The sequence below is a fragment of the Lissotriton vulgaris genome, chromosome 1_1, assembly GCF_964263255.1.
Source record: "Lissotriton vulgaris chromosome 1_1, aLisVul1.2, whole genome shotgun sequence".
NCBI lineage: Eukaryota > Metazoa > Chordata > Amphibia > Caudata > Salamandridae > Lissotriton > Lissotriton vulgaris.
This window is the reverse complement of record NC_141685.1, coordinates 1,712,790,130-1,712,862,218: the sequence shown is the minus strand read 5'-3', so window position 1 is coordinate 1,712,862,218 and position 72,089 is coordinate 1,712,790,130.

The window sequence follows — 72,089 nt, the reverse complement described above, 5'->3', positions numbered from 1 at the left end:
GGTGGTCCCCAATCCCTTCAAATAAATTACAAGAGGGTTGTGATCACTAAATTCGTTTTTCTCAATATCGAAAGATTCCAGGAAGGGCAACATTGTCTGTGATAGTAACATCTGGTCAATGAATGTGCCCCTGCCGTGCCCCTTAAATGTGGGAGTTTCAAAACTTCTTAGGGGATCCCTGAGTATCATTGCCAAAGAAAGATCAAAATTGTCTAATAAGGCATTACACAGTTCCCCATCCACTGTGTGTTCCAGATATAAACCATTAATACGCTCACAATGCAGGTCCGCTATACATTTCTTAAGTGGGTCGCCACACAAATGCACATTAAAATCTCCCATAATCATTAGGTTATGACTAAAGTCCTTCATAGAAGAGTTAATAAAAGCATGAAGTGCAAGTAGTTGATTAGATGCTGTTGTATCATTTGTAGCATTATAAACATTCACCAGACCAACCCTTCTGTTTTTGTCATTTAGGACTACACCCTGCACACCTGATTGATATACATCAATTCTTTGAATTTTCGAGGTGACCAGAATAGAAACAAAAGTCACCAAGCCACCCTTTGGCCTGCCTCTAATTGATGGAGTAGCAGGTACATAAAAAGCCTTGTACCCTTCTAAGAACAAATCACACTCTACCAGCCATGTTTCTTGGAGACAAATGACCTTAAATTGTTTGATATAGGTGAGCCAGTTTACATCTGCCATTTTTGCAGCCAACCCTGCCACATTCCATGAAACAACATTCCTACGTCCACCTTTGTCCTGTAAGTTCATAGTGGGTACTAGACCATCTAAGGTTATCATGTCCTGACCCACAGGTATCTCATGTCAATCACACATCTCTAGGCCTGATAGAAGTTCATACCTGTTCTGTGTGTTGACATTAAATCCCTGCTGATAATTCCCAGTGAAATTAGGTATGTTATGTGTATTAGCAACATTTCCAGGTCCAAATGAACCAACATATCTTCAGAAAACTACTCAAGAATTGGCTCCTCCCCACATAACCTCCATACTCAAACAGATAAATATACAGCATATCTCTTTGTATACAAACATGTATTGCTACTATAGACATATACCTATATTTGTGTATTGCTTTCTATAAATGTGTAGAATACTTATGTTAAAAAAATATTATATATAGATATTCATTAGTTCTGCTTAAACATGAATATATTACTGATAGTTAAATTATTCTATGTTTTACCAATCATCTATATAGTTAAGTAACAAGCAGCCATATTTCTTCTTTTGTTGCTGCTGCTCAAAAGATAAGTATCCTACTACTGCTCTTTAAAACGCAAGCCTTGTATCTACCTTTGGGACGTTTCTAGCCCACTTGAATTCTTGATTTATGTTGCTTTGTCGCTTCTAGTCTACTTAAATGCATGATTTATGTACCTTTGATGTACCTTTTCTTAAGATGTATACATTCTTATAGTATTGAAATTGTTACTTTACTAAGATTATGCGCTTTGACTTCTATATACCGGGTCCCTTAATCTCTACAATTTGAGATCACCAGGGGCTCTGAACAAGGCTTACTTTCCTCGTTGTTTGGTCTCAGCTGATCTTTCATAAGATGCACTGCGCTCACGCACACAAACGGGCTCCTTCCATGGACCTCGAGCTGAACCCTGCATGACCCACAGGGCCCTAATTTGAGTCACCCAGCCTGTCTTGCAATCTCACCAGGTGAGGGGGTCTGCAGCATTTTAAACAAATTCCTATGGCCTCGCACCGGTCCCAGGATGCTTGTGTTCCGGTCCAGGGAAGACATGGCTTGGCAGTTCGGGCTGGACTATTCCCATGCGGCACAGGGTCTGACTGATTTGCATGTGACCATGTCTGAACTGGGGTGCTGGAGTGAGCTAAAGAATGATGATGGATTAAACCCAGGTCAGTTGGCTGGGGGTGAGTGTTTTATTTGCTCAAACGCTTCGTCCATCATCCCCTTTGGTATAGCTCTGTTCGCCCTAGTTGAACTTTTCAGCATTGTTAAAGAGTTCTCCAACCCCAGCGCCGGAAACAACAACATCACTCCCTCGCAAGACCTCTGCAACTCACTCGCCACGTTCTTCCACCGCAAGATCGCCGACATACATAACAGCTTCAATGCACAGACCACGCACCCTACCGCCGAACCAACGCCCGCCACCATCACCCTCTGCAACTGGACCCCGATCAACACCGAAGACACAAGCCGCACGATGAACTCCATCCACTCCGGATCACCAACTGACCCCTGCCCACACCACGTCTTCAACAAAGCCGACGCCATCATCGCACCCCATCTCCGGGACATCATCAATTCCTCCTTCCACACCGCCACCTTCCTGGACAGCTGGAAGCACGCCGAGCTTACCGCCCTCCTGAAGAAACCAACGGCGGACCCCACCGACCTCAAGAACTACCGCCCCATCTCGCTCCTTCCCTTTCCGGTCAAAGTCATCGAGAAGACCGTCAACAGACAGCTGGCCGCCTTCCTCGAGACACATGGATCCCTCGACCCCTCGCAGTCCGGGTTTCGGGCCAACCACAGCACCGAGACTGCCCTAATCGCAGCCACCGACAACATCAGAACCCTAATCAACAATGGGGAAACAGCGGCCCTCCTCTTGGACCTCTCTGCGGCGTTCGTCACCGTCTGCCACCACACCCTACTGAAGCGCCTCAGCAACATCGGAATCCGAGAGAAAGCACTGGAGTGGACCATCTCGTTCCTCACCGGAAGAACCCAGAGAGTCCGCCTCCCCCCGTTCAGAACCGAGGCCACCGAAGTCATCTGCGGCGTACCACAAGGATCTTCACTCAGTCCAACCCTATTCAACGTCTACATGAGCCCCCACGCAACCATCGCACGCCAACACAACCTCAAAATTATCTCCTATGCCGACTACACCCAGCTGATCCTCTCCCTCACCAACGACCCCACCACCGCCAGAGCCAACCTACACGAAGGGATGAAAGACGTCGCCGACTGGATGAGGAACAGCCGCCTTAAACTGAACTCAGACAAGACGGAAGTCCTCATCCTGGGATCATCACCCTCCGCCTGGGACGACTCCTGGTGGCCCCCGGCCCTGGGCACCGCTCCCAAGCCAACGGACCACGCACGCAACCTGGGCTTTATCCAGGACTCCTCCCTGTCGATGACCAGACAAGTCAATGGCGTCTCATCTTCGTGCTTCAACACCCTGCGCATGCTCCGCAAGATCTTCAGATGGATCCCCACTGAAACCAGGAAGACCGTCACCCAGGCACTCGTCACCAGCCGACTGGACTATGGGAACACCCTCTACGCCGGAACCACAGCCAAACTTCAAAAAAGACTCCAGCGCATCCAGAACGCCTCCGCACGACTCATCCTGGACTTCCCCCGACACATCCACATCATCAAACACCTGAGAGACCTGCACTGGCTCCCCGTCAGCAAGAGAATCACGCTCAGACTCCTCACCAATGCACACAAGGCTCCCCACGACCTGGGCCCCAAGTACCTCAACGACCGCATGACCTTCTACACGCCCACCCGCCAGCCACGATCAACCTGCCATGCCCTCGCCACCGTACCACGCATCCGCAGAGCCGCCGCCGGAGGAAGATCCTTCTCCTACCTGGCAGCCAAGACCTGGAATTCCCTCCCCACCCACCTTCGGCGAAATCAAGACCATCTCTCCTTCATGAAACAGCTCAAGACCTGGCTGTTCGAGCAGTAAGATACCCCCCCCCCCCCCCCCCAGCACCTTGAGACCCTCCCGGGTGAGTAGCGTGCTTTATAAATGCCGTGATTGATTGATTGAAGTTGGCAGGGTATGCCCAGACGTGGGTCCCTTACTCCCTTTGCCATTGGATTCAAGATAGCCTGGCTGATGAGGGTTATGAACCCAAAACTGGTCCCAAGATGCTTGTTTCCAGTCCAGGGAAGACATGGCTTGGCAGTTCGGCTGGACTGTTCCCATGAGGCTCAGGGTCAGACTGATTTGCATGTGGCCCTGTCTGAACTGGGGTGGTGGAGTGAGCTAAAGAATGATGATGGATTAAACCCAGATCAGTTGACTGGGGGTGAGTGTTTTATTTGCTCAAACGCTCCATCCATCATCCCCTTTGGTATTGCTCTGTTCGCCCTAAGTTGGCAGGGTATGCCCAGACGTAGGTCCCTTGCTCACTTTCCCACTAGATTCAAGATAGCCTGGCTGATGATGGTTATGAACCCGAAACTGGTCCCTGGATGCTTATTTCCAGTCCAGGGAAAACATGGCTTGGCAGTTCGGGCTGGAATGTTCCCATGAGGCACAGGGTCAGACTGAATTGCATGTGGCCAAATCTGAACTGGGGTGGTGGAGTGCGCTAAAGAATGATGATGGATTAAACCCAGATCAGGTGACTGGGGGTGAGTGCTTTATTTGCTCAAACGCTCCGTCCATCATCCCCTTTGGTATTGCTCTGTTTGCCCTAAGTTGGCAGGGTATACCCAGACGTGGGTCCCTTGCTCACTTTGCCACTGGATTCAAGATTGCCGAGCTAATGAGGGTTTTGAACCCGAAACCGGTCCCAGGATGCTTGTTTCTGGTCCAGGGAAGACATGGCTTGGCAGTTCGGGCTGGACTATTCACATTAGGCACAGGGTCAGACTGATTTGCATGAGGCCATGTCTGATCTCGGGTGGTGGAGTGGGATAAACAATGATGATGGATTAAGCCCAGATCAGTTGACTGTGGTGAGTGTTTGTTTGCTCAAATGCTCCGTCATCCCCTTTTTGTTTTGCTCCACATACCCCAACCAGAGCGTACACATTTTAAACCAAAACATCATGATCTTCGTACAGCGTGATCTCCCACCGATGTACCAAGGAATTTAGAGGAAAATACCTTGGCAAATCCTACGCATGCTTCACATGCAAATCTCCATTTTACATACCGAGCTTCACATTTGGAAATGATGGATGACAAATTTTACTCGATGGAACTGCCCCCGATGGCCATTTAGATAGTTTAAACAGAAAATACTTTAATTTGAAGAGAAAAATATTTAAATCAAACAAGGAAATACCTGAATAGAACTTAAAGTAAAAATAAATAAAACAAACAAGGAAATACCTGATCAAAATGTCTGATGAAACAGTTCACGTTAGTATGGATAATAAATTGGAAGAGATGGTCAATAAGGCAATAGGTAGATTGATGGGGTCGCTAAATGAAACCATCAATAGCAAGCTAGATTCTATCTCTAAAAGAACAGCCCCTGTGCTCTGGGTGGACAGATAAGGCCCTACGATAAAGACTACCGGGTAACATCCCTCATAAAGGTGACATCCCTAAAAAAAGAACAAAATAATCAAAAACATCTAGTGAAGAGATACCAGAGGAATACCGTCACGGATTCAGTGTATCTGACACCGTGGATGGGCATGCAAGAGGCCCGGTTGTCCCTATTTCCAGTGACTCTGATGACAACGAGGTTTATGAACCCGAACTTGAGCTGAAATGCTCGTCAGACTTCGATTCTGACCAAGAGGGCCTTACATCAGAGAAAAGTGAGACATTAGCATAGTCATCAAAGGCCTCAGGCTCGAAGATGGCCATTTTGGATCAACTAGAGGGGCAACATGTTTGATCCCCTCCTTCTCAAAGACCCCCTGTCACCTGAATGGACACCACTGCAACATGTTGCAGAGTACATCAACTTCTGTCACTCCAGAATTAGACCCACAAGTAGTAGCATCTATCAATAAAGGAGGGAAGGACCCAATAAAAGGATTAAAGAGAGGTCTAATATCATGTCAAGATCAACTTCTAGATATTACAGGACCGTTAACCAAAATATTAGACATTGCAGGGACAGCCTACCAAAAAGAAAGTCAAACTGATCCAAAGTAACTTCGAGAATGGGCACAAAGAGCCTTTTACCTCCTGGGTAATGCAAACACTGCCCTTTCTAACGAAAGGAGAAAAAGTATCCTACTTAAATTAGAACCAAAACTTATAGAATTAGCAAATAAGGAAGGAGGCCCCTCTCGTCAGGGCCAACTCTTTGGGGACGACTTTACAAAAGAGATGGCTAAATATGTGGGAATATTTTGGTCCATTCAAAAATTTCAAAAAGAAATAAGAAAAGTTCTTTTAAGATAGAGTTTTTGCTAGGGCTGAGAGAATGAGGGGTCGGTTCCCCAACTGAGGCCAAGCTTCCTCCAGTCCCTTTATGGGAACTAGCAACTAATTTTATCAACAGTCTGGCTATGGAACCTATTACAGTTTCTTCCCCAGCGACAACGACCCTGCAACAGTCCATCAAGTGGTGATTGATGACAGAGGGGGCTTTCAAATTGTCTTTTACATACCACTGCAAGAGTCGGGATAAATTAGATACCCCTGCAAGGGTGTGGGGTAGACTAGCCCACTTTTTTCAAAACTGGACATTAGTAACACAAGACACTTGGGTTCCACAAATTGTCAAGGGATACAAAATGGAATTCTTAGACACCCCATTTCAAGAGAAAACTCCCAGAGAAATAACCTTCTCACAAGAACATTCAGAACTAGTAACAAAAAAGGTAGAAGACCTACTATTAAAAGGGGCTATACAAGAGGTATTCAACCCATGAATAGGTTTTATCAGCAACATTTTCCTAGTGGAAAAAAGGACAATGGTATGAGACCTGTTATAAACCTCAAGGAATTAAAAGAATGGTTGATTTATTGCCACTTCAAAATGGAGGGTATTTACCTCTTTAGAGATATTCTGAGAAAAGAGGATAGTTTAAAAAGACTAGTCCTGAAAGACGCTTTCTTAACCATTCCAATTTGGCCTCCTCATCACAAATCCCTCTGCTTCACCTGGAAAGGCAAACTCTGAGAGTTCTGCAGTCTCCCCTTCAGACTTTCATCGGCACTATGGTGCTTCACAAAAGTTCAGTAACAGCATAGCTCCGGACGAGGGGAGTAAGATTAATTATCCACCGAGATGACATCCTAATAATGGGGCAAACCAGGGGCCTCATTTATGAAAAGTGACGCATCGCTGCGTGAAAATAGCGATGCGTCACTTTTCACTGCGCACTCCTTACGACATTCCTGATGCGTCATATTTAATGTATGACGCATCATATCGCAAGGACTTACAGATACGTCAGTATTTCTGACGCATCTGTAAGGCAAAAGTGACGCATTGCTGGAGTGTGTCACAAAAGTGACGCAACTCCAGCAATGCATCCTTTCACATGGGGCAAGCCCCATGTGAAAGGGCTTGCGTCAGTCTTACGCCTGCTGTGAGGCAGGCGCAAGATTTTGACGCAACAGCATCCTAAAAGTGACGCAGTGAAATCTCATAGATTTCACTGCGTCACTATGACGAGGCTTTTTGCGGGGGAACGCCCCCTCTGCATACATTATACCTGACGCAGGTATAATGTGGTGCAGGGGGTTAAAAAGTGATGCATCTACCTAGATGCGCCACTTTTTAAATATGGCGCAACAAGGCGCATTTTGTACGCCGCTGGTGCGTCACAAAAAGTGACGCACCGGCGGCGCAAAACTGACGCAAGGCCTCATAAATAAGGGCCCCGGGATCTTGTATCACACAAGACACAGATTGGACAATTCAACTGCTAGAAAAACAGGGCTTCATAATAAATCAAAAAATTCATGTTTAATACCAGCACAGAACACCGAGTTCCTAGGTTTTGTGGTGGCTGAAGAATGCAGAGGGATGGAACGGAAGTGCTATTTTGAGGGAAGAGCCCGAGATTACAATAGAATCAGATGCCAGTTTGTAAGGATGGGGGATGGGATGCAGGAATTCTTCCACATAATGTTATTGGTCTATCCAGGAGAAGAAACTACACATATATTGCCTAGAATTATTGGCAGGTTCCTTTTCCATACACAGTTTCACACAGGGAATGTTGAAATGCTGTGTGATGCTTCTCATGGACAATGTATCAGCCGTAAGGTATGTCAGCAAGATGGAAGGACCACACTTAAATACCTAGCAAAAGACTTTTGGGGATACTGCCTAAGCAATGGTATTTCCATTGTAGCACAACACATCCCTGGATTGAACAATGGAGTAGCAGATTTGTTGTCTCGCAACTACAGAGACTCTAGAAATTGGAGATTGAACAGACTGATTTTCCCCAATATCCAACAGAAATGGGGCCCATTTGGGATAGATCTCTTTGCAGACAGTTTGAAAACAAAGCTAAAATACTTTTTCAGCTGGAAACCAGACCCGCGAAACCAGTCAAACTGATCAAAAGTATACGCCACCCTCGAATTCTGAGATACTATCTGCAAGAAGATTGATGAATCGCTTATGGCGGGCTTTAAAAACTAATCCAATGGATCCCAATAAAATAATAAAATTGAGAGAGGCTGTTCATCACCACCCCCTTTTCTGAATCATTTTTGTCCACCATAAGCTTGGAAGGGTATACTCAGATGTGAGTCCCTAGCTCATTGCACCATCAGGATTCAAGCAAGCCGGGCCGAAGACGGCTGAAATGCCAGAAACCAGTCCCCGGTAGCTTGTTTCCTTCCCAGTATAACAATTGGCTTGGTAGTTTGGTCTGCCCTGTTCCCATGATGCACTGGGCCAGGGTCAGACTAATTTGCATATAGCCAAGTTCTGAGCTGGCATGGTGCAGTGAGCTAAAAATACGGTGATGGATCAAGCCCTGATCTTTGGACTGGGTAAGAGTGGTCTGCTTAATTCAGACACTCTGTTCATCACCACCCCCTTTTCTGAATCATTTTTGTCCACCATAAGCGTGGAAGGGTATACTCAGATGTGAGTCCCTAGCTCATTGCACCATCAGGATTCAAGCAAGCCGGGCCGAAGACGGCTGAAATGCCAGAAACCGGTCCCCGGTAGCTTGTTTCCTTCCCAGTATAAGGATTGGCTTGGTAGTTTGGTCTGCCCTGTTCCCATGATGCACTGGGCCAGGGTCAGACTAATTTGCATATAGCCAAGTTCTGAGCTGGGATGGTGCAGTGAGCTAAAAAACGGTGATGGATCAAGCCCTGATCTTTGGACTGGGTAAGAGTGGTCTGCTTTTTCTGAATCAACTCACTTAGGGCATGGGCTGATGAAAACTCTATAATTCCTCAGAATCAAACAGGTTTCACAATAAACACCGGTACCTCAGTCAACCTCATGACCCTTTCATGCTTGATTGACCAAGGGAAATTCTGCTCTTGTTCTCTTTATATGGGGTTTATTGAATACCAAGCGGCTTTCGACAATGTCAACAGAAGTAAACTCTGGTAGAACTTGTCCAGACTTAACATCCCAGAGGCTCTCCTAAGAGCCATACAACTACTACACCAGGACACATGGGTTAAAATTAAGATCGGGGACGGCTCAAGACTGTCTCGCCCGATTCTGACAGAAAGAGGCCTCAAACAGGGTTGTGTCTTGGCCCCGACACTCTTTAACATATTCTTAGCTGACCTCCCTGAAGTTCTTAATAAGGTCAACTCCCACGCTCCCAAACTATCTGGCTTGCTGATGACAAATCTATTATACGCTGATGACGTGGTACTGTTACGCAAATCAAAGATCGGAATGCAAAGACTTCTGGACGCTACTTCCGATTATTCAAACGACAATGAGCTTCGCATCAACAACAGGAAGACGAAAATGTTAGCAGTGCACTCAAGGAAATTTAAGAAACCGTCTTGGGCTTTGAACAATGAAAGCATCGTCGAATCAAATTGCCAAAGGTACTTTGGAGTCACTTTCAACAACAATGGAAAATACAAATCCCACCTAGAAGAGCAAAAAAGGAAGGGTACGGCACTCGCTTTTGCAATCGCACTAATTCAAAAGAAACTACAAGGCCCTACTCTTGCACCCACATTGCAGGTGGCTCAGGCAAAAATCATTCCTACCTTAACTTATGGCAGCGAAGCCTTAAAAGGATTGGACAGTGACCATCTGGATAAAATAATTACTAAGATCTACAGGTCAGTGTTCAAATTACCAAACCATACATCACCGGCACAAATTAGGTTGGAACTTGGCATCTGCTAACAACGTTTGGCCAGAGCCATGTCTTTCCTCGTGTGCTGTCACAAATTGAGGTCATCAAAGGAGGGAAGCTTAGGATACCATTTTTGGGCCAGCGTTGATAACAACTCATGGCAAGCAGGACATGAATACTGGTCAAAAGGCTTAAAAACCCTGTGCCTAAATGACCTCTGGAACTTGCACGCTAGTCAGATGGAATTTAAAAGGCTAGCGAAAATCAGCACCAAACAATTATCAATAGTGGAAGACAAAGCCAGCCTTGCAAAAAGAAGTCATGGGTGGATGACCCTTCAATCCTATGCCTTGCTAATTCCACAGCTGTACCTTACTATATCGTTCAGTGCTCGGACGAAATTAAGTTTTTTAAAAGTGAGACTGGGAGTTATTAACCTGTTGACCCATTGGCCAAAATGGAAAAGAGAACATGGAAAAGCTCAATGCCGACTTTGCGGGACTCACAAAGAAGATATCATACACATCATATGCCTGTGCCCACTACTTTTGACAGAGAGACGGGCCCTACTTAAGCATCATTGGAATAGTAATATGATTAGAAGCTGTAGAGCAGCAGTTGTGGCCTGTTTTGACCCTAGGAACACCAAATTAAATTGTGCCCTAGTAAGATTCATGGAGCGCGCTGCAAAAATACTTATTGAGCAGCCCTGAGTTTGCGACCCCCCATTGGAATAATGCTGCCAAGTTTTAATTGCTGTTGCTGGCTTTTTATGAATATGACTTTTCAAATGGAAGTTTCATTTGTTGTCATCTATACATACTGACTTTAAAGAATTCAACAGTTTAAATGCAATATTAAAACCTTTTTAAATGTTATGTACTTGCAATGGTTTATTTTTAAATCACGCAATAAAGAATTTAATACACTGGTAATTGCCATTGTCACTCAGACCCACAAGACCCTAGAGTAGAACCTTTCCTGCAGAATTGGAAAGGTCTAACACCATATGCCTTCCTGCCATTTGCCATGCTACCAAGAGTTTTACTACAGACATGCAGATACAGGGAAACCGTAATAGTGATAACCGGAGGTCACAGGCCTGGTTCCTAATAATTCTGGAAAGTACAATAGATTTTCCACTATTAATACTGAACTTCAAGGATGTAATAGAAGGCCCCCAGGGAGAAATGCATCCTCTAATGCAAGAGGGTTCTCTCACTCTGATGGCATGGAGGATTTCAGGCAACAGTGAGAAATCGCTGGGCCTTCGACAGGTCCTCTCAGACTCATATCAGAGTTTTGGGCATCTGGGACAAGGAAAGTATATCAACTGGCTTGGAACAAATGAGTTTGCTGGTGTCTTCAATGGAGTTTTAATCCCATTTCAACTGATGGAGTGCACATAATTAATTACCGAACAGAAATGCTTGAATCAGGACTGTCCTACAGAACAGTAAATGTTTAAAAATTAACTACCTCTCCTGGTCACTGCTTGATAGATGGCTTACCTGTCGGGCAAACGTATTAACAAGAAAAATAATGCAACGCATGAGAGTCCTAAAACCACCCTCAGCAAAATATACCTCATTGTGGGATGTTAAAATTGTTTTACAAGTACTTGAAAATTGGGGTGATAACCACCTTTTGTCCCTAAAAAAAACTCTCCTACAAACTAAAACCTTATTATGCCTTGTTTCCTTTGGACGTACCCAGATGTAAGAGCCCTAGAAGAACAGGACACACCCTTGACCCCATCTTCGCGGCAGGAAACAGCGTCCAATTCAGCCACACAATGCAGTCACCATGGACCGACCACCAACGCGTACCCTTCGCCATCAACAAACCCAAGACACCCAAAGCAGCTCACACCCACCACGAAGGATTGGAGCAAGGTTACCGACGAGCAACTTAACTCCACCCTCACCCAAGACAACCACACCTGGGCACCCAAGGCAAACGATGCAGCCAGAGAACTCTATTCCTGGACCTCCAACTATGCAGACGAGCTTCCCCCGCTACGCAACCCTGACAAAAAACACCCCAGGAAAGCCCCCTGGTTCACCATCACTCTCCAAGAAGCTAGACGCACCTGCAGACAGCTGGAGAAGAACTGGAGAAACGCCAAGACAGCTGAAAACCACACCACTACAAGGACTCCATGACGAACTACCACAAGCAGATCAGAGCCACCAAGAGGAACTTCATCCACAACAAAATCCTTGCCAACTCCACCAACTCCAAGAAACTTTTCACTGTCATTCAAGAATTCACCAACCCATGCAGTGAAGCCACAGACATCACCCCATCCTAAGACCCGAAAAGCTTGGAACCTATTTGCACCTCAAGACAAGTTCATCGACCATCCACCAGGCACCACAGATGGCCCCCACAAACACCAGCCAGCCCACCATCTCCAACTGGACACCGATCACAGGCGAAGACACAACCTCGACCATGAAAAGCATCCACTCGGGAGCCCCCACTGACCCCTGGCCCCCTCACATCTACCACAGAGCTGCGGCTGCCATCCAACCCGAATTACAAAGCACCATCAACACCACCTTCAAAACAGGCAGAAGTCAGACCTCTGCTCAAGAAGCCCACAGCTTACCCCACCGACCTCAAGAACTATCGGCCTATCTCGCTCCTCCCCTTAGCAGCCAAAGTCAAACCGTCAACAGAAAACTGACACGATTCATTAAAGAGAACGCCATCCTCGACCCATCCGATCCATATTTCGAAGCAACCACAGCACAGAGACCGCCCTACTTGCTGCCACAGACGACATCCGCACCCTCCTGGACCAAGGCCACTCCACAGCCCTCATCCTACTCTACCTATCAGCAGCCTTCGACACTGTCTCCCACCACACACTAGTCGCCAAACTACACGATGCAGGCATACAAGGAACAGCCCTGAACTGGATCTGATCATTCCTCACCAGAAGAAGCCAGAGAATCAGACTCCGACCCTTCCTTCTGACCCCACGAAAATCACCTGCAGAGTACCACAGGGTTCATCCCTAAGCCCCACCCTCTTCAACATCTACATAGCCCCCCTCACAGCCATCGTCTGACAACAAGGCCTCAACATCGTATCCTATGCTGATGACAAGTCTGGATGACCAACAGCTGCCTGAAGCTCAATGCAGAGAAGAAAGAAGTCCTCTTCCTCTGTACCCCCCCCCCTTCTGCATTGGGCAGCACCTGGTGGCCGACCACCCACGGAAGCCCACCTACGCCCTCAGACCACGCCAAGAACCTCAGCACCGTACTCGACTCATCACTCAACATGACTTGACAGGTCAACGTCTTCACCTCCAGCTGCTTCAACACCCTCTGCATCCTCCGCAAGACCTTCAAGTGGATACCCCCTAAGTCGAGGAAGACAGTTGCCCACACACTCATCACCAGCAGACTGGACTATGAAAATGCACTCTACGCTGGCATCAACAAGTCTCTACTCCGCAAACTCCAGACAATACAGAACACCGCCACCAGACTCGTCCTCGGCATACCCCGACACGAACACATCAGTCAACACCTATGAAGTCACCACTGGCTCCCCGTGGAGAAATTAGTCTCTTTCACAATCCTCACTCATGCCTACAAATGCTTACACAGCAACTGACCGAAATAACTCAACGACAGTATCAACTAACACATACCCAAAAGAAACCTCCGATCTTCCAAACTTGCATTTCCGAAACCGCAAGCATCCACAGAGCCAGAGCAGGTTGAAGATCCTTCTCTCACATTGCAACCAAGACCTGGAAAGAGCTACCAGCAGACATCAGATGTGCCCCCACCCTGAACACCTTCCGGAAGACCCTCAAGACCTGGAACTTTGGCTAAACAGATCTGCAGACCCCCCCCCCCCCCTCTGTGCCCTGAGATCCTCACGGGTGAGTGAGCGCTTACAATTCCCTGATTGATTGATTGATTGATTGATTGATTGATTGATGTAGGGCTGCACTGGAATTGGGATGCATGTCAAATACTGGTGTGTGTACAGGGACTGGTTTATCACTATTTTGAAATGGGCAAGGATAATACTATAGTGGGATGTGAGTGATGTGAGCTCATTCTACAATACCATTTCCAGGAACACATCAGGAGAGAAACCGTATTTTTAGGATGGATCAGTTTTAGGCCTAACGGCAGGGTGGGGGAAAAAGGATGGTTTACACGCAGGGGCAGTTTTAGACCTCAGGGTGGGAGAGAGCAGGAGGGGCCGGGTCGGGGTAGTTCAGGTACGTAGGGGCCTGGTTTTAGGGTTCAGGGTGGGGTGGCCTGGTATCGGGGTAGTTTTTGGGGCATGGGTTAAATGTATAGGGCTCAGTACAGAGGGAAAAGGGACAGTTTACAGGGCAGGGGGCAGGGATATGACCTTAAGCACACATTTCCCTTTACTCATCATGTCTTTACCACAAGATTGCATGGTAAAGACATGTGCGGTAAAGACGTGTGGGAAAGAAATGGTTGTGGTAGAGACCACATGGTACAGGCATGCGTTATTCAGGCATGCATTGTACCATCATACAACCGGGTGTGTGCAGTCTGTTGCTCCATTTCCTTTTTACTTCATCCATTTTTCTTTATCCTTTTAGGGTTATTTCCTGCTTCCAAATTCCCTAGGTGATTCCATTGTAGTTCTTGTGAATGGTTTATGGCTTACTTCAAGGCTCGGCTGAAATCTATTTGAGCTTGTTTTGCTAGAACTACTGCTTGAGTATATCTGGGTGTGCTTTGGATTGATTGGACATGACTAATACTTTTCTAGTTCTGCTAGTCCATCTGCATGGCCCTCGCTGCAACCTTACTTAATTTCTTCCTTGCTTCTCTGATTTAGAGTAGATAGTTCCCATTATGCTGTCACGCTCCTTGGACACTCCTACAGTTAGCCTTTAGTTTATATGTTCCGAATAACCTGTGCTGACCACAAAACAAACACACACACACAAGGGATAGAAGAGATAGATACACATATTTACCCCTAGACCTTTGTGAATTGCCATTTAGGAGTATGTGAGGTGTCATTTCTGTAGTGCTCTTCATCATAGTTGTAAATGGCTTTGTGAATCTGGCCCAAAGTTGAATAGCAACAGCAGCAAAAAAACCTTGCACTGGCTTCACAAACTTTATAAAAGTTGGAGGACAAACAGGAGAAGACAGCCAATCAGGATGTGGGCTGAATTAAATAAGTCAGGATGATCTGTCCTTACCCTGCACCTTCAGGAGGACTGCCTCATGAATGATGGCTATGAAAGTTAACTTGTGAATGAAGCTAAAATAACAGGTTTGAATAGTAATCAAAGAAATTACAATTCTGAAGGCAGGTTGGGGGAGAATGAGAAGTAGGTGGCTGGATGTCTCAGACAAATCAATGGCATCAACTTTTCCACTTAAGAGAAAAACAAAAGAGTGATGGGTGGATTACCCGAATGAATCTCAGCAACTGGTAATTAGTCTCAGCCACATCCAAGTAGATTTTTTTTGCCCACTGTGACACTCCAAACAAAAACAACATTCTTACAAATCAGGCTTCACATAGCTCTATTGGAACAGTCAGACCAGGCTGCCAGTTCTCAATTTAATTTCAGCCACTAGAAATTTCTCTGCCCTCATTCAGTACATAATGTATTTCCATGTTGCCACTCCACGCAATAATTTCCTGCATATAAATCAGGCTGCCCTGCTCTAATAGTACACGTCTAGTCTAAACTGAGAGATAGGCTCACCATAGAACAAGAAAACAGCCAGCCCCACTCTGGATTTGGACTATCTGAGCCTCTTCAATAGTATGCAGCTGACTTCTGTGGTACTGGAAATAGCAGACACATTTCTGGACATACCGGTTGCACCTATGTGTGGCACTGAACAATATCAGAAATGAGATTGGAGGAATCATTGCATTAATATGATAATTATTCCCAGTTGCATTAATATGATAATTATTCCCGGTTGCATTCCAGTACACTTTGTTTTGTTTCCCCACTCTATCACTCCAGACAAGGATTACCCTCAAGTAATTCAGGTACAAACATTTTCCAAAACTAACAGTTGAGCCCAAACTCTTAGGACAAGTCTTCTCTAAAAGACGCAATAATTGACAGTCAACTGATTTTAAGTTGAGCAAAAGCATTGCTTGTGCTGTTTCTTCGAGACATGTTGTATACACTTTGTGGGCTTACAGTCCATCAATTGCCTTTTTATTAGTTACTTCGACTGTCCTTTAAAAAGGCGTGCTTGCTATTGGTTAATCTTTCCTCTTTGTCCCTCCCTGTTTTTATTTGTTTCCTCCCATGGAGCAGTGCCTACCTACTGGGATCTTTCCACTTTGGTGCTTATCTGTTCTTTTTGGGGCCCTTTTTTATCTTAGTTTCCTGCTTGTGTTTGGCAATGTTTACCTTTTCATTTGCAGAGCATTCTCACTCCACTACTTTTTTGTATACAGGCCTCCACTCCATCTGCCTGCCGTCTGTCTTCTTTTCTCACCGAAGCTCATTTTTTTTCTTCACACTTTTGTAAAATTTCACATGGAAGATTGTGTGTCTTGTTATAAATTTTCTTTGTTCTTCATGCTTAAGTAGCAGCTTATTTATATATAACTTTGTTCAATGTTTAAAATGTATGGCTTTTCACTCGCTCCGTCTCCTGTAGCCTTTTTCTTTCCCCCTCTCATCCGCTCCATCCCAAACCAGCTAGATGGCCCTCAAATCTGAACGCACTGCTGTATTTGCCAGCAAATCGATCTTACAGCAATAAACAAGACCCTGGTCTTCCTTCCCTTTTGGCGTGACAGCTGCTTGCCTAGGCAATCCACTTTGCATTGTGATAGGGTTGACATATTTTGCACCAGTCCTACAGCATTTCACAATAATCTTTCAAAATATATATATTTTATTTGCATAGGCCAAATGCTGTACAGCAATACATGGCATCACTTAAACAATCACAAGATTACTGTTTACCAAAATGATGGTTCTGCTAGGATAGTGTGTTACATTGCTCGACCTTATAAACAAGGAACTAGTGTTTCTTTTCAGCATTCTCAAAGCGAAAGCACATTTTCTGGTTACACCGGTAAATGGAGAATTTGAATGCTTAGTTATTAGTACGACTGTTAAGTGTGGCGAACAACCAGTCGCTGCCCTGGTGCTCATTGTCTAGTGGGCATGCCTTTGTGTGCAATAATCTTTCTTCCACAGCTTAGTAAGTTTTGGTATACATTCACAGCTAATTCCCCCACATGAAGCACAGGGTCAGGGGTTGGGCACATCAAACAAGCCGAAGCAGCACATCACCAGCATCAAAGGGAGACAACTGATGCACACGCCATCTGCCATCATGCTGCATGCTTTGTGAGTCTCTGCAGATAAAACCACAAACACTTGTCTAAAAGCAAATACCTATTGCAAAACACATTGGCAAAGCCAATAGGTCTCACACATCTGAAAATCTCTAGGCTTTGTCAGTGATTTTTAGCCTTGTTGTACATCAACATGGCTGCTGTACAGCATAGTTGGAGTAAGAAAGGGGTAGACCCTAAAAACTCCAGGACCGGGGTCCAAAAGTCAATACAGAAAAACGGTGGTCCTGGTTATATAACAATTTATGTGTTAAATCCAGTATTTGTATCAAAATAGTGCCCACCACACATTCAATCGTCATACATGAAAACAGTTGAGGTAATATACATTGAACCAAATGTGTATTTAGTATGCATTTATTTATGCATAATTAGTATTGACGCATTATTACTTTGCGAGCTATTGAGCTTGTATCCACAAACACATGAAAAATTAAAATGCAATTATATAATCATTACATTTAGATGTGCTCTCAGAAGAAAGAAAAGGGGAGGTGTGCAAGTTGTGAGGGACCGGGTAAAGGTGGTGTGACTGGTTTAGGAACATCACGTGAAAATCAAGATGCCTTTACAATCGTTAGGTACATGGTTCCAAAAATGCATCAAACATAGGTTTAAATTCATTAATTTCCTTGTGTCCTATGTTGTGCTTGAGTGGCGTAGTCTACGTTTCGACCCCCAAGATACGCTGTAAGGGTGACTGTTGCCTCATGTTGGGGTCTTCATCAGGACTGAGAGTGGTGAGAGCATCTTCAAGACGGTAATGACCTTTGCCGTCTGGTAATGGGCATGGTAGTGCTCCTGGGAAATTTATGGGACTGCTCCTGACACCTATAAATGAGTTGCTCCAGGCTTGTGTCCGGTTATTCAAAGATGTTGGGCGCGATTAATCTCGCCGTTCGTGGTACGACCTCTGGGGTTCTGGTTTAGAAATGAGCAACTCGCGGTGCAGCCGCTGGATGATAGTCGGGTTGGAGGCTCGACTTCAAAGGGCCCCCTTTGAAGTCGAGCCTCCAACCCGACTATCATCCAGCGGCTGCACCGCGAGTTGCTCATTTCTAAACCAGAACCCCAGAGGTCGGACCACGAACGGCGAGATTAATCGCGCCCAACATCTTTGAATAACCGGACACAAGCCTGGAGCAACTCATTTATAGGTGTCAGGAGCAGTCCCATAAATTTCCCAGGAGCACTACCATGCCCATTACCAGACGGCAAAGGTCATTACCGTCTTGAAGATGCTCTCACCACTCTCAGTCCTGATGAAGACCCCAACATGAGGCAACAGTCACCCTTACAGCGTATCTTGGGGGTCGAAACGTAGACTACGCCACTCAAGCACAACATAGGACACAAGGAAATTAATGAATTTAAACCTATGTTTGATGCATTTTTGGAACCATGTACCTAACGATTGTAAAGGCATCTTGATTTTCACGTGATGTTCCTAAACCAGTCACACCACCTTTACCCGGTCCCTCACAACTTGCACACCTCCCCTTTTCTTTCTTCTGAGAGCACATCTAAATGTAATGATTATATAATTGCATTTTAATTTTTCATGTGTTTGTGGATACAAGCTCAATAGCTCGCAAAGTAATAATGCGTCAATACTAATTATGCATAAATAAATGCATACTAAATACACATTTGGTTCAATGTATATTACTTCAACTGTTTTCATGTATGACGATTGAATGTGTGGTGGGCACTATTTTGATACAAATACTGGATTTAACACATAAATTGTTATATAACCAGGACCACCGTTTTTCTGTATTGGGTACAGCATAGTTGAACATGAATTTTGAAAAGAGCAGTATTTCACTTTCAATGCTGGCTGCGCCATAGCAGTTCTTTGTCTTTTTGTTGTCAACCATACCGCACAGCAGCCGTGCTGCTGCACAACATGACATGAACAAAACACTGACAAAATCAAAAGATCTGGAGCAGGTGAGACCTTCTGGCTTTGCCATGGTTTGTTTTTAAGTGCAGCTTGATTCTTATGGCATAATGAACCCAGCACCCTCATCTGGGCAAACCTGTTGCACCTAAGGTGTTGCATTGAGAAAAACAAAAATGTGAAGAGTGGGATGCTTGTGTTACACTCAGACACTTGTAATACATCTGGGTCACACTCCATGCCATTGTTTTTCCCACTGTGCCACTCCAGGTGTGAACCAGCCTCATGCAAATGAGACTCCCTGTTGCTCCAATAGCAAAAATTAAGTCTGAGTTGCCAAACTAGGTTCCCAATGAACTTGAAAACAAGCGACCCTGGATCTGTTTGTTCCTACTTGGGTCTATTTAGTCAGTAACAGTTTGATCCCTAGTTCACAGTGAGCATGGGACCCATGTCTGGATGTACCCATCTCACTTTGGAGAAAAGAAATATTGTAGGTGAATAGCAGCCACTGGTTGTTAATCTGGACCGAAATTGAGTCCATCCCTTGCCTGATTAACCTCTTTAGACAAGAACTAACCTTTTGGAAATTAGCCTTAGCCTTGTTCCAATAATTAGAGTCCAATCCAAGTCACCAGGCACCTCTTTACCCACCAAGCAGTGAGTTTACAGCAGCATTTGTGCAGGGAAGTAGATAAAAACAATTATTAACAGCGACAGAACCAAACTCTGCATTTGATACTATAGCTTGTCTTCCCTGGGGTGTGCCAGTCAATGTCCTTCCACTTACCTTTTTTGAAAACTATTTGCTAAATAGCTCCTCATTATCTCAATATGGAAATTATAAAGTATCGAAAAGAATAATCCTAATTAGTGGGACGTAGGACTTAGATATTAACTAGAAACACTGTGTTTCACAATGTATGAAAAAATATTGATGAATCACTGAAATATATTGATTGTTTTTTGTTATGTGTGTAATGTATCCGAAATTGACAAAGAGGAGTGATTACATATGTCCAAGGTGTTTTGTACCTCACGCTGATTTAATGTATATGCTTATGGAATTCAAGGATTATGCTGACATTTGCTTCCTTATGAACATTCACTGAAGCTCATGTTGTCCAACAGAAAATGTGATACTGTTAGGTCTAGAAAATATCAGCACTTATCAGGAACATGATTTTAGATGGCTCATCATGGTCATTGCCTAACTCTAATAGTAGCATAGCTGGATGTACGGCTCCCTGATTTAGCTCTAGGAAAGACAGGGATCTTGGATTGCTTTGGCAAGAAAGTAAGCAAACTGGTGCAGAAGAAAATTATTTTCATATTTGAAATATTATGGCTTGTCACCCATCAGATGTCTTCTATGAACTGTATATTTATTTCAATAAAAAACATTGGTGTTAACACTGGGCTTTTGTTTATATTTAGTTCTCTTGCAGTACTATTTTGGTGCAGGTTCTCTTTAACCAGTAAACTGTTTTGGATAACGATGTAGCTACTCAACTGTAAAAACGTACTTCTATTGAACTGTGATGTCACAATAGCAATGATCTCTCTGCATGTCAATAGATATTAGGGGGATGTTCTCAAGAACGTGCGATAATTATCGGCAAAATCGTTTTTTGCAATCTTTCATATCGCCGTCTATCGTGGGAAAATAAGTCTGTGTCCAGCGGCGTCACTAGGGGGGTGCGGGGGGTGCGGACCGCACCGGGTGACACCATTCACATGGGGTGACACCGTCAGTCCCCGCCCACACTTTTGAAGCTCCTTACCCGTTTCCTATAAGCCTCCCCTCTTGGCGCTTTTACCTGGCATGTGCCTTCCCTCTTCTCCTCACTTTATTGCGCTATGTGACATCTTGACCCTTCCTCTGCTCGAGCCCCTGGGTACTTATATTACAGTCTGGCACTAACCCGCTCCATCAGTGTTCAAAGCGCCATGTCTAACTGTAGCACCGCCCGTCTTTACAGGTTCAATGTCCAACATCGTTATCTTCCCGTCTTCTCGGAGCTATGCCACTGCCTCTTTGTGATCTCTTCCAAACCTCCAGTTGCGGATAGTCTTTGTCAGGGTGACCCCCCCCCCCCCCCCCCCTCAGCTGTCAGTGGATAACATGGGTGCCCACATTGAGGCCTTGCAGGATATGCGAATCTTCCCAGATGGCGCAAGTTAGAGATATGGAACTTATTAAGTGCCACCGAACAGACAAATAAAGTGTGCATTGAAACAGAAAGGCGTGAGCTGACAGAAGTGTGGCGTTTCTTATTGGAAATGTACACTTTTTAGATTGCCTGCGCCTTCCTTTGTTTGTGATGTATTTATTTTTTTGTTTAGCTAAAACACGTACATTTCAAGATATTCCTGTGAAATGGTGTTTGGTCTGAGACTGCACGCATGCAGAAATGCAAACTGGAGCGTGTTCAGTGCTCACGCACGAACCAATGTTTAAGCACCTGTCTGATGAACGTACTGCGTGCACCAAGAACCAAGCAGGAACGAAACATTATACCATGTTTTCGGTGGCTCTGCGTGAGAAGGAAGTTGAGACTAGTTCGTCTCCTCTTCTAGGAGCTATGACTGCCTCCTTTTCACCTCATGCTCTAGACGTCTGTTTGTACAGATACATGCATTCTTCCAAGTGCAGCCAGAGCTGTGAAAACAAGCACAGCCCTTGCCCTGCTGGCAGGCGGTCCCAGGCTACGGGCAGAGGCGGGCGAGGGCCAGCCAGCCAGGTGCGAAGATGGAGCACAACAGCCCAAAACGAAAGCTGAATTTGGGCCCCTGTGGTGATGGTGGCAACCTCTATGCCAGCAGCGCTCTCGCGACATCCCCTGGGACGGTACCTCAGGCAGCCCTGCCCATCGGAGACTGCATGAAGTAACACATCTGGAGGGAAGGCTTTGCTGACTACTAACCGTCGTTTATGCACTCAGGTGTATAAAACGTATAGAGGAAACGGCATCCCACTGCGCAGTGCCATCCAACTCTGGTACATAAAAACACTCATGATCTGCTTTGAGAACGCAACAAAGGATAAATCATAGTACAGAATTAGGGCAGAGGGATGTTCCTCCTCGATCGCCCTGTCACAGCCAGCAAATATTCTCTCCTTCTTTAAAGATACTTTAATGTGTATACCCGTATTGCCAGAAAAGGATCTTAAACAATTAGGTGCCTTCCTGGGGGTGTCACGCAGTAGGAGTGACTCCACACAGCACGTCCCTTTGAGGCCTGCGTGACAGCGGTGCCGGTTAAGTAGGCTCTGCGGAGAGGACAAGTCCAGCGTCACGGGCTGTGCCAGGGCACAGCAGCGGTGGCGGCCTCACTCTGGTCCTTAAACTGGGCACCAGGAATGGATGAGACTGTGGCCTCCCGCTGGCCTCCCACTGGCCTCCAGGACGTCTCTCCCAGCAGCACAAACTCCTTCCTACCTCTTATGTCTCCAGGAACACAAGTGGCGCCCTCGAGCAGCCGGATCCGCCTGCTCTTTAATTTGCAGAGGGGCACCTCTGCCAGATACTGCTCCCTGCAGTTTCTTTCCGGGTTCTCGTGGGCACCGGATGCCCAAGTCGTGAGGGGGTGACACCATGAGTTACCCGCACTGGGTGACACCAACCCTAGTGACGCCACTGTCTGTGTCAACGTCGTATTCTCAACTTGCAGGTAACATGTGATAGTATCAAGGCAATGCGTCAAATGTCTGTGATAAACGTCCCTGGACGGCGATAAAAATCTAAACCCCAACATGAAAAAACTTGCGATGGGCATAACCGCAATAAATAATCCAGCGAGAAGCAGCACCAGTCTGCAAGAAGCACAAGTCAGGTGGCCAAAATCACTATAAAAGCGGCAACCAAAAACACAAACAAGACCCAAACAACGGCAAAGTACTATGGAGGTAGCCAGAGGAAGTACACGGGACAACCAGAACCCCAGAAGCCCCATAGAGGACCAACCTGGGACATTCATTGGGAAGACGTGGCAGGACTAGTGGGACCGGACACTGCACAACATGACCTGAGCCAACAGTAACATGGTGAAAAATGACCAGGGACAAGGGGGACGGGGGAAATGGGCAAAATGGCACACATGCACAAGTAAGTATAGCACATCTGCGGACAAACCATGCCCAAGAGTCACAACACTGATCCAAGATCCCAATTTACGGAAGTCTGCAACACCTCAGCACTTTTTAAGCACAGAAGTGAAAGGCACATTGCCTGAAAGGGATAAGGGCCAGCCAAATCAGAGCAGAAGGGACAACTCACCCACAATGCCGCACACACACATAAGATGCAGTGCACCCCAACATTGATAACAATGCGGTACAAACTGCAACACATTCACAACAGAACAGAGGATACAACTGCTGCTGCTTGTGTGTAGAAAATGGCCATTTGCATTTGGCAAAGCAGGAAACTGTGAGATGACAATGTACAAGTGCAACCTCACATCCCTGATGGTGTAGAAATGCCAAGTGTCCCACTTCAAATAGGCGTCTCCTCATAAACAGTCACAATGTACATTGCCATGCAGTCTGACAGTAAAGTTATACAATGCGTGAACATACATGTGAACACAATGTCAAACTGCATTTCCCCTTCACATTGCAAAGGGAGAATCAACACCTCCCGCAGAGCAGACCAAATAACACAGGACTGATGATGAAGAAGACCTCCCCAACATCTACACCAATGCACTCCAACATCTCAGTGACAGCTCCAGCATCCCACCTCCAAGAGCAGCGCAGCCCAGCTGCATCCATGAGACCCCACCCCCTGCACAGACCACACAGCAGGAAGCACCCACTGCCACAGCTGTCTCCCAGGACCCCCACGACCTACACATGGCCTTTTAATGCTGTCTGTTAGGGTGCCAAGAGGAGATGTCTGACCAGCTGCGGGTGGGGTTCAACCTCATGGCAGCCAAACTAGATGCCATACATGGGTGTCTAAGTCCCATAAAGAACCACTCACAATCCCTAACGGACACCCACTGTCCACTCCTTGCTCTACAACGGTAGCCACGGCTGACATCGCTGAAGTCATGACTATGAGCCAAGAACAACTGTCTAGTCAGATTGGCTCCAGCGATGTCACCCGGAAGTTGGGACACCTGCGGAGGTTCATGGAGAACAAGGAGCAGATGCAGGCAGAAAGAATGTTTGCCACGGCTGCACACCAGCGACATCTAGCTGTGATCTTCCATGTCCAGCATATCCTCATCATTGCATTGCCATCACAAGGCCTTGCACGGATAGATGCTGGTGCTAATACTACATCCACATCTCCTCCCCTGAAGTGTCAGTGCCACACAGTGCTGCAGATTGTCCACCTCAGTCTCCTGATGTGTCACTACCACACAGTAATGCAGACAAAACACCACCACCTGCATGTGAGGCACCTGACACATGAGAGGGCGAAGATGATGATGAATCTGGCTTTGTGGCGTTGTTGTCCGCTCATGTAGTCTAAGTCCAGGCAAATGCGGCCATGTCCACTGTTGTCATGGGATATGTGACCAGTGTCCAAGATGCAACAAGGTGTTGGGACATGTGCAATGTGTTTCAATCTGTTGTGGCTGCAGGTACGTAGTTACTCGTCCATGAAAGTGATTGCAGCTTCGTAGGTCAACATTTCCAACATGAGGTCGTTGTCGACTTCATCAAACAGGATGGCGAGGCGATCCATTAACAGGTCCAGCCAGATGTGCTGCGAGTGGTTCAATGTGGTCACTGCACACAAGGATTTGTGCAATCTCCCAGGTCCAGCTGCCAGCAAGTATGCCAAGTATCAAGGCATCCCACAAACAGGTATCATGGTGACACTCCTGGTCGTGGGCCAACAGGGGGCGCACACAGATGTCAAAATTCATTCAGCTACTGTGCTGTTGGATAGGCAGACATCCATGGACTACTCAAATATGCACGATCGGCAATGCAACACAGGTTGAATGCAGGTGATGTTGGCAAGGCGGAAGCTTAGGCGGTAACTGATCTGCATCACTGCCAATGGCAGTGCCCCCGGTAAATGCAGCATTCATGTACGGTACAGTTTCACGTGACAGGGGTTGTGCATGTGTCCGGGATGTTGGGCCATTGTGTTAGTGGCTCTGTTTGAAGAGGCACTGTTCTGACCTGCGCCAGTTCTGTGGGTGAAATGCCACATCTTGGATCAATGAGTTGTTTTAGTGTGCACCGGTTGTACACCTGGGAGGTTGTGGGAGTAAGTGTGAACGCCATTCCATGAAAGATAACTTCGAGCAAGGACTCCCTTGTGTGGGGTATGTATATGTTGGTATTTTGTTGGGATGTACATAGTGTGGAAGTCGGCATCAGCTGCTATAGTATCTGTCAGGGGTTGCTGGGCACATGCAATTCCGAGTTTAGAAGTGCCGATGTGCTCCTGTCTGATAGTTCAGACAAAAGAGCTTTCATCCCTAGTGTAAGTTTGTAATCTGCTTGCATTCATGAAATGTGAAGTAGTTTGTTGGGCTGGGAGGAGTGCAACTTTGGAATTCATTTTTGACATATCTTGAATGTTGCATATGAGCGGCATCTCAGTGTGTTACGTTGCCTCACAGCTGCTCCTTCCTCCCCAAGAACCCAGTTACTTATGCGCGATGCGGGATTGCATCACTTGCACTCCTAGGGCACAGTATTGTCATGCCTGTCTGTGCATGTCCACAAGCCTGACAATGACACTGTGATGTTGGCCGTTAAAGGTGGTGGGGGAGTGTAGGTCTATGGTAAGGTTAGTGCGTACACAGATGTAGAGTACATGCCTCGCTGAACTGACGCTGTTAATGTGGCTAGGCATTCGGCTGATGCTGTGGCAATACAGCTACACACAAGTCTTGGCATGTATGATGTTGGACCCAGAGCGGTCTTGCGCTCCTTCATTACTCCTTTCGTGCGAGCCTGCCCTTCTGGTGCATGCTACATTGCAACATTGTCGCTTACAGGGGGGGACTTAGCTACATGTCCAAGCCCTTTTTATTACCAGAATCACATATCCAGTGATGCCTGTGCTGGATGGGTGTAGGGTGTGTGTGAGCCAGCCCTCAGGGAGTGGTTGGCGCTGGCAACAACTTGAACAATGATCACTGTTAAAGTGAAACAGAAAACACCAACATAACACAAACAACTGCGAAGCATCATGGATGTAGCCGGAGTATACTATTGTGCCACTGTGTTGTTTTTTATTGAAAAAAAGTTTTTTCTTTTTAACAAAATATTGTTTGTATAAATTTAAGATATCTTCTGTTAATTTTTGATGTAGTGGCTCATTTAATTTGAGTAATACATCTTTTTAAACAATGTGTCATCATGTATAACCATATGACTGAATTAATAAAAATCTGATTTTTTATATGTCATTAGTTTTTTCTTCCTCTCCATCATTAGATATGACAAGCAAATAGTAGATTGCCTAGGTTGTTATTTCACATGTTGGTAGCCGGAGTAGGTACAGAAGTCACCCAATATTCAATCAGAAGGCTCAATGACTTGTGGTGCCCTGAGGTAGGAGCACCAGAGCTGAGCGTGCTCATGTGAAGACATTATCAATGATAGTGTCCCTTTGGGATAATCCTGCTGCAGCTGCAGTGGGGTATGTTACACCTGCCTCATCTTCATTATCATCATCCCAGGTCTTGCACACTGCCTGAGGTGACATTGTTGTGTCCGCAGTCCACAGCACGTAACTCAATCATAAAGGGTCCATGATTTGTGATGCACAGAGTTAGTAACACTTGTGGCGCTCAGCTGGTGCGCAGCCTGCAATGATGCACCGTCCATGAAGGTCAGGAGTGGATTGGATGTGCGTGAGCCCTGCTGACCACAGTGTAGGCCAGAGCCAGAGGTCAGCTGGAGCCCAGAGCCATGTGGTGATGACTTGTGGTGCACAGAGTTAGTGGCACTCTGAAGCGCTCAGGGGGTGCGCAGCCTGCGATGATGCGTGGTGCGGGCGGGCCACACTGGTAGCAATGTCAGTTGCCTTCTGGACTGCGTCATCTGCAATCGCAACTCAATCTGAATTGTGAGCACTGCTGACTGTGGTGTAGTTTGAAGGCAATAGTCAGCACAGACATAACTCCACGGTGCTGTGCCGCTGGGTTCACTGGGGGCCTGTGCCTAGGAGGCCGGCGTTCATGGTGGTGGCCTCGTGGCAGGGTGAGGGGTGTCACCCTGGCAGACGGGTTGGTCATCCCGGAAGTGAACCATGCCCAGGGCCCCCTGCCTATTTATTCACACTCCTAAGCTGGACTGGCATATGCCTGACCAGCTCACTTACTCTTACAGGGGGGACGACACAGCTACATGACCGAGGTCTTCCCCACTGCCTGAGGTAACATGGTTGCGTCCACTGTCCACAACACTACAAACACCAGCAGTATATGTCCACATGGACAGGTCTGTACTCTACATACTGAAGCCTGTCCAGCACATCACTGACATTGTGTGCATTCTTATTCATGGTGACTTGCATCCTTCACACATACTTTGTTCCCACCTCTCCCCACATTCTGCTATTGTGTGGCTGAGGGGCCATTCCATTTTTGGAACGTCCGCTTCCTGCGCTGCCTCTGTGGTAGTCCGGGAGGGGTGTAGTCCGGGGGGGCATAGGGTTGGTGGCGGTTGGTGTTGTGGACTCTTGGGTGTCCGAGCTTCATGATCAGTGTCTCCATGAAATGTGTTGGTCTTCAGATGTGTCTCTGGGCTGGGCTCCCTTTCAGACTGCAGATAGTATTCCTGCTGTAAAAGGCAGGTGTTAAATCCCTGCTGTTAAAGTACCTTATCGCCTGTTTTTGGATTGCATCGCAGATCTGGCTGGTCGTTGAGAATATCACGAAGTGGTGTTTTTGTGTGTTTTTGCACGGGAACGCCTACTTTGCATACCATTGGCATTAGTTGTCGCTATCATCCATGGCATTTTTTTTGCGGATGTTATCGCTTGAAAACTGGCGATATCGACAGTTTGCACCAGCTTGAGAATGGGGCGATAATTCTTTCACCAAATGTGAAGATCTAAAGTGATGATAACTCGGCAATAAGTCCTTGAGAATATGCTCCAATGTGCAGCAGCTATTTTTGAAAGTGATCTATGTAAAAGTTCATTTAATTTGTTTTTGTAATGAATTAATAATATATTTTTTTTTGTCTGCTACATGGACTTATACGCGTTCATATGAACTAGCAAGAAACTAAGGGCCTCCTTTATGTGTTTTTGCTATCGGGCGAACCGCAGGCCTTCCTGCTGTACTGCCCTATGGCAAAGAAAAGGACAGGAATGAGCTGTATCATGGTGCAGGGGTATCTACGCTGCAGAGATTATTATTTTTGTGACTGCACAAAAACTATCACAAGAGGCTTTTTCCTCTTTCTATGCATGCAGAAGAATGGAGCACATATAGAAAAAGGAAAAAACAAGAAGAAATAAAGATATTTATCCTTGTTGTGCCTCCCTTATGCCTCCCATAGGAGGCATTACATTTTGGGCACTGCCTCACAGTTATGATTTCTAATAAATCTTGGGCAGTGTCAAAAATCCATTACACACCCCTTTAACGCCAAAAACTGTGTTAAAGTGAACTATATTTACAAGGCAACATTAAGCCAAAATAGTGGCTTAGTGCTGCCTGCTAAACATGGAGCAGGCTCTTGCGCCACTGGAGCGTCACAAAAAGTGAGTGCAAAGGGGCTTATAAATAAGCCCTCAAGGATTTAAGCATTTTGTGGGAAGATAAATCGGCTCAACCATGTACTATATGCAATAAAACACCTTCTGTCGTATCGTATAATGATGTTACAAGTGAACTTATGTTTCCATGACCTTATGAAGAAATACAACTTTGGCCTTGTTTCCCTAATTGGTCACAGAATTCCTCTGTGACAATATCAATATGTTACATGCAGAGAGTATTTGTTCCATCTATATCATTATGGAAAAGTATACCAATAGAAATATTTTTTCTTAAATCAAAGACAACCCACGTGTAAGCACCATTAAAGTCATAGTCACAGCTTATTGGTCTCTCTGGGTTTTTCATAAAGTAGCATATTCTGTCGAAATATAACAAAAATTATTGCTCTTAAGGTACCACCTTACACCATTGGAACCACTTCCACTTCATCAGAGCCTTATTTACCTTTGTAAAAAAGCTGAAAGTTTTAGGCATATCTTGGCACTTACCATCAGAACACACTTTTATGTGTGTTTCAACAATGTTAATCTAACAATTAACTAAAAACCCAGAAGAAATTATTAATAGGAGACAACAAATGTAAATTTTAGGTAATCTAACTGGCATCGTCAACTACCGTGTGAAATCGTATGATAGTCCCAAAATAGGATACACATAAAAATATTCTATTATTGTATAGTACTTTGATGTTGTCTGACAACATTTAATATAATTAGTTTTACCCATTCAAAACTGCTGTTCACTTTATTTGTTCCAAGAGGATAAAAGGCTGAGTGGATCACACTGGTTTACAAAACAATGACCTGCAGATCACATACAATCCTCAACAGCAACCACTTAACTCTGAGATATCTTAGAACACAACAAACACAAGGAGATAATGGATGGAGTGCTGACACTTTTCAGACACTCACCCCCAGTCACAGATCCGGGTTAAATCCATCCTCAAGCTTTAGCTCACTTCGCAACTTCAGTTCAGACCCAGCTATATGCAAATCAGTCTTTTAAAAAAAATATTTTATTTGCATTTTGAACCAACATAAACATATTTGGCACGTCACCAGCGAATAACCATATTCCTCTGCACTCCTCCTTCCCACCACCCACCCACCACAATAACAATACCATAATCAACAGCCTCTCAGGACCCAGCACCCACCCACCGCACATCTGTTCGTATGGTCCATTAAACTGTCATCGGCCCCCGCAGGTCCAGGGGTCTGGGCCACCTCTCCACATTCCCGAACCCAGCCGACGCTCGCGGGACCCTCAGTACAACAATCAAATCCCAGCCCCCCATCAAGGCCATGATAACTCCTCCACTTCCCCACACTCGTAGGAATTTTCGAGGACAACCCTTTGCCTTATAGGTGACCCTCTCCGCTGCCATATACGGATCCATACCCCGTCTCCATTCCTCCACCTGGGGCGGTGACAGTGCTCCCCACCCCTTTGCCATGTGTATCTTCGCCACCACCAGGGCCAGCATAGCAAAGATCAGGTGCGGGCGGCTCAAGTCCACATCATTAGTGATTCCTAGCAGGACAAACTTAGGTTCCATGGTAAGCTCAGTCTCCAGCACCTCACCCAACTCTCCTAGTATCCTTGTCCAGTAAATGCAGAAAGCAGGGCATTCCAATAGGTTGTGATAAAAATCCACCTGGGGGTGTCTACATCGAAGACAGCAAGAATCCCTGGCTGGACTATGCGATATAGCCTGACTCTGTTGTAGTAAGCCCTATGTAGTATCTTGTATTGAATTAGTCGTAGCTGTGCCTTTATTGCCACCTCTCTTAGGGCAGCTTCCCAGTCCACCGTATCCATCTCACCCACATCCCGTTCCCAGGCTGCCCTCAGTTTTCCTAGCCCATCCGGTGTGTTATTATTCACGGTCTTGTACATCAGGGATACCAACTTGTTAAGTTCCTGTTCCTGCAACAAACGCCCCTCTAGCGGGGCATATTCTGGCAAGGGGGAGGAGAGCGCCGGTTCAGCCCTCCATGCATGGCGTAGCTGCGCATATTTAAGGAACTGCATTGGATGGAGGCCAAATTCCATCTTCAGGGTTTGGTAAGATTTAAGGTCCCTACATGCCACCAGGTCCCCCAGAGTGGAAATTCAAATGCCGTCTCACCCTTTAAACCCTCTGACTTTGTGGAGCTCCTTGAGCCAAGAGCAGGACCATATTGGTGTCTGTTTTGTAGGTTTGTGCGCCCACCCCATCATTCTTGTCGCCCTGTCCCAGACCTCTATGGTTATTTGTGTGGCCGGGAGTAGTCGTCTTCAGCCAGTTCCCCCATACAGGTAGTGCTAACTGGTATGTCTAGCCATGGTGTCCCGTTCCAAACGGTATGTAGGGTGGTCTGCTGAAGCATGCAGTCAGTCGTTGATCGGCGCTAAATGCTCAGCCCATAGTAGGCCTCCAAATTCGGTAGAGAGATCCCCCATTATACTGGTTCCTCTGGAGCATGGCCAGAGCTATTCTGGGTTGTTTTCCCAGCCACAGCAGGGAGCACAATTCTGCATGTATTAATGTAAATGTCTGTCGAGGGAGCAGGAAATATTCATTTTGTAGGGCATACAGGAACGAGGCAGCATGATCATTTTAAACATTGCGGCTCTGCCTAGTATCGTGAGAGTGAGAGTTTTCCATCTAAGAGCATCCTCCGCAAAGTTGGTCAGCACTCGCGAGATGTTCTTTTGATAGGACGTGGTTCTGTCAGTTGTCAAGTATATACCAGGTACGTAAACCCCGCCTGAGTAACCTGGAGGGCCCAACGCAGGGGGGCCAAGTTACCTCCTTTCACGGACTATACAAGATTGATTTATGCCAGTTTATTGTATACCCCGAGAAGGAGCCATACCGATCCAAGAGTCTAAACAGAGCGGGGACTGTAGTGTCTGGCTCGGTAATATAAACTAGTATATCATCCGGGTATAGCAAGATTTTCTCTTCCTGTGTATCAGTCGGGGTTACCCGAAATCCCCTTACCTCCGCCTCCTGCCTAACCGCACAAGCCACTATTTCAATGGTGAGGGCGTAAAGCAGTGGGGACAGGGGGCATCCCTGGCGTGTCCCCCTCCTGATGGGAAAGTCCTCTGAGAGGATCCCGTTCACCTTAACTCGGGCCCTAGGATCAGCATACAGGAGTCCCACCCACTTACGAAAGTTAGGGCCAAAGCCAAACTTGATCAAGGTTGCTGCTAGGAAGGGCCAATGGACAGCATCAAACGCTTTTTCAGCGTCCAGGGAGAGGAACATGTGTGGAGTATCCCGCCCTCTCTATCACAACAGAAAGTAGCAGTGGGTCAATCAATCAGTTGGCTCAAGTATGTGTCTGGAAAATGGAGGTAGACTTGAACTACTTCAAAATGAGCATCTTTCCTGTGTGGAAAAATACCCATCAGTTGTCGATCCCGCCCTCTACCTCCATAAGCCAATTGTGGATCTGCCTCAAATTTTGCCTAGTCGCTCTGTCCGGTAAGAATCCAGTCTGGTCCTGGTGTACCAGGCCTGAAATCACCTGACGCAGGCAGAGAGCCAAGATCGCCACCAGGAGCTTCACCTCAACGTTCAGGAGAGAGATCGGGCAGTAGGATGCACAGTCCTCCGGAGGCTTGCCTTGCTTATATACGGGTACAATCGTTGCCATTCGCAGATCAAATGGAAGAATATCCTCCTGGGCTGCGTCTTGGAACAGTGCTAATAGGTGGGGTGTCAATAGGTCAACTCCTTTTTTAAAGAATTCCGCTGGTAGCCCGTTGGGGCCCAGGGACTTTACCGGCCTCAGTCTGGCTATGGCCTTCCTGATTCTGGTGGCTGAGATACCCTCCTCTAGGGCCTCCATATCCTCGTCCGCTAGGGTCATGGTGGAAACATCAGGCAGGTAGTCCTTGATCTCTGCCGACTCACCCAGTTCACTGGCCTTATAGAAGTCACCAAAGTATGCAGCAAAGGTCCACACGATCTGGGTGTCCTCCCTCTGCAGCAGTCCCTGCTTATCTACCACGCCCTCTATCCACCTGGCATCCTGTTTTTTACGGCTCAGCCACGCCAGGAGCTTCCGGGACTTATCCCCCACGTCGTAAAGTCTGTGCAGGGTCGCTAGTGCCTGTGCTTTTGCCTCATCCGTCACCAGGCTTTTATATTGTTGTTGTACATCAACTAGTCATCGTAGCACCTGTGGGTCTCTGTCAGGCAAGTACTGCCATTCTAGCACTAATATTTAGGATTCCATAGAGGTAAGTTCCGCCTGCGATTTCTGCTTCTCCCAGGCGATGCGGTTTTGGGGCCTATCTCAAAGCACATTTTTATATGCCACCCACACTACCACACCTGATTGCACCAAACCCACATTTTCAGTGAAGTACACTTTTGTGTCCGCTCTGAGACCCCGCATGAGCTCTATGTTCTGTATGTCCCAAGCAGCTAGTCTTCATCCCCCTCTCCTGGCCCCAGTATCCCGCCTATCTTGACCAAGAGGAGTGAGTGGCCGAGATTCCCCGTGCAAGATATTCGGCTTCCACATCTGCCCCAAACGCATGTCGCGGGAGGAAGATATAGTCAAGTCTCGAGTGTCCTTATGCGCCCCTGAGTAATATGAGTAGCCTCTGGTGCCTGGATACCATCATCGTCAAACATCGGTCAAACCCAACGTCTCTATAACCCTAGCCAGTGGTGTAGTCCGAGGCTGGATTCCGGGCTTCATGAGCGGTCCAAGGGGATGGACATGACGTTGTTCAAGTCTCCACCTACAATGTGTGTTGTGTCAGATGTGTTTAACAGGACCTCAGCCAGCCCCGAGAGGGTCCTAGCCTGGAGATTTGGAGGAGCGTAAATCGAGACTACCGTGACCCTCCGGTGCCCCCATGTTCCTGATACTACCACATACGTCCCCTGAGGGTCTGTCCAAGTCTGCTTCCTCATAAAGGGAGGAGATTTCCTGATCAAGATAGCTACCCCCGGGAGCCCGTCGTGTACCCCACATGTGCCAGGACCTTATAGGGTCCTCTCCCCGGAAAACCACATTTCGTACCCTGCAAGTGGGTTTCTTGGAGTAGGGCTATGTCAGGGTGTACCCTTTTCAGATATGCCTTCACCAATCCTCTCTTAACTTTGTCCCCTAGTCCATTTACATTCCATGTGAGAACTTTATAGGGGGCTGTATTCAGACTCCCATCTCTAACGTTGTGGTCGGTCAGGGAAGCCATGTAGGTGTGTAGTGCAAATGTACCTCCTGTGGGGGGTGGGTGGTGGGTGCAACGTGAGGTGTGTGCCAACTAAAGAATAACATAGGAACCAGAACATCCCCAACCAAAAAACAATCGCAATCCCCCCTCTCCCCCACCCCACCTCCACCTCCCCCTGGGGTCCTCCCTGTCATCCGGACTGGAAGTGAACTTTTAGGGTAGGTGGAGGTCTGTCGCCCTCCCCAGTCCAACTTACTCCACAGATAAAACTCCTGCGGGTTCCCCAACACCATCAAAAACAGTAGAACAGAGACTATAGTGCCAAGAAGACACGAATAGGGAGAGATAAGAAAAGAATCTAGATAGGTAGAAAAAGCAAGGAAGATAAGAAAAAAGGGGGGTGGTGTATGTTTCCATCCTGCTTACTCTGGCAGAGTTAATCATAACCACAGTTGTCCCAGCAGACCCTTGTTTAAGAGTTGGAGACCAGGGGTTCATTCTGCGATGGTTCCACCCCGTCAGTGTTTCCTGTTCCAGAGCCAGTATTTCCGCCGCCAAGGGGTGCAGTGAAGTGCCCATCCTCTTGTCCCCCTCAGATGACAAGTGTCCACCTGTGCCCCTCTCTGCACCGTTGTCCATCTGGAGCAGCCCAGAGGAGCGGAGCGCATGGGTGCTCGCCGAGAGTCGGGAGTTCAGGGATCCACCAGTGCGACGTCTTCGTCTGCCATTACCCTTCTAGGTATACGGGGTAATTTCCAAAGCGGGCCTCTTCTCAACTGTTGGGGATAGAGCCTACGCTGCAAGTCTATGGTTTGGCCTCCCGCAGCACCAGCCTGCGTCTGTGGGCGTCTCAGGTGGGGGGGATGCTCCTCCAGCCACTACCAAGCCTCCTCCGGAAAAAGTGTGATTTTCTCATAAACAGGACCTTCAATTTCACGGGGGGGAGCAGTATATATTGTATCTTGCGTTCTCTAAATTTAGCTTTCACAGAGTCAAAGGTATGCCTCTGCTTTTGCACCTCCCTACTGTAGTCCGGAAAGATCATGATGCGGGTGTTCTCATGTCATATCTCCCCTAGCATCCGAGCCTCCCTGAGTATCATGTCCCTGTCCAAGAAGTTGAGTAAGCACGCTATGATGGGCCTTGGCTAGGCGCCCTCGGGCGGTCTGTCTAGCAGCACCCAGAGGGCCCTTTCTATGACAAAGCAGGTGGAGAACTTGTCTGCTGGGATGGTCTCCCACAGCCAGGCATAGAGAAACTCCGGCATGTTGGTCTCTTCAATTCCTTCACTAAAACCCACAAAGCTGAGGAAAATGAAATTTTACATAGCCAATGTGTCCCCTGTATGTACCCCAACGTTTAGTGTATGTGCATGTCTCCCATGCATTTTCCCTCTATGACCTGCAATAATAATGCCTCTGCATTTGCGTCCTACATTGGGATGTCAGTTACCAAGTCTTCCATGTAAGAAACGTTAATTCTGCAATGAGGCCCATGTTGCCCATGTGTTTGCATTGTGCACTTTTAATATTGAGATGAACCCGTTTTGTGGCTCAGCCTGAGCCAGTCTCCGAATTAGGGTTTTCATGCCTCCAGACACTCTGAGGGCTGCAGCTACGTATCCCTGACCTCTCGCATACTTCTGGCCAAGCCGAGAGGGGCCCAGCCCGGGATGCCAAGACAGTATTTTGCACACAGTTATCTGCTTGTTCTACAGAATCACATTCCTGCCTGGTGAAGAAGGTAAACAGAACCCGTCTGCAGAGATAGGGCCTAGCCTTTCTGTCTCCGTTTAAGTGATTTACAGAGCTCGCATCCATAGAAAGCCCGAGGCCCCCACGCAACGAACGAAGAAATATAGGCCCACACCGGCTCTTGGTGATGAGCGACCTATGCTTCAGATAATACATCCCCGGACATAAGATATCAGATAATACCAGACGTGCTGGTCGCCCTGACACTGAAGGCCTCCCTACTAGACCGAAAGTCAGCTTCCCCCAGTTACACGTCAATTGCACGTCATGACCAAGTTGCGCACACAAGTAGGGCAAAGGTTCCAGCTGGCCATGCAACCCCCCTTCAGGTATCCACCCACCTATGACTCACCTATGACTCCTCAAGTGAACGCCCACATGTACGCCCTCATGCACGCCCACATGTTTCTTATCTCTCTTTCTCTTGCTCTGCCTAGAGCGCTCCTCCTCTATATGCAATTGAATGTATAAATATTGTACTCTGTGAATAAAGTTTAGAAGACCCTTCCTGAACCTTAGTGGTGATGGAACCGATTCTCCCCTAACTCGAGTTATTGAAATAAAGCCCTTTTGAATCGGACACCACGGACTCTGCCTCTCATTTAATGCATGACCCTTTGTTTAACTATAAAAAATTATGACAGGGTAATACTTTATTTACCACATAAATCTGGCGCCCGAATAGGGACAAATCCCCTTCCCCACGCGCCGGCGATGTAGGTCCAGCCCTTGCCCCCTTCTACAGCCGTGACGGACTTCAAAGTGTACACGCCAGCTGGACTTCCCGCTTACTCCCTCAGGCCCGCGGAGGAGGACGGACTGCGACCAGGCATCCACACGAGGTGGTGAGGATCGCGGATCATCCCAACCAGAGCCCAAGCCGTGAGAGAGCAAGGTCCGAGGCTTCCGAAGGTCCACCTGTTCCGACGCGCATGCGCAGTATCAAGTTTCCGAGGCCTTCAAGTTCTGCTTCCCGGTGAGTACCACTATGGGGAACGCATAAAGTTCAAGACGGGTCCACTTTTGTGGACACGGTAAAGACGTGTTTCGTTCACACGAACACGGTAAAGACGGGTTCACAGTAATCGTGGTCTCGGTAATGACGTGTTTCTCTTTTGTGAACACGGTAAAGACGTGTCTCTTTACGAGACCGGTATGGTTGTACTGTATTCCAGTGCATAAAGTTAACTGTTTTCAAGTATATGTTTAACTCCATGTATCTAGTCAAAATGTATCTGTTTTAGTGTTTTAGTGTTGTAGTGTGAATGATTGTTTCAGTCGGTCTATTTTGGTGTATATTGTGTTTTCATTAAGTTAGTTTTCAACATGCCACTGTTTTCGAAGTTACGTCAGATAGGGACCAGAAAAGGGATACTAGAAGAGCCAGTTAACATCCCGCCTAGAGACACACCTGGTCATTACATGTATAATAAGCACGGGCTAGATGCCATATTGTATTTAGACTTATGGGTAGATTACACCAAGGATTTAGAGGAAAAGTACAGATGGCCTGCCTCAGGAACGTGGGATTCTGAATACATTATGAGAGTAGAGGAAGCGCTATGGAAAAAGAAAGCAAGACCCTCACAGAAAGATGCCATTGAGTTATGGCGTAAAGAATCACATAGGAGATCAGAGAAAGAATTCCACCAAGCAGAGAGAAGTAAACAAGCAGCGGAAAAAGCCAAAGAAAAGGAACTGCGGGAGGAGGGGGAACGGGTCAAGGCAGAACAGGCTGATAGAGAAAGAAATGCCGTCGTTACTGGTATTTATCCCGTCCTCTCAGACGAACTACCTAGAGTGACCCCCTCAGAAACACCCCGTAGATCACGTACGCCACCACCTGTACCCTATAGAGTACGTAGAACAAAGCCAACAGCATCAGAGGCTTTTATTTCCTCCTATCTAGAAGAGTCCGCACCGGATTACGTAAACACAAATGGAAACGCAAACGCAAATGCAAACGTAAACGCAGATTTCCCTCCACCCCCATCAGCGGATCAGCTCCAACAGCTTCAGCTCCAGCAGGTCGTGAAAGACGACATAGGGCCCGGGGCCGTAGGGGGAGGGGGGCCGCCACCAACACCATCAACGCCATCAACGCCATATAAGTATACTGTAGATGTAGCAATTTCACGTTGTATATACGATCCAGTACCAGGAAAGGGTTCAATGCTTGTGATTTCACTAAGATTAAGACAAGCCGTCGACTATTTGGTCACACTACCTGACATGAAAGAACACCTGGATAAAATATACCGTTTCATTAGAACGGGGCAGGGACCCGAGTGTATAGAACAGGCCATGGAACACAGAAAGGTAGGGGTTAAGAACTACATTCTCCGCTTTATGATTAACTGCCTGATCAGGGAACAAGACCAAGGAGAAGGGGATGTAGAGCATGGTTTGATAGAATGGAGTGATAACATAGATGCCGGTCGGCATGATAAACAGGGACAGACAGATAGCATGTACAAGAAAATACGAAAAGAAATATTAGCAATACACAGAGTAGAGACTGACTAAAAGAGTGAGTCATCAACGGAAGAGTTAGAAGTAGAAAACGAAGCAAAGGACAAAATTAATTATGTAGGTAAAGCACGACAGTTTGACAGGCCCAAGTGCCTCGACTACCGTAAACAGGGACAAGCTATCAAAGAAAGATATTCCCTTGAAAATCTATTCCAAGCTACTGAAAAAGCACTGACCAGACGGATAAGGAACGAGCGATCTCACACCCCACACAAAATGGGATTGGCTCGGTCAGCCACCCGGTGGGTGTCCAATTCTAACATATATAGCAATGATATAGTGGCCCAAACTTTCTTGAGCCTTCCGCCGAACGAACAGCGTTTGGCCGGTATTTACATGGTCCAACATTTAATAACGTTGTATGAGAGTCAATATTCCGACCCCGGTCACTTGTATAAATTACTGGACAACATAATTCTAGAAAGATGGACAGGCCTGGGTACTGATTTAATTAATGTAATTCTGGATCAACGACATAAGTACTTGAATTCTCTGACCACATGCATGCTTCCCGCCCCACACCACGACAGAAAGCACCTATACGTAGACAGACAGAACCCCCTACGAGAGGTACATCCAGTCAAAAATGCAAACAATGAGCTTCAACGGGTGTATGTTTACACCCCTTTGACGAAATTAGAAATACTGGAAATGAAAAAGATGTTGCCCTGCCATGATAAAGACCCGGGGGGGTTTCACCGTGAATTAAAAGACATTTTCCGCATCGGAGATTATACGTACGCTGACATTCTGAAATTATTGAAAGTACTGTTGCCTGCAGGTATTTATGAAAAGCTTAAGGAAAAAGACTGGGAGGTGGGAGAGAAAAGGTTAAGTTGGACAGAATTGGAAACAGAGGATAAAGCCCGGCTTCCGGGGGTTGGTCTTGGGGACAAAGCTAAAGAACTACCTGAACTCTTAATACAGGTTTTGCCGAGACTATTGATTACTAAAAAGGAAGATTGGGATGCTATTTCAGCCTGTAAACAGAAACAAGACGAGGACACAAGTGATTTTTATTTTAGATTCGAGAAATGTTTTTCTATTAATAGTGGCCTTACGCCCAGTAGCGAATCGTATCCACATCTTTTCGTGAGCAAATTAGTAGAGAATTCCTTACCCCAGATCAAGAATAGAGTACTGAAGGTTGAGAGTACTTGGCAAGCAAATAGCCCTTCACAAATGTTGCAGATGCTACAATATCACCAGAACAGGATTAGAGAAGAGCAGGATCAGGAAAAGAGACGCACGAAAGAGACAAAAATGAAGGTGCTGGTTGCCCAAACGGTACCGGCGAACACGAACAGAAATGGCACGATACCTGTTAAGGGGAACTGTAATTATTGCAAACAACCTGGTCACTTTGTAAAGGATTGTGGTGTCCTGAAACACAATATAGCTACAGGCAGAACTAAAGAACGACCACACCCTCCTAGGCAGAATAACACCCAACAGAACACACAACAGACAGTAGCGAATTTTCCACCCCCACCACCGCCTGTTCATGCCACACAACAAATGTATCAGTACACGCAGTCAGACTATCCAGAATACCAAGCATTCTCATGAAACAGCCTTGAGAGGGAAAATGGCTTGCCCCTTATTGAGGTTCCTGTCGATCAAGAGGGTCCCTATGTACATAGTGGGACAAGACAGAAAATTTCTGATTGACACAGGGGCGAGCAGAACTACCATCAGCCATGACGAGGTTCCAGGGGCACCTCTCTCGGGCTCACAGAATGTTTCCCTGGGATTTTTAGGAAAGCCTATTGTTAATGAAGTATCGAAACCAGTCTCCCTCGGGGTTGGTCCATTGTCACGTACCACAGACTTGCTACTGACTAAATCATGTCCAGAAAACTTACTTGGTATAAAGGCATTAAAAGAACTAGGAGCAGTTATTTGTTGTTCTCCGGAAGGAGTGCGACTGTTCTTACGTGATTTTAAAGGTCATTATGTGTTGAAAGATTTTGACCACAGACTCCAGAATGTGCCACAGCACCTATGGGCACAAGGTCCGACTGACGTAGGTTACATGAACATAACACCACACCGTGTCACTCTCAAAGCAGGAGTAGTGTTACCACGTATCCGACAATACAAGTTACCACCTGATGCCGAAGTGGAAATTATTGACGAACTCATAGCACATGGGGTGGTAGTGGAAACTGACTCGAATGTATGTAACTCATCTGTCATTCTTATCCTTAAACGATCAGACCCTAATGCACCACCAGTTTACAGACTAGTTGTTGACCTTCGAGAATTGAACAAATGCGTAGTCCCACAGTACCCAGTGGTCCCAGACATTTCTTCATTACTGACTGCTATTGATTCTGAGGCAATGTTCTTTACAGTAATTGACTTGAAGAATGCATTTTTCAGTGTTCCAATTCATCCAGACAGCCAGTATCTCTTCGGATTCAGCTTAAGTGGACGCAGCTTTAAATTTACGAGAGCTCCCCAAGGTTTTACAGAAAGTCCTAGCATTTACAGTCAAGCATTAAAAAGACAACTGGACAGTATTAATATGCCTACCGACACAGCACTGCTCCAGTATGTAGACGACATCCTGATTACAGCACGTTCAGAAACAGACTGCGAACATGCATCACTGATGGTTTTACACTTTCTGGCAGACAAGGGGCACAAAGTGTCCCCTTCGAAGTTACAATTCTGTGCACAGCAAGTGGTGTACCTTGGACACTTGCTGTCCAAGAGGGGTAGACAGCTGACACAAGAACGCATTCAGTTAATTGCTAACCTTTCACAGCCCAAGACACAAAAGGAAGTGCAGGCCTTCATTGGCCTCAATTCATACTGCAGGCAGTGGATTCCCCAGTATGCCTATCTAGCCAAACAACTCATACAGTTGACAACACAGGAGGCAGCGTCTTCGACTGTCCTCCCTTGGACACAAGAACACACCTTGGCATTTGAAGAATTAAAAAGAGCCTTATGTCAAGCGCCAGTTTTAGCGACTCCTTGTTACAGCAAACCCTTTATGCTTTTTGTAACTGAACGGGATGGAACAGCATTATCAGTAGTCACACAAGATCAAGCAGGAAAACACAAGCCTTGTGCTTATTTTTCTAGTGCACTGGACCCAGTGGCCCACGCTCTGCCTGCGTGCCTGAAATCAGTTGCAGCAACAGCCCTAGCCATAAGACAAAGTGACTCGATAGTGCTGGGACACCCTCTAACAGTACAGGTACCGCATGCTGTGGAAGTTCTCTTGAACAGGACACAGACACAACACTTGACCGTAGCGAGACTGACAGGATATGAACTGACGTTATTTCAACCACACATAGAGATCAGACGATGTAACATTCTGAACCCTGCTACACTTTTGCCCTCAAGTACAGTAGACACCGCACCACATGACTGTGTGGAAATAATGAATACAGTGACGAAACCAAGACAAGACCTGACAGATATTGCACTGCCAGACCCTGACCTGACACTCTATGTAGATGGATCATGCATGAGAACGAGCACAGTAGAGTTAGTGGCAGCATATGCCGTGACCACTGCTACTGAAGTCATAGAGACACAAAGAATAGACACACTGTCAGCACAAGCAGCAGAGCTCATCGCTCTGACACAAGCCTGCATAAGAGCTAAGCACTTGAAAGTGAACATTTATACAGATTCACAGTATGCTTTTGGCGTAGTTCATGACTTCGGAGTTCTCTGGAGGGAAAGAGGTTTCTTGACCTCTCATGGGGCCAAAATTCAGCACGGCTCGCTTATTCAAGCCCTGTTGGAAGCAATACATTTACCTGCAGCCATAGCTATCCTGAAATGCAAAGCACACACCAAAGTTACAGACACCATTTCCCAAGGTAATGACCTGGCAGACCGAACTGCTAAACTTACAGCCCAGACACCAACAGACACGACAAAGACAGAAGTACCATTACTGGCAAAAAGTATGACAGTCAGGGATCCTTCTCAAGATGTACTCGACATACAGACACATGCCACTTCAGACGAAATAAAGAAATGGACTGAACAAGGAGGGGTCCAGACTGACCAAGGTTGGATGACTAAAGGCAAAGCTACATGGTTTCTTCCCGATTCCATGGTACAAGTGATCATAAACATAGCACATAGTCCAGCACACTTGGGAGAGAAGGCAATGATAGAAAGCTTACAGAATATCTGGTTTAACAAGCACCTGCGTGCAGCAGCGAAACAAAAAGTCAGGACTTGTATGATCTGTTGCCAGTTCAATCCAGGTAATGGCATTCCGGTGGAACAAGGCGGATTTCATCCACCTGACCACCCTTTTGAGGTCCTCCAGATGGATTATATCCAAATGGACAGATGTAGAGGTTACAAGTATGTCCTGGTAGTTGTGTGTGCACTATCTAGATGGACAGAAGCGTATCCAGTCCCAGATTATACTGCTGTGACAACCGCCAGGCAATTGGTGCGAGAATTCTTCCCTAGATACGGATTGCCCCGTGTCGTGTACTCAGACAATGGTCAGCCTTTTTCTTCTGAATTAATGAAACAAGTGTCACTTCTGTTAGGATATACTTGGAAGTTCCATTGTGTACGACACCCTGAAGCAGCAGGCCTTGTTGAAAGACATAATCAGAAATTAAGACTAAACTAGCAAAGATCTGTGCAGAAAAAGGCGTGGATTGGATGGTAGCCTTGCCGGTTGCCCTCTTTTACATGCGTATGGTAGCCCATTCCAGAACAGGCCTATCTCCATATGAAGTAGTTTTCGGTAGACCGCCGAATATGTGGGGTATGCCTATGCCTAAGAAAATAACTGATGTTGACAGTAACATGCTGACAGATTACCTGGCTTCCTTGATGTCTGCACTACTCTCTTGTCGTTCACAGGTTGCCGCCGCCTTCCCTGACAACATCCAGGTCAAGGAGCACGCCATCGTCCCTGGTGACTTTGTTTTCGTTTGGAATTTTGATCGATCAAGCCCCCTTGAACCGCGTTGGAAGACACCGAAATTAGTGTTACTGACCACGAGGACAGCCATCAAAGTCGAAGGAAGAAAAGGGTGGCTCCATGCCCATCACTGCAAAAAGTACTTTGGAGATTCTGGAACTTTGGTAAAGACAAAAGACATTACAGACTTTGAGCCCCCTTTGCTAGAAAAGACTCCACAGCAAGAATACAGGTCCAAGTTACGATCTAGAAAGTCAGACAGCGTTTAATTGTTTAAGTCCACTAGGTGGTGAATCGGTTAGGCAAGTTTCTGACATGAATAGGATCGCGGACCAGAATAGTAAAAAGAGCAAAATGAAAGAGAAATACTGCAAGATATTACGTAGCAGATGTATAGTAACTCTGATTTTTATGTCTCTTCTGTGCATCACTATAATATGTATCAGCTTGATACTACATAGGATAGGATGTGGATTGATATAGGATGTGGATTTATATAGCGCAAATTGTTGCCCGGAGGCGTCCAAGCGCTGAGAATACCAGGTCCGACCAGAGGAAAAAAACACAGAGGGAAGGAGAGAAGTTAGACTGGATGAAATAGGAAGGTTTTTAATTGTTTGTGGAAGGTTGTGAGGTTAGAGTTGGATCTTAAGTGCAATGGGAGGGCGTTCCAAGCCCTCTCCGCATTGTAGGAGAAAGACCTACCTCCAGATCTGGATCTCCTTACTCTCGGAGTGACTGCTAGGAAGGACTGGTCTGATCTTAGGTTCTTGTTGGGCCTGTAGTGATGGATTAGGTCCTGTGTAATCCTGGGGCCAGATCTCCAGAAGGACTGGTGGGCTATGCACATGGCTTTGAACAAAACCCTTTGGCGCACAGGTAGCCAGTGGAGAGAGACTAGCCCGGTCCTGACTGACTGTCTGCGAGGGATGTCAAGTAGCAAACGTGCAGCGCAGTTTTGCACTATCTGCAACCTCCTCAAAGTGGACTCTGGGGCTCCAAGGTAGAGGACGTTATTAAAGTCGAGACGGGATTGGATCAGGCCTTGTATCGCTGCTTGTTTGGCTTCCGTAGGAAGGAGGGGGAAAATTTTCCTAAGAATCTTCATGATGCCGAAGCAGGTGGCCGAGAGTTTGGTGGCTTGTACATCGAAGAAGAGAGATCTGTCCATCCATATTCCCAGACTTTTAATACTGTTTTTGGGGGTAGGTGGAGGGCCCATGCTGGGTGGCCAAAGGGTGGGCGGGAGGCTAGGGACCGAATTGCCGAGGACCATAAGCTCGGTTTTGTCTCAGTTTAATTTTAAGGATGATTGGGACATCCAGGATTTTACCTCCTCTAGACACTCTCTGAGTCCGCTCTGTATAGGTAGATTGGTCTCCTGTGTTAGGGAGACCACCAGCTGCGTGTCGTCCGCGTAGGAAATGATCTTGATCCCGAACGGGCGGACGACATCAGCTAGTGGTCTCATGTACAGATTGAGGAGTGCCGGGCTCAGAGAGGATCCTTGGGGGACGCCGCAGTTCAGGGGAATGCTGGTGGAGACTGAGTCACCATCGAACACCTGGAAAGATCTATCTTCCAGGAAAGACCGGAACCAGGACCATGCTTTACCCTTGATCCCGACCTGGGCCATACGGTCCAGCAGGGTGACATGGTTGACCGTATCGAAGGCAGCGCTGAGATCGAGGAGGATCACTGCCACTGATCCTCCCTGATCTAAGATTTTCCTGGCCTCCTCGGTGACCATGAGGAGGGCGGTCTCGGTCCCATGTTTGGGTCTAAAGCCGGTTTGGGTGGGGTCCAGAAGAAGGTGGGTTTCTAAAAAGTTGGTAAGTTGGAGATTTATGTATTTCTCCAGGACCTTACTCGCCCAGGGGAGCAGGGATATTGGGCGGTAGTTGCTCATATCCGTAGGGTCTAGGCTGGGCTTCTTCAGCAGGGCCTTCACCATGGCCTGCTTCTAGACTGTAGGAACTGTGCCCGTGGAGATGGAAGTGTTTAGGACGTCCCTTAGTGTGGGTAGGGTGGTTTGAGCGGCTGCCATTATTATCTCTGGGGGGGCAGGGTCGTTGGGAGAGCCGGATTTGACTTTGCGTGCCAGAGACTCCAACAAGGCAAGTTCCAGTGGAGGGAAACACTACATGTTTTCTTTCCTCCTATTGCCTCACATATACACTTTTTCTTTAATGACACCGTAGAGCATACATTTAGTGATCTGCCACCCCATGAACTGTCATATCGACTAGCCCTGCGCAACAAAACTTTTATTCGGATGTTGCACCGTTCTCATCAGACCAGCAATGTAACAGATTGCTGGGTATGTGGCCGACTCCCACCTTATCAGAAAACGAAGGGAGTTCTGCCCTTCGTCCCTTTTCCGTTCTCCCACAATGGTTTGTGCGGAGCATGGTTTGCCTTAATGACATCACTAGATAGAAAGTTCACAGTTTACCAGGGCGATTGGATATGGGGAAATTTGAATAAAGTAATGAATGAGGCATGTTTTCCAGACGAAGACGGACTCCCCCAAAGGAAGGGGACCGATCTAGAAAATGAAGAGTACGAGCAAGGAAATGCTTCCCTCAGCTTTATGATTCTGAATGTTCAGCCCAAGCAAAATGCAGGTCCACCGTTTATTTCAGTCTTACCAGTAAAAGGTGATTTGTGCGTTAGAAAGAAAGTATCAGTACATATGGGACACAGTGAATGTAATACTGTAGTAGAGTTTACTGATAAAGGAAAGTCTTCTTTCCAAACATCTCGCCATACCTATTTCATTTGCGGTCAGACAGCCTATGCACATCTGCCCTTAGACTGGGGTGGAACATGTTATATATCGTTCCTGCTGCCCCCGTCTTTCTAGCCCCATCCCATTATCATCAAGATTCACGACTAGAGCATGTTAGACACCGGAGGGAGAGCGATTCCTCCTTGATTGATCAGACTGAGACAGCCTGGGAGCAATATACAGATTTCAATAGAGGATTCTTTTTCTTCATAGGTCCCGTCCAAAACAGTAAACTCATATGCAGGTTAACAAGAACTCTGGAAGCAGTTGTGAATGAGACTGCATCTGCCCTGGCGAACTTGACCCAGGAGCAGTCTGCCATGAGACTTGTTGTTCTTCAGAACCGCCTTGTTCTTGACGTCATCCTGGCAGATAGGGGCGGGGTTTGTAAAGTGATCGGCTCCAGTTGCTGCGTTTTCATTCCAAATAACGCGCCATCTGTGTACGCAGCAATAACAGGGCTCCACAAGATTGCTCATGAGATACATCAAGACCCAGGCACATGGACTTGGTCCAGTTGGCTCTGGAGAGTAATATCGGCATGGGGATGGAAAGTGTTGTCGTTCCTAGGAATGATACTGCTTATGATATTCGGCTGCTGTCTCTGTCTACAGTGTGGCCCGGCGATTTGCGGCCTGTGTGCTACTGCCTGTGTTTCCACATCCACGTATACAAAGGATCAAAGATGAACAAATGATGCTGTATGATCAAATATACGGTCTCATGAATATAGATGTGTCCTGAAGGGTACAGTAGGGGACAAGGAGGGAATGAGGAAAATGAAATTTTACATAGCCAATGTGTCCCCTGTATGTACCCCAACGTTTAGTGTATGTGCATGTCTCCCATGCATTTTCCCTCTATGACCTGCAATAATAATGCCTCTGCATTTGCGTCCTACATTGGGATGTCAGTTACCAAGTCTTCTATGTAAGAAACGTTAATTCTGCAATGAGGCCCATGTTGCCCATGCGTTTGCATTGTGCACTTTTAATATCGAGATGAACCCGTTTTGTGGCTCAGCCTGAGCCAGTCTCCGAATTAGGGTTTTCATGCCTCCAGACACTCTGAGGGCTGCAGCTACCTATCCCTGACCTGTCGCATACTTCTGGCCAAGCCGAGAGGGGCCCAGCCCGGGGTGCCAAGACAGTATTTTGCACACAGTTATCTGCTTGTTCTACAGAATCACATTCCTGCCTGGTGAAGAAGGTAAACAGAACCCGTCTGCAGAGATAGGGCCTAGCCTTTCTGTCTCCGTTTAAGTGATTTACAGAGCTCGCATCCATAGAAAGCCCGAGGCCCCCACGCAATAAACGAAGAAATATATGCCCACACCGGGTCTTGGTGATGAACGACCTATGCTTCAGATAATACATCCCCGGACATAAGATATCAGATAATACCAGACATGCTGGTCGCCCTGACACTGAAGGCCTCCCTACTAGACCGAAAGTCAGCTTCCCCCAGTTACACGTCAATTGCACGTCATGACCAAGTTGCGCACACAAGTAGGGCAAAGGTTCCAGCTGGCCATGCAACCCCCTTCAGGTATCCACCCACCTATGACTCACCTATGACTCCTCAAGTGAACGCCCACATGTACGCCCTCATGCATGCCCACATGTTTCTTATCTCTCTTTCTCTTGCTCTGCCTAGAGCGCTCCTCCTCTATATGCAATTGAATGTATAAATATTGTACTCTGTGAATAAAGTTAAGAAGACCCTTCCTGAACCTTAGTGGTGATGGAACCGATTCTCCCCTAACTCGAGTTATTGAAATAAAGCCCTTTTGAATCGGACACCACGGACTCTGCCTCTCATTTAATGCATGACCCTTTGTTTAACTATAGAAATTATGACAGGGTAATACTTTATTTACCACAAAGCGAAGGTTCTTCCGTCGGCCTCTGCTTTCCGCATCATCAACCCTCCACAATAGCTCCTTATGGGATGCTTGGAGTTCCTGCATATTGTTGTGGAGATCATGGACCGAATCTTCCACCTCGCCCAGCTACGTCTCAGTCTCCGTCACCCTTCCCTCCAAGTTCCTGAGGTCCTGCTGCAAGAGTGTCACCTCCAACCCCACTGCGCCTATTTGGCCCTCTAGAGCTGTCCTGGATAACTGGATTGCCCTGGAGGAGGGTATCCATGTCCGAACGGGTGCCCGCACGTTCCTCCTGCGCAGGGGGGATAACCTTGGCGTACTGGTCCATCTTGCCCTGGCGCGGCTGTTGCAAGTCCCTATCCGTACCCATGTTGTATGAGGGTAGGCTCAGGTGCAGGTGCAGGGCCGTCCCCCCTCTTGCCTGTGCTGTAGGTCCGGTCACTCATCGTCCTTGCCCTGCAGGTAGCCCACCTGCTAAGTCCGCCAGCGCGGTCCCCTCTACAGGGATGTAGGGCCACAGGGCACATGAGGGGGTCAGGCACAGTCCAGCGAAGGCCCCATGACATATATCAGCAAGCGGGGGAACTGGGCCACTTGTCAATGCCGCCAGTCCACTTTCCAGCCCCTTTGTGCCCACACACAGCCACTTCGGCCCCCCCAGTCAATGTTGTTCCTCTAGATGTCCCGCTTGAAGCAGCTCTAGGTCCCCGAAACCCTACCTGACGAGTGGTGGTATTCCGTCTCAGCCCTGACCGGCCAGACAAGTCACCTGGGTCCCCTACTCCAGCCGCAGTCAAGGGCCAATTCCTTTTGGCGGTTTCAGCAGCGTCTCCCCTCCAGTGGTATCTGCAGCTCAGGACCTCCACAGTCAGCGCACGGGCCCACTCATCCCCTGGTCTGGCCGCGTTGGCCTAAGGGATGACCAGGGAGAGAGCCAGAGGCAACTTCAAATGTCAAAGAGGGGAGGGGGCCTCCACCAGAGTCGCGCCATATCGAAGGGGCACAAGCCCCAGCCCTGCCGCGTCCGGAAGGCAGTGTGAGGCGGGCCCTCTGGATCACCAGATCTGACCGCAATCAGCTCAGAGGTGGCAAGGGATCTAAATGAAGTGCGGATGGTAAAAAACACATTTTGTATTACTTCCAGCCCTGACGAAGCCGGATGGTTGTCAATAACCTCAGCGAAACGCGTTGGCATGGGATTGGAGTTGGATATATAAACAAATAAAAGAAGAGACTCCCAAGAGCCTTTGGACTATTTGATATTGCTGAAGTGCTAAATTAATGATCAAAAGACTTTATATGTTGTGATAAGTGGAGTGCTGCAATATCATATCTTTATCAAGGGAGAAGGACCCATCTGCCGAGGTTGCTCTCAGGGAAGGGCGCAAGGAGCAGGAAAGCCACACACCCCGTCACAGCTATAATCCCGGCAGCCACCCCCGCACCGCACCTCCATTCCAGCGCTGTCGCTCCAATTCCTAGTCCTGCACAGCAGCCGGTCACGGACGTCAGGGGGAAGGGGGGAAGAGACAGAGACCGCCCTCTGTAGCACCCTACCGTACAGTGGCGAACCGTGGACCCAAGGGCACTGGGAGCATCCGCTGCCACCGCCCGCTCCCGGGTGTGTTGACTCCAACCCGGGAATCCGCCCCTCAGCTGTTATCCCTGCGTCACCATCCTCATGGTGCCGCACCGCTCTGCCTGTATGTGGGCCATGCTCTATCACCGTCGGGTCCGGATATCGTCCGCGCATCTCCTCCGCCGCCTGCCACCGAGCCCAGCACTCCGGCTCCTCACTCAGTTCCCACAACCGTCTTCAGTCTCAGCAAGATGGGGGAGGAGGAGGGGGGTCCTCCGCCATTCTCCAAAGTTATCTCTCAGTCTCAGGGTCCAGTGGGCCTCACCAACACCTCGGTCTTCAAGGCAGCGGGGACGTTCCCCCCTGGGGAAGCCGCTGCGAACGTATGCCTCCCCTCGCCAGTGGTCCGGGTGCTGCACAGAACCTCCAGCCCTCAGCCCCTGCCCGGTGCGATCTTGGGGATTGTCAGTTCGTCCGGCCTCACTGGCTCTCCAGTATCAAATCCCCTCTCAATCCTCCCATTCTTAGCTGCGGGTGGAAGCGGTGCACTCTTTGTGACGGGAACTGTGTTCTCCAGGTCTGCTGGGTAGCGGAATCGTCTGTCGGATTATGTTGTCTGTGGGAGCTCGGCAAAGGCACGTCTCACTCGGCAATGTTGTTGGCCACGCCTCCATTTGCACATCAGTCTTGACCCTGTGCCCCATGTAAACAGTCCAGCCCGAACTGCCAATCCAGGTTTTCCCTGAACCGGAAACAAGGATCCTGGGACCGGTTTCAGGGTAGCACCCTTAATCAGCCAGGCTAGCTTGAATCTCGTAGCACAGTGAGCAAGGGACCCACGTCTGGGCATACCCTGCCAACTTAGGGCAAAGAAAGCAAACACAAGGAGATGATGGACGGAGCGCTGAAACTGTTCAGACACTCACCTCCAATCACAGATCCGTGTTGAATTCATCATCATTCTTTAGCTCACTTCGCCACCTCAGTTCAGACCCAGCTATATGCAAATCAGTCTTGACCCTGTGCCTCATGTAAACAGTCCAGCCCGAACTGCCAAGTCAGGTCTTTCCTGAACAGGAAACAAGCATTCTGGGACCAGTTTCTGGGTACCACTCTTCATCAGCCATGCTAGCTTGAATCTAGTGGCACGTGAGCTTTCCTTGACAGGCATGGTTGTTCCTCCCAGGCCGCCGGGAGGCACAGTGTTTGGCTGCTGGCCCTTTGCGGCTGGTACACCTTGTCCTCTGAGGAGTTCCAGTTTGTGGCAATGCATCTTCCTGAGGCTAGGCCGGGGGGATGATGAGCTGCTGTGGCTTTTTTCTGGCTGCTCTTTTGTTTTTCCCAGATTATGGGATATTTTGATTGGGCTCTCCCATTGGGCCGCCTCTGCCTTCCAAGGGGGACAACAGTGCCCGAGTGCCAGTCCTACCCTGATTAGCAGTCACAGGCGGGTGCTGCTTGGCACTTCAGAGCTAGATTGGGGGTGTTTCAGTTGTGACTGCCTTCAGAGTGTCTCTGTGTGGAGCTGACAGGGTGGGTCCGGACGTGCTGGTTTTGGAGGGATTGCTTGTGCACTCTTGGGGGCATTTTTTCTGTTTTTTTATGCCCCATGGTGAGTACAGCATAGCAGTTTCTTTTTTCTCTATTTCTGCTATGTGCTTGTTTGGGCTGCCCAGGTGCTATGACTGGGCTGGCTGGTGGGGGACTTGTGGTGGCAAAGGTGCATCCTAGATTCTGCCAGCCTCCAGGATGAGTACTGCATAGCAGATTTCCTTTGTGTCGGTGCATTAGCATCTGTGCCTGGTTCTGCTGTCTGTGCACTGCCTCATCTATGTGTTACTTTGTACCTGCCATTTTGCTTTGCATTGGCTTCAGCTGCCTGTATGCTGTTTGTGCAGTCCACTGGTTTTTGGTTGCATTCCTGTACGGCTTGCACCTGCACCCTGTTTTTTTTCTCTTTTGCCTCGTGTTCACTTCTGGTTGGGCTTCGGGCGCTGGTGGTCCTATCTGTTGCTGGTGTCCAGGGCTGCAGGGGTTGGTGTTGTGTTGCTCTTCCTGGGAGTTTGGTTGCCCTGATGTGGTTGTGTTGAGTTAGGTCCGGCTTGTGGGCTCTGCCTCTTTCTACCTCTGTCCCCTCAATGGGTTGTGCGGCCTCGGTCCTCCTTGGCGGGCCCTGGTCTTCTTTATGTTTGCTTGGCTTTGGATTACTGATGCGTTGCTGTCTTGCTGTGGTTGCGTTTGTCTCCTGGTTGAGGTGCTTCCTGGTTTCAGGGTTCTGGCTTGTGTCTGTTTTCTACGGCGCGGTCTCTGTCTGCTGTGTCACTAATGCCTCTCTGTGCTGGGTATGGGTCCCTGCGATGGTGGTCCTGATGCTTTCCGCTTGGGACTTGGTCTTGCTATTTGGGCTTGGATCTTTGGATTCCTTCACATCTACCTGCAAGTTTTCTCTGCCTAGAGGATTCTGGATTCTCCAGTTCCAGCTCTTCCTGTCCTTTTAGCCTCTTTGACATGGCACAAGTTCTGCCGCAGTGCCGCGGAAATTGACGTGTGAGCAGTTCAGACGGCGACGCATCGAATAGGTTAGTGGCCCTGCTGTTGCTGCTTCCACTTGGGCCAGGTTCTGCCCAGTCCCTCTTCCATTCTCTGCTCCCTCAGTGGGTTGTGCACCTGTGTGCCTTCGGGCTTGTTCATCCTTGGGTTTAGGTGTCACCCCAGGTCTTCTGGTCGGGTTGTGGGGCCTTGGCTCTGCCTCTGTTTGTGGTAGCCTAGCTGTGCCTTTGTTGGCTCATTTGTTAGCCTGTGCTGGTTTGTTTGGTGGTGCAATCTTGCGCTTGTCTCCTGGTTGGGGACTTGCTAGTTGTGGGGAGCTTGCCTCCTGGTGGAGTCAGGCTTGGGGCATTCCGCCATGGCAACTTCGGGGGTCGTCTTTTGTGTGTCTGTCTGTGGGCCTTTTTCTGGCTCCCCTTTCCCTGATCGCCTTGTGCCTTGCTTGGGTGTGGTTCTTTTGGGCCCTCTGGTGGTCCAGCGGTTCTGGGCCTGGCATTGCTGGGGACTGGTCCGACCTCCTTGCCCTATCCTCTGGCCTCTGCTATGCCCCTGCCTTCCCCTGATGCGAGCTGGGCCATGGCGTTGGCGAGTAGTGCTACTGCTTGGCTTCCACCCTGGATTCCTGCCACTTTTTCTTACCTCTGTGGCCTGGTTGTGGCTGTAACCCACAGCTTTCTCTCTGCCCTTGGTGGTTGGGGGTTTCAGGGATGAGGATGTTGGCCCTGGGACACTCCTTCTGGGCCTGTGGGCCACTCTGTTGGTGGCCGCCTGTCTTTCTGGCGTGTCTGTGTTTCAGTCAGCTGGCTTTTCGAGCCTTTGGGGGTGTCTGCGGGGTTGGGCTGTGGACCACCCTGTATGTCCCTCCTTTTCTGGTGGTCCTGGCTTGGTTCTTGTTTCCTACCCTTTTAACTCTGAGGACAGTGTCTGTCTGCAATTCCGTTTGCTCTGGGGCTGTTGTTGGTTTTTGTCTTGGCCCTTCTGCTGCTGGTCTTGGGACTCACTTGGTGTGGTTCCTTGGTGTTGTCCTTTGTCTTTTTTGCCTTCGGTTGACCCCCAGGTTGAGGTTGTGGGTGACATGCTTGTTGTGTATTGTTTGTGGTAGGGTGTTCCCTGTTGGGCCTGTTTGGTCATTGAGTTCCTCTGGTCTTGATGGCCCTAGTGGTTTGTCTCACCCCTCTCTTGGTGCTGTGCCCTGGTCTGTTTCAGGGTCTGCTGGTATCCACCCCTTTGTTTTCCTTGGGTGGGGTCCTGTTGTTGGCCTTGTTCTTGATGGGGGTTGTGCTTTGTAGGCTGGCTCTTTTTCCCTCCCGCCATTTCCTGTCCAGGTGGGGTCTATACGGCATATTATCAAGGGGGTTTATCTCCGCTTTTTTGGCTTTAAAAGCCAAGAAAGCGGAGATAAAATGATCTCCCTATTACCTAGCTGTCGCTAACACCAGTTAGCGACAGCTAGTAGGAGATAGCGACCATCTTGGGCCCCACTTTGCATGTCAGTGATATTTATCACTAATGACAAGCAAAGTGGGCGTGTCAAGATGTTAGCGACTGGAAACAGTCGCTAACAACGCTATCTCCTATTACCAACTTTTGGAGATATTCGCGTTAAGCGCGAATATCTCCAAAAGCTAACGACTGCCCTGAGCAGTTCTTAGCCATGTTATCCAATGGGAGGTGGATAACATGGCTAAGAGCATTAGCTCGGTAATGCATGAATATCGCTGACTTTTCAGCGATATTCATGCATTGCGGCCGATTTTTATCGCATTTGCGATAAACCTTGGTAATACCAAGGTTTATCTGCGATAAAAATCGCCGCAGCTCAGCGGTAAATTTTTGTCTCTAACCAAGCAATAGCAATAATTATTGCTATTGCTTGGTAATATGCCCCTATGTTTCTGGCTACCTGGTCCTTCTGGTTGGTATTCAGGTCGCTGGTGTTATGGTGCTTGTTGGACCTACTTCCTTCTGGCAGCGGACAAGCTTTTATTGGGCAGGGTTCTTGGTTGTGTCCCGGTGTCCCCTGCATTCTTTGTGAGTGTCTTGGTCTTGGCCTGTTGGCCTGCCCCTGTGCCCCGGCTCCAGTTCCTTCTCCCAGTTTGGATGTTGTGGCGTTTTTCCTGTGATTGGTGTTGGCCATTCTGCCCTAGTTTTTGGTCTGCCACTGGGGGGGGGGGGGGTTTCCTGTATCAGTTTCCTCTGGCCTCACTGGAGGTCAGGTTGTTTAAGTTGATGGGCCTGTCTCTTGGTCAGTGGTTCCTCCCTTCCCTGCATGGTCAGTGTGGCCCTGTCCTTGACTGGTCCTCTGCTTATGTGCCTTGGCCCTGTTGGCTGGTCCTGTCCTCTTTTTTGGGGGGCTGGTCTGCTGTGTGCCTCCCCTGTGTTGTTGGGGTTGGTCCTGTTTTCAGCCTCGTCACCCTTAGTTTCCTGGTTGGTACTGGGCCTGTGGGGGTCTTTCCTTACTTTCTTTCATTTGTTTGCTTGGGCTTGCTGTCTGCTGCCAGTTCTGGGAGTCTGCTTGGTGGTGGTGCTGGGCATGGCAGCCTTCTGGCATGGTAGGCCCCCTTCTGGGCTTTTCATGCCCTGTGAGTGTTGCGGGTGTTCTAGTCCTCCTTGTGCTGGTTGTTTCTGGTGTTGTGGTTGCTTCGGCTACTTTGGGGTTTCTCCTTTGAGCTTAGGGCTTCTGTGGTTTGTCTCTTTTTACGCTTTGGCTTTATTGGTCTCTGCCTTGTCGCCTTCGTGGCTGGATCCCTTCCACTTGGCAGTTTTGGGATTAGTGGGGCCTGGATGCGCTGCTTGTGTTTTTTTCTGTATTTGGCTGCCTCAGCTTCAGGGATGCTGGTTCTTTCGGTCTTTGGTTGTGTCCTTGTTGGGAAGCCCCTGGCTTTCTGGTGTGTCTAGTTGCCTTGGATCTTCTTACACGTGTTGGCCTCCCTGCCGTCCTTCAGTTGTGGGCGGTCTCTGGTGCTTCCTTAGGAGGTGCTCCACCTTTGTTGTTAGTTCGGTGTGTTCCCACTCTCAGTTGGCTTCCCTCTAGCTGGGGGCGCTGTGGGTTGGATGTTTTTTTGTTCGTCTTGGTCATCTACTTTTTCTGGGAGGTGAGGCCCTGGTGTTTAGTTGGGGGTGTTGTGGGCTGTGTTATCCTGCTTGTGTTTTCCTGTGGTCCTCTCGTTTGCTTCTCTTGGGCTGATACTTTTCACTGTGTTGTCCTGGGTGGTCTTTGGGGGTTCAGAAGGCCGGATTTTCTGGCTTTGGTGTACTCCAGGAGTAGGGAATGAGACGAGGACTGGAGGGACCCGGGGGTAATGCCCTATTACTCACCGGTAGTCTTCATCACTCCTGGTCCTGCTGTCCTCGTCCCATTCCGTACACCCCTCCCTTCCTCCCTGATGGTGGACTTCCTGTTGGTGGATTAGTAGTTCAGGCGGGATGCTTGTTAAGTACTGGCTAAGTTCTCCCAATGGGAGGGGGTGGGGTTAGGGGTACCAGCATTCCACTGTTCTTTGATGGTCATCTCCATGAGTAAGGAATAGGATGAGGACAATGGGACCAGGAGTAATGAAGATTACCAGTGAGTAATAGGGCATTCATCCTATTCTATTCTATGATCAGTCTGTCCCCCTTTATGTTTATCGATGTCCCACTGTCATTGCTCTCTTATGTGCAGCACATTTCAGGTTTTTCTCATTCTTCACTCAACATTTTTTTGCAACCCCCTTCACACTTCCGCTTCCTACTTCAGGTTACCCTGAAAGCATGGAAGTCATCTTAAGGCCTCCAACTGCTGGCCTTTGCGAAGTAACTGAAGCAGCCAGGCCTCAGTGACACAGAGAATGATTAGCAGGGGTATCCGGAAGTCACTTCCCTTTCAGCTGTTGAGCCTGTTGCTCTGAACATATGATCCTCTTTACATCAGGATGTTCGATAAGAACCCCTCCTTGTGGCATGGAGAGGGTGTTCCACCTCCTCTGAATGGGGCAACTTTAGTTACAGACGTGACAGAACCTTAATACTTCTAAATGTTTAACACAGTATATATATCCTTGAAAGGTGTCAAAATAAAAACATTGCCTTGCCTGAAGCCGTGGGGTCTGTCTCTTCATTTCGCCGCTGTGGTGGAGATTTTGAAGACTTTGCTATATATATATATATATATATATTTATATATATATATATATATATATATTCAGTCACCTCCTGGAAAGTCTTTTGCGCAAAGAAAAAACCAGAGTCGAAGCCCCAATAGTTTGCAGAAGGGTTTATTCAGGCACAAGAAATATTACCCAACGCGTTTCGAAGTCAGCCGACTTCTTGCTCATGGGTCCAGGTCTGTTCCATTGCCATTCCTTTTAAAGTGATACAAACACATATTTTTTGCGTGCATGTGACCAATGAACATAAACAAAATACTAACAATGTTACAATGTTGCTCTGTATTAACCCAGTGGTTGTTAAATTAATGCAGGGTTACAATTGTTGACACAATGTAATCACATGTTGGAACCACATGTTTATGCATCATTTTAAATTGAATAGTCCATTTTAGGTCAATAACAATACTGTTGTTTGTCCTCAAATTTTTACGGAAAAATAAGAATCACCACATTTTTCCCCAGTGGGCATGATGCTGTTTATAGGAGCGGTTATTCCTAAATTATTATGCCCTAGTGGGCATATATCTTCACGTTTTCACAAGCCAGTGTCCACACCCTGCAAAGCAAAGAAAACAACATTGATATTCTTATTTATGTTTTTTCTGGGTTTTGTTTGATCACAATTATTAAAACATATTAAAATCCATCGGAATGGAGATATTTCTAGGGCGGCTGTTATAGTTCAACATATCAATATACAATCCTAACTGTATAGATGAATTGCCAACTCATCACCCACATTGTGACCCTTAGGCTGTAAAGTGTCATACTGGATGATGTATTTTGACTCCAGTTTACGGAGCTCCAGCCATCTGTTCCCTCCCTTCTCTTTTTTCTCAATGCAGTCAATTACCATAAATTCAAGAAGGTCAGGGTTTTGTTTGTGTTCTGTGGAAAAGTGTCTTGCCATTGGATACTGCTGGTTTAAGTTCTTTATTGCCCTAAGGTGTTCCAGTATTCTCATTTTTGCTGGTTTGGTCGTACACCCAATATAAAACTTATTGCATGGGCAACGTAGCGCATAAATCGCAAAATCAGTGTTACAGTGAAGGTGTTTAATGATTTTATGCGGTTCATGATCCAATGACAATTTAAGTGTTTTGCAATTATGGCTATGCCTGCAGGCCTTACATTTCAGACACGGAAAAAACCCTTGGATCATGTTAGCTTTCTTTGGTTCCTTGATCAAAGTAGAGGTTAGACAGTCTTTTAGTGATTTTGCCTTCTTGTAAGTTATTGCAGGTTTTTCATTAAGTACCTCCTTAATGTCACTGTCTAATTTCAACACGTCCCAGTATTTAGTAAGACTGCGACGGACCTGCCATGCCTAACTGTCGTATATAGTAATGAATCTTATTTGTTCCTCATTTTTGTCATATTTTTGGGGGATGAGTAGATCTTCTCTGCTGAGTGAATCAACTCGATCCTCTGCCTGTTTAATTACGGATCGACTGTATCCCGTTCCAAAAATCTTTTAATCATACAGTTTTTTTCAAGTGTGTATCCTTCTGGAGTGCTACAATTCCGCTTAGCTCTTATAAGTTCTCCTACCGGAATACTTCTAATCAGGTTGGGTGGATGGCAGCTGTGCGCGTGTAACAAACTGTTACCTGCTGTGGATTTTCGGAACAGTGTACTGCATAATATGTCATTCCTCACTTTTAATCTCACATCAAGGAACTCAAGTTATTTTTGACTCATTGTGCTTGTAAAAGTTAGATTAAGAGAATTGTCGTTGAGGATCATTTCAAATTCTTTTGCCTCATCCAGTGTGCCATCCCAAACACAGAAAATGTCGTCTATATAGCGTGACCAGAGGACGACATGGGTACTATAGTGGGAGATGTTTTTCACCACTAGCTCCTCCCACCAGCCTAGGTAAAGTCCCGCCAGGCTGGGGGCAAAGCAAGTACCCATCGCCGTCCCCCTGATCTGTTTGTACAGCTGTTTATGAAAGATGAAATAATTGTTTTGGAGACAAATTTGCATCATCTCCAAAAGCATATCAGTGTGCGTCAGATGTGAAAGTGACCTGCCCCTAAGAAAATGTTTACTAGCATCTATGCCCAGATTCTGTGGGATGCTTGTGTACAAGCTAGAAACATCGAAACCAATTAGCCAATATCCCGACTACCATTTCAAATTGTCAATGATACGTAGAAAGTCGGAGGTGTCTCTAACATACGAGGGCAATGAGTGCACGAATGGCTGTAGAAAATAATCGATGTATGTGGAAGTATTTTCTAGCAGGCTCCCTATTGAGGAAACAATTGGCCTGCCAGGTGGCGTGTTAACATTCTTATGTAACTTGGGTAACAAGTACAGAGCTGGAATTTTTGGGTTCTTACATAGAAGATACTTGTATTCATCATCTTCTAGAATACCTCTTGCTTTCCAATCACTCAACTTGTCAAAATATTCTTGTTTGGAATTGTTATATTCTGTCATGCTGGCTTTAACATAATTTTCCTCATCCCCAAGTTGTTTGAATCCTTCCTGTAGATACATTTCTAACGGCCAAATCACAATATTTCCACCTTTGTCACTATTTTTTATAGTTACATCTGACCATCCTTCCATCTCTTTTATAGCCAAAAATTGCTTTTTTGTTAGGTTTAAGTTTTGTTTGGGTTTTTGCCTCTCTATTCGCCTGAACTCCTGTACCATACCGGCTTCAAAACTGTCAATAAAGTTGTTCACAATCTGTGGGACAAAAAACGATTTAGGTTTAAAACCACTGGAGCTACACATTTCAATGTTGATATATGAATCAATTACATTTAAAAAGGGGTCATCATTAATGTCCTCACAGTCTGCCAGTCCATGAACTACTTGTAATAGTTCAGCATCATGTGCTGATAATCCATTCGGCTTGTCCTTAATTTGGTCTTTTTTGAGTCTAGGTTTAGTGGCGTGCCACTTCCTTAATTTTAATTTACGAGTAAATTTGAACAAGTCTATGCGTGCATTGGCAAAGTTAAATTTCACAGAAATAGTATGTTTAGAAAGATTTACCACAGTCATGTTGGTGGTTACTTGCGCGCCGTCTTTCCTCTTGTTCGGAATCCCACCGGGCTTGTAGATTTGTTTGATGCACTTTTTCCTCTTGTTTTTGATTCGCCTTTGCCTCCTCTTCCACGATTTCTTTGTGGAGTGTTCATCTGGCGACCTCTTGCAATCATGGCATACTCGTTTAAAATCTGGTCGTTTCCCGATAGTTGTTCCGTCATGTCTGAAATATCACTTTCTGCTGAATCGCTAGTGTTTTGTTCCACTAGCGTTGCATTATCAGCCCCATTCTCCTGTTGTTGGGCGGATTTCTGTGCAACAGTTTTTGTCTTTTTTCTCGAAGCACGCAGAGCGTCAAAACGTTTCGCAAAAGTCAAGATTTGACCTCTCTTGTAGTCCACCTCGTCCCGGTGGAACTTTCTCTGTTTATTGGCTTTTATTTCTTCTTCAACTTTGCTCAGTCGTTTATCTAGTTTTGCCATTTCAGTGGTGAATTCACTCTCCGTGTATTTCTCCTTTAGTTTTGCAATTAAAGCCTCACTTTCTTCTTTGAGTTTGGCACACTCTTTTTCGGCATATTTTATAAGTATTTTTAACATGTTACTAGAACATGAATGATTGTTTTCCATCCATTCTTTAACAAGTTCAGGGTCGGGTTTCTGAAACGTTGGGGTTATGAAAATCCTCAGTCCTCGTGGTATCCGATTACACTCTACATACTTGGTGAGGGCAACCGCCTCCCACCATTTGGACTGTTCGCGTTTTAGCGTTTTCCACAGCTTGTCCCAAAGTTGTTTCAGCTCATCAACTTTACTCCTTTGATCCCCTTGTGGGGCGGTTGCTTCTTCATCCCCCAGATTAGCTTCAGTGAACAGTTTGGCAGCCGCCTCTTTTCTCGGACTGTTCCTTGTCTCCGCCATTAAACCTCTGAGCAACGGGCCAGCCGGCACACAATTGCTACTTTCTGCGCTTCTCCGATCAGCCAGGAAACCAGTTATCAGGAATTAGGTAGACGATCACACTCGTACAGCAGAAGCTTTCTATAACTCACACGAGCCTGTACCTCGCTGACATTCAGTGTTTTTCGCCGTGCTGCAGCCGCATCACTCCTCCTTTCTCGGCGGTTTCCGGCGGGCAGGAACTTTGTATTAGAAGTACAAACACGGAAAGTGGCGAGTTCTTGCCGGGCAGGGTTCTTGGTTGTGTCCCGGTGTCCCCTGCATTCTTTGTGGGTGTCTTGGTCTTGGCCTGTTGGCCTGCCCCTGTACCCCGGCACCAGTTCCTTCTCCCAGTTTGGATGTTGTGGCGTTTTTCCTGTGATTGGTGTTGGCCATTCTGCCCTAGTTTTTGGTCTGCCACCTGGGGGGGGGGGGGGGGTTCCTGTGTCAGTTTCCTCTGGCCTCACTGGTGGTCAGGTTGTTTAAGTTGATGGGCCTGTCTCTTACTCAGTGGTTCCTCCCTTCCCTGCTTGGTCAGTGTGGCCCTGTCCTTGACTGGTCCTCGGCTTATGTGCCTTGGCCCTGTTGGCTGGTCCTGTCCTCTTTTTTTGGGGGCTGGTCTGCTGTGTGCCTCCCCTGTGTTGTTGGGGTTGGTCCTGTTTTCAGCCTCGTCACCCTTGGTTTCCTGGTTGGTACTGGGCCTGTGGGGGTCTTTCCTTACTTTCTTTCATTTGTTTGCTTGGGCTTGCTGTCTGCTGCCAGTTCTGGGGGTCTGCTTGGTGGTGGTGCTGGGCATGGCAGCCTTCTGGCATGGTAGGCCCCCTTCTGGGCTTTTCATGCCCTGTGAGTGTTGCAGGTGTTCTAGTCCTCCTTGTGCTGGTTGTTTCTGGTGTTGTGGTTGCTTCGGCTACTTTGGGGTTTCTCCTTTGAGCTTAGGGCTTCTGTGGTTTGTCTCTTTTTACGCTTTGGCTTTATTGGTCTCTGCCTTGTCGCCTTCGTGGCTGGATCACTTCCACTTGGCAGTTTTGGGATTAGTGGGGCCTGGATGTCCTGCTTGTGTTTTTTTCTGTATTTGGCTGCCTCAGCTTCAGGGATGCTGGTTCTTTCGGTCTTTGGTTGTGTCCTTGTTGGGAAGCCCCTGGCTTTCTGGTGTGTCTAGTTGCCTTGGATCTTCTTACACGTGTGAGCCTCCCTGCCGTCCTTCAGTTGTGGGCGGTCTCTGGTGCTTCCTTAGGAGGTGCTCCACCTTTGTTGTTAGTTCGGTGTGTTCCCACTCTCAGTTGGCTTCCCTCTAGCTGGGGGCGCTGTGGGTTGGATGTTTTTTTGTTCGTCTTGGTCATCTACTTTTTCTGGGGGGTGAGGCCCTGTTGTTTAGTTGGGGGTGTTGTGGGCTGTGTTATCCTGCTTGTGTTTTCCTGTGGTTCTCTCGTTTGCTTCTCTTGGGCTGATACTTTTCACTGTGTTGTCCTGGGTGGTCTTTGGGGGTTCAGAAGGCCGGATTTTCTGGCCTTGGTATGCTCCAGGAGTAGGGAATGAGACGAGGACTGGATGGACCCGGGGGTAATGCCCTATTACTCACCGATAGTCTTCATCACTCCTGGTCCTGCTGTCCTCGTCCCATTCCGTACACCCCTCCCTTCCTCCCTGATGGTGGACTTCCTGTTGGTGGATTAGTAGTTCAGGCGGGATGCTTGTTAAGTACTGGTTAAGTTCTCCCAATGGGAGGGGGTGGGGTTAGGGGTACCAGCATTCCACTGTTCTTTGATGGTCATCTCCATGAGTAAGGAATAGGATGAGGACAATGGGACCAGGAGTAATGAAGATTACCAGTGAGTAATAGGGCATTCATCCTATTCTATTCTATGATCAGTCTGTCCCCCTTTATGTTTATCGATGTCCCACTGTCATTGCTCTCTTATGTGCAGCACATTTCAGGTTTTTCTCATTCTTCACTCAACATTTTTTGCAACCCCCTTCGCACTTCCGCTTCCTACTTCAGGTTACCCTGAAAGCATGGAAGTCATCTTAAGGCCTCCAACTGCTGGCCTTTGCGAAGTAACTGAAGCAGCCAGGCCTCAGTGACACAGAGAATGATTAGCAGGGGTATCCGGAAGTCACTTCCCTTTCAGCTGTTGAGCCTGTTGCTCTGAACATATGATCCTCTTTACATCGGAATGTTCGATAAGAACCCCTCCTTGTGGCATGGAGAGGGTGTTCCACCTCCTCTGAATGGGGCAACTTTAGTTACAGACGTGACAGAACCTTAATACTTCTAAATGTTTAACACAGTATATATATCCTTGAAAGGTGTAAAAATAAAAACATTGCCTTGCCTGAAGCCGTGGGGTCTGTCTCTTCATTTCGCCGCTGTGGTGGAGATTTTGAAGACTTTGCTATATATATATATATATATATTCACTGAAAAAACCATAGGTTTCACACCAGTTATAGTTAGGAATTAGCATTTAAAAAACCTATGAAATTCACTGAAAAAACCATAGGTTTCACACCGGTTATAGTTAGGAATTAGCATTTAAAAAACCTATTAAATTCACTGAAAAAAACATAGGTTTCACACCAGTTATAGTTAGCTGAAAATTTTACTGATATAAAACCATTGAAATTCCCACGTTATAGTTAGTTGGACTCACTATAACTTGCGCGTGCAATGCACTGCTGATGACATCACATATTACATCACTCATGACATGGTCAGTGACATCACTCATGACATCACTGATGACATCTCAAATGACATCACTGATGACATCTTCCAGTGAATGTGTCTTTCTGAAACATAAATATATTTTATATATGTATATGTTAAGATCGATGGAAGAATAAATGTTTAAATAAGTGTCTGAATGGATGTTTTTTTTAAAGAAATTGATTGGTTAACTGGCTTATTTAGTGTATGTTAGTGAATACATATATTAGCGAGTAATGTTTAAATATTTAAATATATGTATCAGTGTTTTACTTTGTGTATAAGTGGCTGCATGGGTTGGTGAGTAGCTACATGTGTGTGTATATGGGTTATTAGATTTCTTTTAGTATCAGTATGAGTGTCTGTATGGTTTGGTGGGGCTGTTACTTAGCACATAGATGCATCAATGACTGACTCACTGTTTGTATGTGTTTTGAAGACAGCATTTGTGTAGGATTGTATGGGTGGATGAGTGTGTATATGTGTGTGTTAGAGAGCGAATGCCTCTCTCACTAGTGTCTTTATGAGTAACTACATATGTTTTAATCTTGTATATATGAGAATTGATGTATATAAGTAAGTATATGTGAGAGTGAGAGATTGAAAGAGTTGCTGTTTAAATAAGTATGTGTTTCTATAAGTGATTGTTTAAGAGAGTAAGTATGTGTAAGTTTCCTTAGAAGTAATGTGCTAATGTGTGTATAGTTGTATATGCAAATAAATGGATGTTTATTAGTTTAATTGTATGTGTGAGTATATGTATGAGTAAGTTTTTGATGACTGTCAGTGTGTAACAGAATGAATAGGGGTATCACTACATATGATGAGTGAGTATATGTATGAGTGAATACATAAAACTGTTGGTGAATGTGTGAATTTGTATATAGATGGTGAAATTACTGAATTGGTTGTTGTAACTGGTATGGGTATATCCACTTTTTTGTTAATGTTAGTTTCTATTTTTGAATATGTGTTTCAAAGGTTACTTTACAGTGAAAGGAGGTCTGTCACTCTGTCACAAGGATGGTGTCATCAGTGATGTCATGAGTGATGTCACTGACCATGTCATGAGTGATGTAATATGTGATGTCATCAGCAGTGCATTGCACGCGCAAGTTATAGTGAGTCCAACTAACTATAACGTGGGAATTTCAATGGTTTTATATCAGTAAAATTTTCAGCTAACTATAACTGGTGTGAAACCTATGTTTTTTTCAGTGAATTTAATAGGTTTTTTAAATGCTAATTCCTAACTATAACCGGTGTGAAACCTATGGTTTTTTCAGTGAATTTCATAGGTTTTTTAAATGCTAATTCCTAACTATAACTGGTGTGAAACCTATGGTTTTTTCAGTGAATTTCATAGGTTTTTTAAATGCTAATTCCTAACTATAACTGGTGTGAAACCTTTGGTTTTTTCAGTGAATTTCATAGGTTTTTTTAATGCTAATTCCTAACTTTTTATACAGACTCATACCTATGTGTTTTTTAGTGAATTGCTAAAGTATGTTTTTCTAAAAATGAACACTACAATGTATATTGAGATAATATTTTTAATTTAAAATAGTTTTTTTTTTATATTTCACCCTGGTGCGCTTCCGGTACGCGCACCGGTGCGCGTACCGTCAGCGCACTAACAAAAAAAAAGAAAAAAAAATAATGAAGGAGTAACCATAAGGAATGGTAACAGAGAGAGTGGTGTTATTATAGAACGATGGATAAAACAGGAGTGAGAGAGTAAGTACAAAGAAAGACAAAATGAAGAACTAACTGAACTACAGTACAATGAGTGTGAAAGAAAAAAAATGGAGAAAGAGAAAGAGGGTTAGGAAACTAAAGCAGTGGTACTAAGAGAATATGAAAAAGATAAAAAGTGGTGGAAGGAACAGAGGAAATGCAGATAGTTCCTATTAGATTAAGAAGTTGTGAATGAAGTGCAGTAAAGAAACAGCAATGAAAAAAGAGTGTAAATTAGTAAAGAGAGGTAAATAAGGGTGAAAAAGAAAATGAGTGTATAACAATGTGAACACAATATAAATTACACAATGCAAACTACACAATAACTTCTACAATATGTTACATTATTTATTTTTGCTGTTCTCAGAATATATTGAATTCCACTTAAATTAGTGAGTTCAAAGTCTTCATCATATAACAGCGGGAAAAAAAAACACAATCTAAAAGATTGTGTTTAAAAAAAACCATTCAAACATACATCTCATATATGTACACTAATCTTTGATTCACTTACTTTTCCATGAGGCCAAATAGAAGATAGTGAAGGTCCTTTTGGCGGAAAAAAGTCTGCTGTGCCTTATAAGTTCCATTTCATCAACTTCCTATGAAAAAAGATCTAAAAACATCATACCATACACAATCCTCAGGGCCAATTTGTGTCTGATATATCAGTATTTTTTACTTTGAGATCCACTTAAAGTATCTACATGAGATAAATATTTTAAAATATTAGATTAACTAACTAACTAACTAACTTTTATTAACTATTCCCGTCTTCAAAGGCCAATTCCCTTTACTAAAACTTTGATTTTAAAAACACTAGATAAGAATTTGTAGAGTCATAAGGCAAACGTTGTTTATAAGTTAAATGGGAATCATTGCAGTAACTCCATCCATTTTCAGATTTTAAGTAGCATGTATAATGTCCTGAGGTGGTCGAAGATCCATCATGATAAATAATAGCTTCAGTTGTAAAGGTCCTTCCAGAAATTGATAACTGAGAAGCCACAAAATTTTTGATAGAAGTTGTCAATTTAGTTCCATCAGGTCTACATCGTTGGAAAACTAAAATGATATACTGCCCATACCTTTGTATAAATAATGTGGACAGCATTGTACAGTTACATTGGGTACACACCATATTATGATCTGCTGCTTTAACTAGATTTTTAAAAGACACTGATTTACAGTCTGGTAAAGTCAAATATATAAATCTTTCAGTGTCTATTCTAGTAGTACTTGATAAACTACAATTGTGGCAGTCATGCTGCCATTGATAAGAAAGACTGAAAAGATTATCTACATCTACACCTTCATCTTCCAAAACACCAAACATATACATTAAAAATTCCTGACAATCCTGCTGAATGTTCTGTGAAAATTTATCTTGACCAGAACACAAATCTAAAATATTTCGAATTTCTGTTACACTTTCTATTTGTGCTGTACCACTGCTACATTTCTGAAACACAGAATTCAATAAACCACACAATCTTTGATCCCGATTTTCAACAATCTGTTCTTGTAAACTTTTAAGAAAAAAAACAACATTAACCACTACATTAGCATAGCAGTTGACACCAGAACTATTTTCAAACTGAAATCCAACAACATTTTCTCCACAATTCTTTTTCTTCCTGTTTTCAATTACAGTTTTCTCTACTTTTTGTCTTTTTGCAACTACCTCACTACAATTATCCTCATTTCTTCTTTTTCGGCCTACCACACGTTTTTCAAACAGAGGATATTGAGGCAAATGTGGAGCATACTCTCTTCTTAACCTATTGTATTCTTTAACACAATCTAGATCTGCAGAAATCTTTGTCTCATCACACGCAATCAAGTACAATCCTGATAAAGTTCTGACTCGAGATAATGCCACATATGCCATACCCTCTTTAAACACAGATCTTCCAATGTTCACCAAAGCACTATCTACACTTAAACCTTGAGATTTATGAATTGTCACCGCATACGCCAAACAAACAGGAAACTGTTTTCGGCGAACATATAAGTCTTTTACAAGTAAAAATCTAGCAGAACAACGACTTATTTGTTGTACTTGTTCAATGCCATCAAATTTTATTTTTAAAAATTCAATTCCATCTCTATTTCTGTAATTCACAAAATCAACAACATAACCCATTGCTCCATTTACCAGACCGCTTTCAACATTTAAATTCCTTCTCAAAATGATACGACAATTTAAACACACATTCAGAGTCTTTTCAAAACCAGCTGTTTTTGAAATACTTTTCTCCAATGAATCCAATTTAGTTTTCAAATTTTCTGACAAAACAATTGTTGCACCCATATGCTCTATTTTATCTATTGCTTCCAGTTTCACAATCTCTTCATTTTCTAAGTCTAACATTTTTTGGTTGAAGATGGAACATTCTTGCAGAGTTGGCATCAAACATATCCCAGATTTCTTCTCAGTCATTTTTTAAAAAATATTCTCTGGAAGAATGTTTTCATTTGGATACAAATTTGAAATTAATCGACTATGCAAAGCTTTTTTCCCTTTCTCAGTCACTTTTCCAATTCTTACATCTTGTAGAATATTTTTATAATCTTCATCCTTGGCCTGTCGCATATTTTGAAGCAGTTCAGCATATTTAAAATTTAGCCATATATTAACATTTCCAATGCTTCCAAGGGACTTCCTGGTATCTTCATGCGTGAGCATTTTAAACACTGGTTGTCCTTTTACTGGAGTCAACTGCAATAGATCTCCAAAAACAATAATGTGTTTTCCTCCAAATAACACATCATAGTCTGTTTTAAGAATTTCTTGCATTCTCAAATGCACAAAAGCAAGCATTAGATTTGAGACCATGCTTACTTCATCTATGATAAGAAGTTTCATTTTCTTCAAGACTCTTGAAACTTCAGAACACGCATCTCCAGATAGCTTGTTGTAATGCAATTTATTATCATGTTCAACTGGCAGCATCAATAAACGATGTAGAGTAATCCCTTTAATGTTATGTGCTGCCAGACCAGTTGGAGCAGTTACAACACAAGACAGTGGTGAATCAGTCCTTTTCTGCAGATAACTTGCAACGGCTTTAATTAGAAAACTTTTTCCTGTCCCCGCTTCTCCACTTACGTACAATCGGACAGGGTCAAATAATATACATGAGCACTCTTTTTTCTCATGTCTGAATCCATGTTCAATCTGCTCTGTGACTTCATCATATATCTTTTTCTGCTCAATGTTTAGTTGCTTTACCAAATCTTCTAAGTTAACTCCATCCTCTTGAGCTTGTTCCATAGCTCTTTCCACCTCATCCATGGCAGTGGCAGCTTCATTTTGGATAATTGGTCCTCCTAGTGGATCCTGGCTCAATGAAGTAGAACTCTGACTATCTTGAGAACTGTTTCTAGCTATCTCTTCAGCAATTGTAGTTTCTTGCTCCATTTCTTCATTCAACATTTGCAGATAATTTAGAAAAATAGGACATTCTATGGTATCCTTAGTTGCATTAAAAGAGTCTTCATAACAGAGAAAATCTCCAAGTAGTTCCTCTTCTGTACGCCATGGCTTAAAGAGTTGCAAAAGAGCTAAATAGTAAAATTCTCTTTTGTCTGGAACTTCACAACTCAATTTTCGATGATTAATCAAATGGCCTTTTTTCTGCTTCACTAGACATCCTTCATAGCCAATGAGTGCATATTTTCCATTATTGATATCTTCTGTGATGTTCCTCTTATAACTGTAGTTTTGAAGAACTTCATACAAACATGTGTTCTCAAGGTGAGTACTTCTATTTGGATAGTATGTATCCAACATATTTGTCTTCAAAATATCTGTACTGTTTGGTTCTTTTTCCGCCAAATATTCAATTTCTTGTACAGATTTCAAAACTCGGTTTCGTGTTGCAGCAAGACCAAGACTCACCCAAATGATTGTTCTTGATTTGGCATAGAGACTTGCTGATGATAACCGATCAGAACATTCATATGCTCCAATTTCTCGATGCGACAACATCTTCAGACTGAAACTGTATAATTTCTTGCTTAGACTCTTTTCATGTGAAATGTCCTCCCACATTTCCTTCAATTCTGTCTTTTCTTTTTTCGTGATGTAAGATGTCACATATCGAGCCACAGCAATAGAGTTGTCAGCAACGAACTGAATATCCATGTTAGCATTCCACATGGACAAAATCACTGGGTTGTAATCGTTGATGTACTTAGATTCTTCATTTCTTTTCAAATTATATGTATTTTTGGGAGATTTCCTCGTCACAGTAGTCGTAGAGATGACATCAAATTATTTACTCTTCCCTTAGAAATCACTGGTCGAGGAAATGCAAAACGACATTTCGTGTAGTACTTTTCCTTGTTTTTAAATTTTCGACGACAGTACTTTCCACAACGATGAGATTGAAAACGTAAAACTTGTTGCCTTAAATTGTTTTCTTCAGTAGATTTTGGAACAGCACATGTTGAATACTCTTCAATGAAACTCATCACTGTTTCATCTGAATCTGATCCAAATGTGGGTGCATCTTTAATCCACAACAACATATGTATATGAGGAGCACCTCTCGCTTGATATTCCTTCCTCCAAAAGAAATCCAAAACCTCTCCAAGGGGAGGATTTTTTTTGTTGGTAATAAAAGACATCATAGCTTCAAATCTATGATTAAAATATCTGCAAACATTCACTGGATCTAAAGAACACAGTTTTCCTGGTGTTTTCAATTCTATATTTGGTATGTTTTCATTTGCCTCTCGTAGAAATTGAAGTAAATCGTCCCATGCATACTCAGCACAGCTAAGAGTGAGGAACCATGTAGGAGTTCCTAAGTTTCTTAGCATACATTTCAATTCTCCATGACGACGAAACCAATACTCGTTGGTTCCACGTTGACATGCCATGAGATTGATTAGCTGAGATTCCAAAATACTGTCTTGCAGATTAACTTTCTCTATAAAGTCCCTTGCACAAACATTCTGCAAATGAGGTCCACTTTTTAATATATGATTAACTGCATAAGAAAGCCCAGACAAATCACTTTCAAACAGTAGATGAAATAAATATGGAATGCATTGGCGAAACCTTGGATCTTCTGCATATAATCTTAGAGTCCGGTATTCAGCTGCAGGAATTTGAACTGGTCGATCATCATATCGTCCACCACAACCTGTTGGAAATAATTGTGGAAAACAACGAGCTTCCAAACTTTCTTCCCATACACTAATGGGACTTCCTTTTGCTGCTTTCATTTGAAACAAGTCAATTGCATTTCCCATTACTTCTTTGGAATGCAAAGGATGAACAGTATAATGTTCATATATTTCTTCAGTTCTAGACACATCAACTTTTTCAATTTGACCAACTGAAGAATCACTATCTTCTTCTATAGCTGTTTCCTCTGCTCCAACACTTACATCTTTGTAGTACTCATTGTTTTTGACCAAATACAACGTTGCCTTCTTGACTTTTTTAACATCCACTAAATCTTGCCAAATTTTCTTACTCTTTGTTGGAACCCCATTAACTAGAATAACTAAAGGATCTTCTTCTACTCTTTCTACACCAATTGTATTAATATTTTTCTTTACATCTAGAGGCAAATAAACAACTCTTCCCTTTAATCCTCTCAGTAAATCTGATGGAGGCAATTTCCCTGTCTTAGGCTCCATGCGTACAATAGCCTGAAAAGGATGGACACATTGAATCAAAATAGATTCATAAGTATTTAGATCCATCAATTCAGAAGGAATATCTATCAACTGAAGATTATTATAAACTGCTCTAGCAGGCATTCTATTTTCATTTAATTTTTTCAAACAATAATTACAAATACGCTGATCCAAACTCAAATCAAAAGAATTCTCCACCAACAAATAACTTACAAAATCCTCCCATTCACTATTATTTTCCAATTCACTTTTTGCATATAAATCAACTAACCTAGTCTGAATTTTATAATGAGTCCGTCGACAACACACACAAGTTAAATTAGGCCTCTCACTTGATTTCACCTTAAACTTGATAATTTCCTCATCAAACTTTTCAATACTTGAAATTTGTCCATTATCTTCTGCATTACCATCCATTACTATATCTATTTCTACACTGTCCTCTTTGTTCCCAAAATAACAAAACTCAATTTCTTCACAAATAGTCTTCATATCCACTTCAGATCCATGCAAAAGAGCACTATTTAACTGTTTAAGCTTAAGTGCAGGATTTTTTGCATAATACAACTTTCTCACTAATTTCCTTACGTTATTATGATGCACTGCTAACATCCTAAAATGATGAAAAACACTCCGACAAACTTTTCTAGAAAGACAAGCTAGTGAATGCCCTTGCAAACCTGTGCTTTCTCTCATTCTGCAAGGATCTAACTCTTGCAGGATCTTCATTTTTTGTTTGAGACTTTTTTTACTATATGTACGTAAGAAATTTCGAAGCAAATCGATTGATTCCTGTCGCACACTACAAATACTACTGCATTTCCATGTGTACACTGGACCCTTAGTACGTCTCCCTAAAACTTCATCAGCTAACACCTCTTCTGCATCTCTAGATACAAGTTTCTCTTTTTCCATCACACAACTATCTTTCACCTCATATGCACGACCACTGGTGTCAACTGCATGCACCAAATCATTTTCCTGAAAGTAACTCTCCTCATTGAAAAAAGGCTCAGAACTTGAACTATGCATCCATTCACCAGAAAATACTTCACAAAAATTACTCCGATTAATAATTCTTTTCCATCTACTGTTCGATTTGAAAACATCAATTGCCTTATTAAGTATCCTAATTCTATTGATTATTAAAATAAATAATTTTTTCTTAACTTCAAAAGCCTGATCAACAATCTTTTCTACACTTTTCTTTTTCTTGTAAAAAGCAGCTTTTAGTTTACTTTTCTTATAATTTTTTAGCAAATTTAAAACTACCCTATTGTGAAACATTCGCCTACGAATGTCCCTAAAAACATTTACCCTTCTATTGCTATCCATTCTCTTCTCTCCTGCTCCAATGGAAACATTTTTTGTGGGCTTCTCTTTCCTTTTTAGATTTGTTGACTTTTTCTGTATATTCACATTAGCAATATCATTTTTTTTTCTACGACATATGTTGCGAAGAAAAGACTTAATTGGCTTACCAGAAGCTTTTCTGGTGTTTTTTGAAGTACTTGTTGAAGAGGATTCCATAAACTCTGTTGTTGATGTTCTCCTTTTCCGTATGTTATTTTTGATATTTCTTTGCTTTGAAGGCATTTTTGCTTCCTTTTCAGAAGTTGATTTGAATCTGTTGTTCTGTTAAAAAAACACATGAAAGACCACTATTAGCAAACAACAAAGTAATGTTAAAAAGCAAATA